This window comes from Oncorhynchus kisutch, linkage group LG22 (assembly GCF_002021735.2).
Source record: "Oncorhynchus kisutch isolate 150728-3 linkage group LG22, Okis_V2, whole genome shotgun sequence".
Classification (NCBI taxonomy): domain Eukaryota; kingdom Metazoa; phylum Chordata; class Actinopteri; order Salmoniformes; family Salmonidae; genus Oncorhynchus; species Oncorhynchus kisutch.
The window spans coordinates 2,028,996-2,101,084 of record NC_034195.2 but is presented as its reverse complement, the minus strand read 5'-3'; the positions used below and the strand labels follow the sequence as shown (position 1 = coordinate 2,101,084).

At 41.1% G+C, this 72,089-nt stretch overlaps 1 protein-coding gene across 2 annotated transcripts; it reads left to right on the top strand.

Moving 5' to 3' along the window:
• Positions 1 to 36,536: 36,536 nt before the first annotated feature.
• On the top strand, positions 36,537 to 45,401 carry LOC109866880 (prosaposin receptor GPR37). Of its 2 annotated transcripts, none has more exons than XM_020455765.2 (2): positions 36,537 to 38,191; positions 42,897 to 45,401. In XM_020455765.2, exons 1-2 carry the CDS (start codon positions 37,142 to 37,144, stop codon positions 43,728 to 43,730), a joined length of 1,884 nt encoding a protein of 627 aa, XP_020311354.2. In that variant the 5' UTR covers positions 36,537 to 37,141; the 3' UTR covers positions 43,731 to 45,401. The 2 variants fall into 2 exon arrangements, with proteins under 2 accessions (XP_020311354.2, XP_031656875.1); XM_031801015.1 differs by having other exon boundaries at positions 36,538 to 36,745; positions 42,897 to 44,088.
• The last annotated feature ends 26,688 nt before the right edge of the window (positions 45,402 to 72,089 follow it).

The following is a 72,089-nucleotide window of genomic DNA, read 5'->3' as shown; positions in this document are numbered from 1 at the left end:
TAAAATGTAAATGTCCAGATGGGAAAGGACAGTGTGGAGTCCAATAGAGATTGTATCATCTGTGGATCTGTTGGGGTGTTGTGTGAATTGGATTGGATCCAGGGTATTTGGAATGAGGGTGTTGATGTGAGCCATGAGCAGTATTTCATGGCTATAGATGTGAGTGGTACGGAGCGACAGCCATTTAGGCGGAATACCTTGGCGTTCTTGGGCACAGGGACTATGGTGGTCTGCTTGAAACATGCAAGTAGGTTAAAAATTTGAGGGAAGACACGTGCCAGCTGGTTAGCGCATGCTCTGAGCACACGTCCTGGTAATCCTGCAGCCCTGCGAATGTTAACCTGTTTAAAACCTCTCTAAGATCCACCACATTTTTTCAATTTTTGCCTATAATGACATACCCAAATCTAACTGCCTGGAGCTCAGGCCCTGAAGCAAGGATATGCATATTCTTGGTACAATTTGAAAGGAAACACTTTGTAGAAATGTGAAAGGAATGTAGGAGAATATAACACAGATCTGGTAAAAGATAATACAAAGAAAGAAACAACCGTTTTTGTATTTTTTTGTTGTAAAATCATCTTTAAAATGCAGGAGGAAGGCCATAATGTATTATTCCAGCCCAGGTGCAATTTAGATTTTGGCCACTAGTTGGCAGCAGTGTATGGGCAAAGTTTTAGACTGATCCAATGAACCATTGCATTTCTGTTCAAGATGTTGTATCAAGACTGCCCACATGTGCCTACTTTGTGTATTAATAACTTTTCATGTTCCAAATTGTGCACTCTCCTCAAACAATAGAATGGTATTATTTCACTGTAATAGCTACCGTAAATTGGACAGTGCAGTTAGATTAACAAGAATTGTAGCTTTCTGCCAATATCAGATATGTCTATGTCCTGGGAAATGTTCTTGTTACTTACAACCTCATGCTAATCACATTAGCCTACATTAGCTTAACCATCCCATGGATGGGACACCAATCATGAAGAAGTTGGTCTTACTCACATCAGCTATGGAAAGCGAGATCACAGTCTTCCGGAACAGCTGGTGCTCTCATGCATGGGTCAGTCTTGTTTGCCTCAAAGTGAGCATAGAAGGCATTTAGCTCTTCTCATAGGCTCACGTCACTTGGCAGCTCGCGTATGGATTTCTCTTTGCAATCCATGATAGTTTGCAAGCACTTTCACATGCGACATTTGTCAGAGCTGGTGTAGTAGGTTTCAAGCTTTGTCTGTTTGATGGTTCATCGGAGGGCATAGCTGGATTTTTTATAAGCATCCGGATTAGTGTCCCGCTCCTTGAAATCGGCAGCTGTAGCCAGTGCAGATGTTGCCTGTGATACATATCTCAACCAGAAGACATGGGAGTACGGTTACTGTGGGGATGACGTCATTGTTGCACTTACTAATGAAGCAGGTGACTGATGTGGTAAACTCCTCAAGCTATTCTATTATAGTAAAATACTTCAATTTTTCACATAAATGTGTATGTTGATCAGAGAGAGAACTTTCTGTCTGCTGATGGTGGGGACCAACTTCCATGTGGTACCACTGTGGCCTTTTGGTTAGCCATACACAATTATTCATGAAGAGAGCGAAATATGAGCGAGTGAAAGAGCACCTGTGCTGTCTGAACACAGGTGCGCTCCCATGAGCATCCTGCTCTTTTCTCTTTTGTTTGGTTCATTTCATGACTGAGTGTGTGCGGGGGGAGGGTGAGTGGGACAGAGGGTTAATGTGACTCTTTGTTTTCTTTGTACCCTTCTATCAGTATAAAGAAAATACATTTTTTACAACAACAAAAAAGGTTACTTGTCACATGAGCGTGGTCTGAAACCACCTTTATTACTATAGAGGCCCTTCTTTAAAAAAAGTGTTGTTTTGTTTCCTCATCTGACTGTAGCTCAGGGAACACCTGCGCTGACTTTGTTCACCGTCCTGAAAAGTATTAACAAATGTTTGCCAAAACCCCAAATGTTGTACTTTAATCGAGGTGCTTAATCTCATTTAGCTTATTCTGCTACTTTTTGACCCTCTCCTTTGAGTCTCCTTACTCTCCACCCACAACTCTGAATCCTGCAGACCGGGTAATGCAATACCCTGCCTTCTTTCAAGCTTGTTTCCTTCTATTATAAAGCATGGATGGGTCTTTTACCCCCAAAGCAATCTTCCCAAATTTGGAGAATATATTACTGAGCAATCCTTGCATCACTCAGAGAATGAGACAATGCAGCAGCATCTCAAACGTCAGTCAGTGGGCTCATGATGTTTGGTCACACAGACCCAGTTGAACATGTCTTTTTTAACGATGACTTTTAAGCGGATAGAATACGTCACCCTAAAGCTTCAACAAATATACATAACGAACCAGGGCTGACACTGTCCAAAAGAGAGCCCCCATCTTTGGCTGAGTATTATTGTTATTTTTACCTTAAAATAACTGGCTTGCCTAGTTAAATAAAGAACAAAGTCTTATTTACAATGACGGCCTAGCCCGGCCAAACCCTAACCCGGACAACGCCGGGCCAATTGTGCGCCGCCCTGTGTCCCAATCACGTCCGGTTGTGATACAGCCTGGAATCAAACCAGGGTCTGTAGTGACGCCTCTAGCACTGAGATGCAGTCATAGACTGCTGCGCCACTCGGGTATGTGTTCTCATTATAAGCACACCTGGCCACTTTGGGAAGAGGATGGCAGATTTAATAACCGTAGCAAGGCAGGAACAGCTTTGGGGTTCGCAGCAGTGCTGGGCTTGGCTGACTTTGAACCAGAGCCATGCAGCATCACCCCCGTTTCTCTACCGTCTCACTGAGGATATCTTGTGTTCCCTCACCAGTCTCAGAACATTAATCATTTACTCTGCAACTCCAACACCTGTTTCAATCTTTGGCATTTAAACACAAACAAAACTCTGGCCAACTCACAGAACTGTTGTGCCTCTCAAATAAATCTACTGCTGGTGTCTTACTAAACATTGCCCCCATTTTTGTGAGAGGTGTTGCTGATCACTTTTCATTTTTAGGAATATTCTGATATTCTGATAATGTTTCTGTGAAAGGTCTTTAATGTGCTGACATATTGGTGTCCTTTCAGGGCTGGCGGTTTTACACCCCTGCTTTAAGACAGTCTTGGTACAGACGGATGTGTTTTTCCTGTCTCTTTGTCACCCACTGTGCCACATAATTGACACCCTGTGCTCAAGTCAGCCCTGACTGTTGGACTCCTTAGAACTGTCATCCCCCTTTGAGTTCTGAGTGATGCACAAGAAACTCGGGTTTTGGGAGATCATCAGGCAAACCTTGCTTACCTCTGTCTGCACATGAAGGAATGTCTTTCGGCTGTAGACGTTGCAGTTGCAGACGATAAATAATGAATTGGACCATTCCCTCTGCTGCTTCCCCATGCCTGCTGGTTTAGCTTTTTTTCTCCTTGTGGAGAATGCAATTCATAGTTTCACACAAATCCATAAATGTTACTGGGAATGCTTGCTTTGTCGCTTTACTAAAAGAACAAGAACAACATATGAAAGATATTTGAGTGACATTTAAACATGACCAGGGTTACTAGATAGGTACAAAATACTAGCCCATGTTGTGGCTGGAAGCTGAACAAAGCCCTTGATCAGCAGTAGTGTTAAACAGTGCCCTACTACTACCCAACTACCATGTACTCATGTGATCTCACAAATGAAGCACGAGAGGTGAGGTGAGGTTTCTGTCATCCTGAAGCTGGTCGTGAAAGTGAAGCTCATCTGTTAAAAAAAAACATTCAGTTTAGCTGATTGGTTTACCCTCGATGAGCTGTCGTTGTTTACATCACAGGAAAGATTAGGTACCATATCGCCCTCTTCTGGCTGGAAGTGTGAAGTTAAGTTGTTGCATCCTGTTACTTGTTATTCAGCAACAGTGAAAATAATTAAATGACCACCATGGAAGCAATGGTCCCTGTCACAGATGTCTGGTGCTGATTTCTGTCTGATAACAATCAGGTGTTACAGAAAGGAAAACATTTGATATCTTATACAATCCTAAAACACTTTGAGTCAGCCCATTCATGTCCAATGTACAGATGTTATTTTGAACCAAAGCATTCGACATAAATCGGTAGATGAGAGAAGTTGGCGTGAGACATGTTATCGAACACATCTTTGACCCCTCTTTATCCTGTTAGCCCGGGACAGAACTTCGGATATACAACCTACATGAAGTTCCTGGGACCAGTCGGTTACCTGGCAACGACTCTGGCCAGTTGGATGGGTGCACCTCATATGGTGGGGGATTGCACCCGCTGCCTGACTACTGCCCAGATATACAGGACCTCAAAAAGTAAGAGGGGGCTGTCTGCCATTTCCACTAGTTACCACAGCCACAAAATCAGCTGAGCTAAGTCGGAAAAAAATTACGGAATCAAAAAATTGCTTTATGGTCGTAATTTAAGGTTAGGCATACGGTTAGCAATATGATTAAGGTTAGGGTTAATGTTAGGGTTAGGTTTAAAATCACATTTTTATAAGATACATTTTGGAAATAGGTTGGATTTATGACTTTGTGGCTGCGGTAACATGAAAAGGACTAAATAATAGGAAACTATCACTTGACATGCCAATCTTTTATTTGATTGCTTTCATTGTTTCAGGATCTTGGAGACAATCTCAGATTTTGACATTATTGTTTTGTCCATATTGGAGGTGTGGAGTCTTGGTAAATATACATTTTTCACTTGTACAATATGAAAAAAAAATGAATCTGTTAATATTGCTTTCAGTCATGAGGGTTTGAGATGTCTTCAGATGTCTTGATACATGCAATTGAGACTTTGTCTCAAGACACTAATGTAAAATAGTGCGATGTCTTGAGACATTTTATTTTGCAATTCATAAAATATTCTTCAGTCAACTGATGTTGGATGCAAGACTCACAGACATTTTGCCAAGGCAGAGATAAATGGCTGACACTGAGACGCTTTGTGGTGTTTTGTGTTTTGGATGTGTAGTGGATGTGTCTGTCCATTCACTAGTGTTTGGAGGCTGTAAATATGTTGCGAGTGAATGAGCATGTGCGGGTAGTAAAGGAGCCCTTTGATGTGATTGTTTGACAATCAGATGAAAAACATCCTGTTTGGTTGAGCCTATGCACCAATAAAAGGTAAAACAAGTCAAATGACAAATCTTTACTACTAGGCCCACAGAAATGTTCAGGTGGCAGGTATCCTAGTGGTTAGAGCTTTGGACTAGTAACTGAAAGGTTGGAAGATCAAATTCCAGAGCTGACAAGGTAAAAATCTGTCATTCTGCCTCTGAACTAGGCAGTTAACCCACTGTTCCTAGGCCATCATTGAATAATTTGTTCTTAACCGACTCGCCTAGTTAAATAAAGGTAAAATAAAAAAAGATCCTATTGAATTAATAGGGATTCTATTGTATATGTAATTCTATGTTTAAGTGTGTGCAAGAAATTAAATCTACTCTGACTTCAAGTCAGTGGTGTAAAGTACTTAAAAAAAACACTAATAAGTACTACTTAAATAGTTTTTTTGTGGTATCTGTACTTTACTTTACATTACTATTGATATTTTTGACTACTTTTACTTTTACTTCACTACATCCCTAAAGAAAATAATGTACTTTTCACTCCATACATTTTCCCTGACACCCAAAAGTACTCGTTACAGTTTGAATGCTTAGCAGGACAGGAAAGCGGTCCAATCCACGTACTTACAGTATCAAGAGAACATCCCTGGTCATCCCTACTACCTCTGATCTGGCGGACACTCTAAACACAAATGCTTAGTTTTAAAATTATTTCTGAGTGTTGGAGTGTGCTTCTGGCTATCCGTAAATACATTTAAAAAACAAGAATATCATGCCGTCTGGTTTGCTTAATATAAGGAATGTGAAACGATTTATTTTTAGTTTCAATACATTAAGGATATTTTGGCAATTACATTTACTTTCGATACTTAAGTATATTTAAACCAAAAACGTTTTGATTTTTAATCAAATTGTATTTTACTGGGTGACTTTCACTTTTACTTGATTCCTTTTCTGTTCAGGTATCTTTACTTGTACTCAAGTATGATAATTGGGAACTTTTTCTACCACTGCTGACAACCATACACAAACACATAAGACACAACATTCACTTGACTGTATTAGCTACATGGCTCCAATTTTTATGTCATGTATTACCCATGTTTCTTTATATACATCCTCGCACATTATTTCTCCACAGAGATTACTTTTTTTTTGTCTCTCTCAATCAATTGGGACCCCCAGGGAGTGCACAATCCTCTAGTCCAGCACTAACATACCTGATTCAAATCATCAACTATTTAGCAAGCCCTTGATTAGTTGAAACATTTAAACGTTTTGTGCTTACTGAATATGAACCTGGCCTTCATAGGCACAGGGTTTCATTTAATGGTATCAGTCAGATGAATCAGCTTCATTAGCAGTGTAGTTAGTAATGAAATGAACGGTTTAAGGGCTTGAGTGGCATTAACACCTGACACCTGGCCTTTGCAGAACATGAGCTACGATAGACTGAGACAAATCTCTCACTGTGACCTCTGTTTATGTTGTTGCTGTTTGTGTTCTGACTGTGCTTTCTCTTCATGTTGATATTCTGGCTTTGCTGTGTTTTCTATTTCATTGCTCTGTTGTGTCGGTCTGTGATTTCTCAAGATGTTAATGTTGTTACGGTTGTAGTAGTATCCTTTTTGATCATGTTGGGACTACCTTCATCTCTCTTTGCTTTTAAATGCAGTGGCTATTATTGCCCTTCTCTCTGCCCCAGCTAGTGAGGTTTTCGTTGTACTGTATCATCTTCTCTCTCACCCTGTCTCACCCATTTGTGGTTATTAGGCTCCTGCCCCTTTCTTGAACCCTCAGTTGTTTTGATGTTGTGTCTCCTCTCCTTTTGCACTCACTCTTAATGCTCCATCTGCTGTGTCTCTTCACTCCACCAATCCTCAGTTTTATGTTATGGCTTTCTCCCTTATTCAGCAGCATCTCGTGTTGTAAAGTTACATGTCTCTCTCTTAAATCATGTGGTTTTAGTGTCATGGCTCTCCTCTCGGCTCTCTTCCCTCACCCAACTCTGGGGGTGCAGCTTCAGCAGTATGGCCTACTGATGAAGCTGGAGCTGCAGGATGGGACCGGCTCACTGGGACCCTTACTCTGGAGAGATGCAGTAAGGGAGAGGAACCTACAGATCTGTGTGGGGCTGTAGGCTATAAGTGTTTTGTCCTCCTGTTGTATCAGCTGAAGACACAGCAGCCAACCACGTATCAGCTGAAGATGCAGCAGCCAACCACGTATCAGCTGAAGATGCAGCAGCCAACCAGAAGGCACAGGAAACCATGGACAGAGTCTGTTCACCAGGGAGTAGCATGGGTAAGGCATTCAATACCCAACCCGCGCAAATGCGAACATGCACGCACAATCACTGTGCAAATGTAGCCGGTCATTACAGCCATATTGTCAAAAGGCAATACAGGCTACAGACAAAAACTGCGTTTTACATCTGCATTTGGAGCTAAAAGTCATTCATGATAGCAGTCAATATTAACTAGGGAAATAGGCCTATCATGTTCAGAGCAAGCAAAATCATACCGCCTACTTGTAGTGGAGGTTGCAGGATCAGAAAGCATGTTTTGTCTGCACACTCCTTCACTTGAGGGCAGCCTGTCTTCAGAGTGCTCTCGTTGCCAGCTGGGTAGCCCTGTGCTTCCTTACAAATATTGTAATAACTCGCCAGAATATATTACATCTTCATCCCATGACATTGAAGGCAGTATAAAGCTTCCTGAAGCATTGAGCATTTCCAGCCAATTGTGTCGAAAATAGGTACGCAAGGCCTTGATCAACAGGCTGTACACTAGTGGCACCGGCTAGTCAAAATAATTAAGAACAACCAAATTTTCTAGAAGACATCGCACACACCGTAGTGCGTGCGCAGGGTTGCCTTTTTGTCTTCTACCGAAACCAATGCCAAACCAATCAGGTGGTTGTTAGACAAAACAAAGCTTCGGACTTCATTGATCACGTTCATTGATCACGTGCATCTGATAAAGTGATACAAGCACACTGCTTCGAAGTAAACTGCTTAGTGATTTCGACACATGCATCGGAGCTCCAGTATCAAATGTAACATCACTAGTTAACACTTTGTTATGATATTTAAATAAAACTGTTATCTGTGTTTTAAAATATTTAATGTGCAAAAATATTGAAAGGACCTTTTTATTTATACTGTACAAACATAAAATTAACAGGAATGGTAACTATACTAATGTTGGAATATGCATATGCATTTAAGGAACTCATAATCTAGTGTAAGCCTTATTAAAGATACACAAGTGTTAGTGCTCTACCTTATCATGTGTTGACAATACAACAGTACAGATTAACTGGAATTACTCTCACACGGGCCCAAAATAACTATCTGAACGCTGCACTAAGCCACACCTCCAGTCTCCTGATCTGACCTGGTGGATTATAGCCCAATAACACAGCATCAACAACCCAACTCAAAGAAATCAACGGGTTGTTTTTCACCCAACATTAGTCAGAACTGAAGCTAAACTGTATTTTATATGGATGATTAATATAGGCCTACTGTGTTTTCGCCAGGCAAAACTGTTCACTAATCTGGATATGCACACTCGCCTTTGTGCGCCAAGTCTGATGACTGGTCATTGGCCAACAATCAAGATGCACAACTTTTTGATTCTGAATCATAGACTAGAATTGTACTATGACTTGTGGGCAGTGGGTTCAGGACAACAATGATAAAACATGTGTATAAAATATATAGAACTTTTGTGAAATTATACTGAATTATACCACCACTGACTGGGCACTTTGGAGACTGGAAGGGCACCCTTATAAAACAAACACACACATTTCACAGGTGATCACATGATCTCGTGGGACCTCATGTGAACTAATGAGAAGTTAACGTTCCAGGGACTTCCTCAATAATGTTTTTAGGAGGTTCTCAGAACGATTTTTGTCTCGTTGAGGTGAAAATACGGAAAATCTACAGCAAGTTACTCGATTTTTACAGCTAAATTAGGGTGTTAATGGTCAGTATGCTGCTGTATGCTGATTACTTGGAACTCAACCTCACTTGTGATTATGAACTGACAACCTCTTGGTTGCTAGTTACCTGAAGTTCCTGCTGAGCTACAAGGTCTATGGACATATTGGAGATTGGCTATATATTTATTGCCAAAAATAAGTAAATATATACAACAACTCAAAGGTATTTATTCTATATAATGAAAGAATGCTACTGTGTTCTGATTTAAATTACTTGTAAAAATCGACTATAATTTTGTACTTTGAACACAATTGTCACAGCCTTAAATTAAACTTGAATTTATAACCTCTTGGTCACTAGCAACCTGAAATAGACTGCTACCGTGCAGCTGCACCACCAGATCTGTGAGCATAAAAGATATATGGCCACACACTAACTGGCAAGAATGTATTTCTGCACTTTTGATCAAATGTAAAACTAGCAGTGCTCAAGGACACTTGATGTAGAGTATACATTTGGGGATTTGAACACTTGGTTGTGGGTGCATTGAGGTTTCTGCAGTGCTAATAGGTTCTGTATTAACACAAAAAAATAAGAGCATGCTTAGGGTACAATGTTTTACCCTGGGGTACAACAATGTCAAAGGTACACTTCACAGGTACACATAAATTCCCATGGTAGAGTTTGGTACCTTGTAGGTATGGGAGATTTTTCTACCCAATATTTTGTTTGAACAGATAGTTCAGTGTTTTCAACAGGTCAATATCGCTCACAGTGGTCAAAAAGCCTAGTTCTTCCTCGTCTTCCACTTCACTGGCACCTGAAATGGGTTCTAAAAGCACATTCATATCAATCTCAGTGTAGTTAATCTGTGTGTAATTTTTATTATTTTTATGATGGGTTTATGGCCAAGGCAATGTGGCTGAAATGCTTATAGCTCCCTGGGAACAAGAAATGACCCATCACTATCTACCCACTGTTTTACATTCCACATGTATCACTAGGGCTCCATCATGTGGTGTATCAGTGAAATGTGTTTGGAATGCAATGGCCATGTGGACCCCTTGTGGGGTGTACAGTGCATTGGGAAAAATATTCAGACTCCTCCCCTTTTCCCACATTGTTGTTATGTTACAGCCTTATTCTAAAATGGTTTAAAGAAAAACATTTATCCTCAAACTACACACAATACCCCATAATGGCAAAGCAAAAACAGGTTTTAAAAAATGTTTGCAAATGTATTTAAGTATTCAGACCCTTTACTCAGTACATTGTTGAAGCACCTTTGCCAGCGATACCAGCCTCGAGTCTTCTTGGGTATGATGCTACAAGCTTGGCACACCTGTATTTGGGGAGATTCTCCCATTCTTCTCTGCAGATCCTCTCAAGCTCTGTCAGGTTGGACGGGGAGCTTCGCTGCACAGATATTTTCAGGTCTCTCCAGAGATGTTTGATCGGGATCAAGTCCGGGCTCTGGCTTGGCCACTCAAGGACATTCAGAGACTTGTCCTGAAGCCACTCCTGAGTTGTCTTAGCTGTGTGCTTAGGATTGTTGTCCTGTTGGAAGGTGAACCTTTGCCCCTGTCTAAGGTCCTGAGCATTCTGGAGCAGGATTTCATCAAGGATCTCTCTGTACTTTGCCCGTTCATCTTTCCCTCAATCCTGACTAGTCTCCCAGTCCCTGCTGCTGAAAAACATCTCCACAGCATGATGCTGCCACCACCATGCTTCACCGTAGGGATGGTGCCAGGTTTCTTCCAGGCGTGAGGCTTGGCATTCAGGCCAAATAATTCAATCTTGGTTTCATCACACCACAGAATCTTGTTTCTCATGGTCTGAGACACCTTTAGGTGCCTTTTCGCAAACTCCAAGAGGGCTGTCATGTGCCTTTTACTGAGGAGTGGCTTCCATCTGGCCACACGACAATAAAGGCCTGATTGGTGGAGTGCTGCAGAGATGGTTGTCCTTCTGGAAAGGTCTCCAATCTCCACAGAGGAACTCTGGAGCTCTGTCAGAGTGACCAAGGCCCTTCTCCATCGATTGCTCAGTTTGGCCAGGTGGACAGCTCTAGGAAGAGTCTTCGCGGTTCTAAACTTCTTCCATTTAAGAATGATGGAGGCCACTGTGTTTTTGGACTTTCAATGCTGCAGCTATTTTTTGGTACCCTTCCCCAGATCTGTGTCTCGACACAATCCTGTCTCTGAGCGCTACAGACAACTTCTTCGACCTCATGGCGTTGTTTCTGCTCTGACATACATTGTCAACTAAGGGACCTTAAATAGACAGGTGTGTGCATTTCCAAATCATGTTCAATCAATTGAATTTACCACAATTGGACTCCAATCAAGTTGTAGAAACATCTCAACGATGATCAATGGAAATAGGATGCACGTTAGCTAAACTACGACTCTCATAGCAAATATAAATAAACTGTTTTTGTTTTGTCATTATGAGGTATTGTGTGTGGATTGATGAGGGATTATGAGGTATTGATGAGGGATTATGAGGTATTGTGTGTGGATTGATGAGGGATTATGAGGTATTGATGAGGGATTATGAGGTATTGTGTGTGGATTGATGAGGGATTATGAGGTATTGATGAGGGATTATGAGGTATTGTGTGTGGATTGATGAGGGATTATGAGGTATTGTGTGTGGATTGATGAGGGATTATGAGGTATTGTGTGTGGATTGATGAGGGATTATGAGGTATTGTGTGTGGATTGATGAGGGATTATGAGGTATTGTGAGTGGATTGATGAGGGATTATGAGGTATTGTGTGTGGATTGATGAGGGATTATGAGGTATTGTGTGTGGATTGATGAGGGATTATGAGGTATTGTGTGTGGATTGATGAGGGATTATGAGGTATTGTGTGTGGATTGATGAGGGATTATGAGGTATTGTGTGTGGATTGATGAGGGATTATGAGGTATTGTGTGTGGATTGATGAGGGATTATGAGGTATTGTGTGTGGATTGATGAGGGATTATGAGGTATTGTGTGTGGATTGATGAGGGATTATGAGGTATTGTGAGTGGATTGATGAGGGATTATGAGGTATTGTGTGTGGATTGATGAGGGATTATGAGGTATTGTGTGTGGATTGATGAGGGATTATGAGGTATTGTGTGTGGATTGATGAGGGATTATGAGGTATTGTGTGTGGATTGATGAGGGATTATGAGGTATTGTGTGTGGATTGATGAGGGATTATGAGGTATTGTGTGTGGATTGATGAGGGATTATGAGGTATTGTGTGTGGATTGATGAGGGATTATGAGGTATTGTGTGTGGATTGATGAGGGATTATGAGGTATTGTGTGTGGATTGATGAGGGATTATGAGGTATTGTGTGTGGATTGATGAGGGATTATGAGGTATTGTGAGTGGATTGATGAGGGATTATGAGGTATTGTGTGTGGATTGATGAGGGATTATGAGGTATTGTGTGTGGATTGATGAGGGATTATGAGGTATTGTGTGTGGATTGATGAGGGATTATGAGGTATTGTGTGTGGATTGATGAGGGATTATGAGGTATTGTGTGTGGATTGATGAGGGATTATGAGGTATTGTGTGTGGATTGATGAGGGATTATGAGGTATTGTGTGTGGATTGATGAGGGATTATGAGGTATTGTGTGTGGATTGATGAGGGATTATGAGGTATTGTGTGTGGATTGATGAGGGATTATGAGGTATTGTGTGTGGATTGATGAGGGATTATGAGGTATTGTGTGTGGATTGATGAGGGATTATGAGGTATTGTGTGTGGATTGATGAGGGATTATGAGGTATTGTGTGTGGATTGATGAGGGATTATGAGGTATTGTGTGTGGATTGATGAGGGATTATGAGGTATTGTGTGTGGATTGATGAGGGATTATGAGGTATTGTGTGTGGATTGATGAGGGATTATGAGGTATTGTGTGTGGATTGATGAGGGATTATGAGGTATTGTGTGTGGATTGATGAGGGATTATGAGGTATTGTGTGTGGATTGATGAGGGATTATGAGGTATTGTGTGTGGATTGATGAGGTGAGGGATTATGAGGTATTGTGTGTGGATTGATGAGGGATTATGAGGTATTGTGTGTGGATTGATGAGGGATTATGAGGTATTGTGTGTGGATTGATGAGGGATTATGAGGTATTGTGTGTGGATTGATGAGGGATTATGAGGTATTGTGTGTGGATTGATGAGGGATTATGAGGTATTGTGTGTGGATTGATGAGGGATTTTGAGGTATTGTGTGTGGATTGATGAGGGATTATGAGGTATTGTGTGTGGATTGATGAGGGATTATGAGGTATTGTGTGTGGATTGATGAGGGATTATGAGGTATTGTGTGTGGATTGATGAGGGATTATGAGGTATTGTGTGTGGATTGATGAGGGATTATGAGGTATTGTGTGTGGATTGATGAGGGATTATGAGGTATTGTGTGTGGATTGATGAGGGATTATGAGGTATTGTGTGTGGATTGATGAGGGATTATGAGGTATTGTGTGTGGATTGATGAGGGATTATGAGGTATTGTGTGTGGATTGATGAGGGATTATGAGGTATTGTGTGTGGATTGATGAGGGATTATGAGGTATTGTGTGTGGATTGATGAGGGATTATGAGGTATTGTGTGTGGATTGATGAGGGATTATGAGGTATTGTGTGTGGATTGATGAGGGATTATGAGGTATTGTGTGTGGATTGATGAGGGATTATGAGGTATTGTGTGTGGATTGATGAGGGATTATGAGGTATTGTGTGTGGATTGATGAGGGATTATGAGGTATTGTGTGTGGATTGATGAGGGATTATGAGGTATTGTGTGTGGATTGATGAGGGATTATGAGGTATTGTGTGTGGATTGATGAGGGATTATGAGGTATTGTGTGTGGATTGATGAGGGATTATGAGGTATTGTGTGTGGATTGATGAGGGATTTTTTTTTAAATTGCTTTTAGGTTGTAACGTAACAAAATGTGGAAAAAGTGATCTGAATACTTTCCGAATGCACTAAGTTTTAGTTATTACTTGATAATGTTTGGTAACAAATTATTTATATGTAGCTTATGAATCTGTAATAAACAGAAAGACATTGGTTGAAACAACCAAGTGCCTAATCACTAAATTCACAATTTTGATTTATGCACTCATGAGTCTTTATCAAGTACGGTATATGGAATCAACAAGGCAGTTACTGCCCACAACAGGTGACAGTGCCTTGCAAAAGTATTCATCCCCCATTTTTCCTATTTTGTTGCATTACAACCTGTAATTTAAATACATTTTTATTTGTATTTCATGTAATGGACATACACAAAATAGTCGAAATTGGTGATGTGAAAGGAAAAAAATTACTTACATTTTTTTATTTTATTAAATTCATTAATTAATGAAAAGTGGTGCATGTGTTTTTATTTAATCTTTATTTAGGTTGAGAACAAGTTCTCATTTACCACTGCGACCTGGCCAAGATAAAGCAAAACAGTGCGACACATACAACACAGAGTTACAAACGTTACAAACGTACAGTCAATAACACATTAGAAAAAAGTCTATATACAGTGTGTGCAAATGTAGTAAGATTAGGGAGGTAACGCAATAAATAGAGAGAGCATACAGGTTGCAGTGGTGGGTAGTATATGGGGCTTTGATGACAAAACAGATGGCAATGTGATAGACTACATCCAATTTGCTGAGGAGAGTGTTGGAGGCTATTTTGTAAATGACATCGCCAAAGTCGAGGATCGGTAGGATAGTCAGTTTTACGAGGGTATGTTTGGCAGCATGAGTGAAGGATGCTTTGTTGCTAAATAGGAAGCTGATTGGAGACTTCATTTTGGATTGGAGATGCTTAATAGTGAGTCTGGAAGGACAGTTTACAGTCTAACCAGACACCGTGCCGCAAAACTGAGTTGAGTTGCTGCTTCCAGGATAGCTGCTTAGAGTAGATAGGGCCTGAAGGCTTGTCAGAAAGAGAGCCCCGCTCCTTCTTACGAAAAGATGCAGGGAGAGTGATCCATCCAGTGGCGATTTTAGCATATAAATCTTGGTGGGGTATACTCAACCAATGTTGTTTTATGCATGCCAGCAAAGCCACTAGACAACACAACACTAATTCATTAATTGCACTTTAACCGTGACAAACGGTACCCACACCCTATGACTGCTTCCAGTGTATTGATGGGGGGGGGCGAGGTTTAGAAAATGTATGTAATCGTGCTTTGTGGCATTCCGCGAACGATCTATGTTATATTGATTGCACAATACATTGTTGTGAGTGTAGATATGGTTGTCCTTGTTCGATAGAGCCATTGGAAGTCGTTCAGCGACGATCGATCGTTTGGGCAAAACTGAAAGAACTGACCAGACGCAATGGCTTCATGTGATTCCTCTCATCAACATGAATTTGATGATGGAGCATCTATTGCAAAGAGGATTCCAAACAAAGAGTTATATTTAGCTAATGTTAGAAGCTCAGCTACAGCTGATGCCAGCACCAAGAGGGCAGATGACAAATACGGTGCCTATCTAAATAAGTTATTTTTCCTGAAAGCCACCTAGCTAACTTCAGTTGATCTACTGAAACACGTATTTTGTAGTGATGGCTAACATACAGCTGTGTTACAGTGGGGGATGTTCTCTGAACTACAGATTGTTACACCAGATAATGTGATTTAACCAAATATTTTTTGGATCCAATACTGGGAGTTACAGGATAGGTAATGTTCGGTGAAACACAGAGAATTTTCAACCAACCTTAGAGATGCCCACTTTCTACTCCATTCAGGGAAACAGGAGTCTCATAAAATGTCAGTGTTCAGTTTGAATTTAGAAAATGCCCCATTATTATTTGCTCCATAAAGTTATCTTTGTTTGCCACCATCGTGTCTATTTCATGTCTTCTCATTCATTGATCGAGACAGGTCTCTGTCATCATGACATACAGCACTTTGGGGTGGACACCCATCTGTCTCGATCAATGAGGGAAGACTTGAATAGACAAGAAAATGTGATTTACCCAAAGATTATCTGGTATAACAATCTGTAGCTACAGTTATCTGCACTTGTGTGTCTCTACACCTGAGACACACTCGGACACACTGAACTACACAATACAATGTTTTTGTATGTTACTTTTATCATATAACATTGTTATTGAATACCCAGTTCTTTTGAGTTAGCATTAAATAGTGTACACTCCCCTGTCTTTTAGAATTTGACAAATAAACAAACATTCATTGGATATCTGAATGTCTAGCATCTATTTGATGCTACAGAGCCCAGTACAGCTTACATAAATATATTATGTGAATCCATAAGAGCAGACACATTTAAAATATTGATAGAAAATATCCATTTTTATTTGATGGTGGTTCTAAATCAGATATCTCTCCAACCCTGTTTCTGGAGAGCTACCATCCTGTAGGTTTTCACTCCTACCTTAATCTAACATAATTAGCTTGTTTATAAACTGAACCATGTCAGTTACAACTTGGGTTGGAGCGAAAAACCTAAAGGAGGGTAGCTCTCCATGAACAGGGTGACACACCTTTTCTACCACAGGAGGTTGGTGGCACCTCATTTGTACTCACTGTATATAGACTTTTTGTTTTCTTTTGTTCAATCTTGTCGAGCTCCATAACCGCAAGGTGTGTACGTTCCCCCCGGGATTGTGTATCCAAAATGCCCCCGCTTTGGGGTATTTTTCAGCAGGGTACTGTGGAATGACTCCAGATAAACTGAGTTTTTCAAAAAGAAAAGGTAAAAAGAGAAGAGGGTTAGACTAAATTGATTACACAGTCTGAAAGATAATCTGTGTTCCTCAGGCTCCCCTAACCACCTATATCTCCATAACAAAATCACAAAACATACAAACACTACCCAATTTATGCTTTTACCATGCTTACTGTAAATGTTGTTGTCTTCGCCGTCAGCTGGTAAAAATGTTGGCCAATTTACCTTCACCTTATGCAAAGCTAGGGGTTGAAAGCGCATGTTGGTGGAATCAGATTATGTATCACCGCCAACAGAATACAGAACAATACACAAAATAACAACCACACTAATTGTATTGATATCTATTAGACTGGCTTGGTAAGCATACCTAACATGGTCATTTCAATATTGTCAGCTTGCCATTCGCTAAATAGCATCACTGAATTGGCAGCAAGATTGCTAGCCAGCTGAGAATGGCTGAGAACCAATTAACCATTAACAATGTATACACACACACACATTCATCATTTCTACCAACACACAAACAGAGAATAAGTTAGCTTTATCAACAATTCTATTTTTGGTGGAGTGGAGTGTTTTCCAGACAAGGCTGGAAAGGATGGCTACCAAATTGAGATGCCAAATAAGAGTAACATTAGCCAGCTTATTTATGTTAGCTAATGTCAGTCAAAGATAGAACAAACATACATGTTTACTCTGCTGAAGGTAGCTACCAGTCTAGCAGTGACGACAACAATGGCATTAGCGAAATCGATTGAGTGTGGACAGTATACCAAAAGATAGCTACAGGATATGATTTAGCTGATGGCTTTAAGAGTTCAAAAAAGGACTGTAACTTTAGCTAGCTAGCTAATTTACCCAGCTGGTCCAACAAGTCCAACTGGTCCAACAAGGCTAGCAAGCTAGCTAAATGACCTCTAATTGAGAATATTCCGTTTAGTTGTGAAAAAACAAATCAATGCTGTCGCATCACTTCTCAGCTTAGAAGTGGATTCCTAATCAATTCAGCCTGAAAATCCCTCTGATAATCTTTGGTCACCGCATCATTCTTGATACCCGCAAGCCACGAGCAGAATCAGGGTTATGTAATGCAATACTCCTCACCTCCGCTTTGTCAATAAAAGAAAAACAATAACAATGGCGGTGGGGTGGACAGATAGAAGGTGCTACATCTCTCACATGCTGTATAAACCCGAAGCCTTAGAATGTGTTCTTGCCACAAAATATGATGATGAGAGGAAGTCCAGTGGCGGGAAGTGGCAGAAGATGGAGCGCGATGAAAGTTGGCCGACATTCTGATAATTTTCTCATCTGTAAAGCATTTAATCTCAATACAGTTTTCTCTTCCCAAAACAACATTTTGTTACGAAGAGGGTGCACTAAGTTTTGTAAACTTGACCATTCCTAAAAGTGTCTAAAAATGGCATTGTTTATAAGGAGGGCGAATTTAGTTATTGTAGAAAGAGAACGTGGTGTGCTCAGCTCAAATGTTTGTAGTAACAAAAAGTATTTGGGTTCTGGATTCGAAAGGAATATACTTGACTAAAAGAAAATCCGTCACTAACTAAAATATTCTTCAAGTTTTAAATAATTTTTTAAGCAAGAGAAGTCAGAACATGTTTTGGTCAAATGCAGTGTGTTCTGACCTCCGCTAAAAGAACTGAACTTAGAGAATAATTCTGTGAGTGCAGGTTTTTCTTTTATTCACAAAATAAGCTATTGCACATCCCAGCATTGGCCACTGATTTGCTGAGTACATGTGGTGGTTGGAGTTGTCAACAAAGCAGCATGACAGAAATATCATGACAAGTTTTCAAACTACCGGTTGGAGTCATTAAAACTATTTTTTCAACCACTCCAAACATTATTTTTTTTAACAAACTATAGTTTTGAAAAGTCGGTTAGGACATCTACTTTGTGCATCACACAAGTAATTCTTCCAACAATTGTTTACAGACAGATTATTAATTCACTGTATCACAATTCCAATGGGTCAGACGTTTACATACATTAAGTTCACTGTGCCTTTAAACAGCTTGGAAAAGTCCAGAAAATTATGCCATTGCTTTTGAAGATTCTGATAGGCTAATTGACATAATTTGAGTCAATTGGAGATGTACCGGGGGATGTATTTCAAGGCCTACCTTCAAACTCAGTGCCTCTTTGCTTGACATCATGGGAAAATCCAAAGAAATCAGCCAAGACCTCAGAAAAAAATCATTTGTAGACCTACACAAGTCTGGTTCTTCCTTGGGAGCAATTTCCAAACACCTGAAGGTACCACGTTCATCTGTACAAACAATAGTACTCAAGTATAAACACCATGATGCAGCCGTCATACCGCTCAAGAAGGAGACGCTTTCTGTCTCCTAGAGATGAATGTACTATGGTGCGAAAAGTGCAAATCAATCCCAGAACAACAGCAAAGGACCTTGTGAAGATCCTGGAAGAAACAGGTACAAAAGTATCTATATCCACAGTAAAACGAGTCCTATATCGATATAACCTGAAAGGCCGCTCAGCAAGGAAGAAGCCACTGCTTCAAAACCTCCATAAAAAAGCCAGACTACGGTTTGCAACTGCACATGGGGACAAAGATCCTGCTTTTTGGAGAAATGTCTTCTGGTCTGATGAAACAAAAATAGAACTGTTTGGCCATAATGACCATCATTATGCTTGGAGGAAAAATGGGGAGGCTTGCAAGCCGAAGAACACATCCCAACCATGAGGCACAGGGTGGCAGCATCATGTTGTGGGGGTGCTTTGCTGCAGGAGGGACTTGTGCACTTCATAAAATAGATGGCATCATGAGGTAGCGAAATTGTGTGGATATATTGAAGCAACATCTCAAGACATCAGTAAGGAAGTTAAAGCTTGGTCGAAAATGGGTCTTCCAAATGGACAATGACCCCAAGCCCTGACCTCAATCCTATAAAAAATGTGTGGGCAGAACTGAAAAAGCATGTGCGATCAAGGAGGCCTACAAACCTGACTCAGTTACACCAGCTCTGTCAGGAGGAATGGGCAAAAATGTACCCAATTTATTGTGGGAAGCTTGTGGAAGGCTACCCGAAACGTTTGACCCAAGTTAAAAAATTTAAGGCAATGCTACCAAATACTATTTTAATGTATGTGAACTTCTGACCCACTGGGAATGTGATGAAAGAAATACAAGCTGAAATAAATCATTCTCTCTACTATTATTCTGACAATTTCACATTCTTAAAATAAAGTGGTTATCCTAACTGACCTAAGACAGGGAATTTTTACTTGGATTAAATGTCGGAATTGTGAAAAACTGAGTTTAAATGCATTTGGCTAAGGTGTATGTAAACTTCCGACTTCAACTGTAGAGCGCTATTTGCATTTGAACAACAGCATTCACTTTTGAATGTCAAAAAAACAAATGACCACTGCTGCATTATACTATTTAAAATGAGTAGCCAGTTCACGAAAGAACGAGTGTACCAGCAGTGTACCGAGAAAGCTAGCTAACGTAATGTGGCAAAGAATGATGCACTAGCCAGTTAATTTTCAGTCTGAAATAACTTCATATTTCTGAGTTGGTCAGATATTAGTTTAGAAAGACGAACTAGCTACCAAGCTACCTGCTTCCTACAGCTAGCTAGCTGCTTATCAAATGTGGATAGCTAGCTGGATAATTTTACAAAACAATAAACCTAACAATTTCTCAATGTTTCTGTAGCTGGCTAAAACATTTGATCATGCTTTGTGATAAACCTATTTTATGCTGTTTTAGTCCACACAACATGTCACCCTGTGACCGACAGTTGAACCTTATAAACATCAGGGAGAAACAATAAAATTGGACAGGCTTTTTGTCCTTCCAGATCCAGGATGAGAAGGTTCTAGATAGTGTATCTCTCCATCCTTCGACTCTTATTGGATGTAGTTGTCCGGTTTATCAGGTCCCAGGCTCCCATGACTGTTATGATTATTTATTTACAAGTTAATTACAATTAGCTTTTTGGTTTAGCAACATCTGTACCTGATGGAGCACATCTAGTCTCACATGCGGAAGTATGCCGTCTGGTGCATGAGACTCATTCGGAGGAGGAGACTAGAGCAGACCCAGACGTTCTGACTGAACGAACGCACATTTGAGCACCCCAGGACGGTCCATTTACTTTGTGTTGTTATAATTTATGCTATGAAATCCTGCGATTTCATTTTGGCAGTTACCCTTCAAAGAACATAGCTGGCAAAACAGTTGAAGCAATATTCACATGACCTATGTGCCCACGGAGGCAGAACTGGCTGTCACTGAGGGGCAGAGTAGTGATTAATTGAACAGCTCGTTATGAACAATGTATTTTTTAAACTGGAAAATGTACTTTTATGAGCATTTAAAACCTAAACCATGAATGATGTAATATATATTTAAACTTTTTTTTGACCAATCACAAGTGGGGCGCCGCTTCTAACGCCTTTAGTAGCAAGCTGGCACACGCACACTTCAGAGTATGCTGCAAATCAGGGGTTGGAACAGAAATAAGTTTTGAATCGTTTCCTTCTGAACAGAACTATTTTTTTTCTGTTCCAACCAGAAAAATAAAGTTCTGCACCATTTTTTATTTATTTAGCTTGACATTAAATTACTTCACTAACCACTGAGCAGCTTGCTATGAGAGTGGGCAAAAGTTATAGTTGTTTACATGCAAGTATAGGTTGTGAGATACAACTGAAATTTTGCAGGTGGGGAGAGCGAGAGAGGGTGGAGGAGGAGGCTTGCTGTGAAGCACTGGGCAACTTCTTGTTATGACATGCATTATCTGAATTAGGTCCACAGAATTATACCTATGGAGGACTAGCTTCTATTGTAACGGTTCTCTTGTGGTGAAGGAGAGGCGGACCAAAATGCGGCGTGATGATGATTCATGTTTGTTTAATGAAGAAAAACTATATGTGAATAAACTAACGAAAACAATAAACGTGACAACTCAAAACAGCCCTATCTGGTGCAAACACAAAGACAGGAACAAGGACAATCACCCACCAAAACCCAACACCAAACAGGCTACCCAAATATGGTTCCCAATCAGAGACAATGACGAACACCTGCCTCTGATTGAGAACCATATCAGGCCAAACATAGAACTAGACAAACTAGACACGTAACATAGAATGCCCACTCAGCTCACACCCTGACCAACCAAAACATAGAAACATACAAAGCAAACTATGGTCAGGGTGTGACATCTATGAAGGAAATGTGAGTGTCTTTGAACTTCAGAGAGTAGGTTAAATGTTTTGAATGCAGAGCGGCACCAGAATTCAAATAAAAGTTAATAAATCCAATGTGAAACGTTACAAGCATGATTCAGAAAATATGGGATGGATTTTTTATTAAAGAACAGCGGATTAACTTTTTCAATTCTAGTTAAGGATACAATAGCAACAAAGATACTATAGTAACTATAGTATCCTTAACTAGCGTTGAAAAAGTTAATCCATTGTTCTTTAATTCTCCCTCATTTCTGAATCACACTTGTAGCATCAGTAGTAGGCTAGTAGACTATGCTTCATAAGGGGAGGGGCTGGTCGCCTAGAGTAGGCCAGAAGGCTAAACTGAAAAATAAAACCTCTATCAAATAAAATGATGGCCGAGCCACAAAAGTACTTAAGGGTAAGGGTGTTTTATTTAATTCTGCCACCAAAAGTAGACATTATGGGACAGCAAAACAGTGCTGCCTCATCAACAGCTCAATCAAAACGCCCCCCCCCCCCCAACCGAAAGTGAGGCTCTTTTTGTATGGGAAGCCCCTCCCATCAGAACATACCAAACTCTTTAATGAATTTGGCAATTACCAACATCAAAGCCATTTTCCACTCAGCTAAACATATCATGAATTATATTCATTGAACCTTTGCAATCGGTTTATCATAATACAATATAACACAATATAACACATTTACAGAATCCCATCACTACTGACATGGTGTCTTCCAATACGCCCATTCACATGAACGCGCCAATCGGTACAGGCACTACAAAGCCTGCCAGATTGTAATTGGTACAGGTACTACAAATCTAAAAAGCCTGCCAGATTGTTGCAGCTCAGGTCCTAATTCCAGCATACACGGAACTACAGAGACAGAGAGAGAGGAATGAAAACAAACAAACAGTGTGCTCATTCATAACATTGATAAGTACAATAAATGTCACTTAAATTAAACATCAAAGCTTGTCTGTTTATTCCTAATACCATACCAAACTGTTGCTGACAGGAGGTAAGAATAACATGTGTAATGTATGAATGAAGATTGCTAAATTAACTTGTGTGTCAATCCACATTGCTAACGTAGCTGAAAACAGGGCAGGGAGGGTGAGATGTGTGTGTGTGTGGGTGGGTGGGTGTGTTCCAAATGCTGCCTGCGGCCAGTGACGGACTTCTCCCTCACATAAAACAATGTTATTTACCGGGTTGTATGCTTTTAAAATAATGGTTATGTTCTGGAACATTATAGATCACTTTCGTTCCTGGTTTTGATTATGTTCTTAATTTTTTAAAATTATTTTCCAGTTTCCTCTTCTGTTCTCTGAGCCGGTTACAACCCCTGATGCAAATACATGCTAAAATGCGCCAATAAGATCTCTCTAACTCGTGCTTGGCTCTGCTCACCTCCTTGCTTGTTGTACCCACTTTGCTCTCCATTGGAAAGTGGAAAGACACCTATGAGATATCTGAGTTACCAATATATTTTGTGTTGCTATTTCCCCGACTGAGGATTCCATCTTTAAAGTAACAGTACTTCTTGAGAAGGATATTTCAGTACTCTTTCCACTCCTGATTTTAATTGCTTTGAATGTTAAATTTATTTACAAATGTTAATAGTATATTTCTGATAAATCGTAACTTTTTTTATATAGATATGTGCCTTTTTGAAACTCAACTTAGTTCCTGAAACTCAACTTAGTTCCTGAAACTCAACTTAGTTCCTGAAACTCAACTTAGTTCCTGAAACTCAGCTTAGTTCCTGAAACTCAGCTTAGTTCCTGAAACTCAGCTTAGTTCCTGAAACTCAGCTTAGTTCCTGAAACTCAGCTTAGTTCCTGAAACTCAACTTAGTTCCTGAAACTCAACTTAGTTCCTGAAACTCAACTTAGTTCCTGAAACTCAACTTAGTTCCTGAAACTCAACTTAGTTCCTGAAACTCAACTTAGTTCCTGAAACTCAACTTAGTTCCTGAAACTCAGCTTAGTTCCTGAAACTCAACTTAGTTCCTGAAACTCAACTTAGTTCCTGAAACTCAACTTAGTTCCTACTATGCATGGAAATTGTGTAATTACGTTTTATCTGAGTACTTTTTTTAATGATCTACTTTTTACTTTTACCCGAGTCGTTAAATACCCCAGTAATTTTACTGCTACATGAGTAAAATGTCATTAAAGTAACAGTACTTCTACTTGAGTAGGATATTTCAGGATTCTTTCCACTATTGGTCATTTCCTGTAATGACATTAATTATTGCCTAAGGGCTTTAACAATGCTTATCCCAAGGCAATTGGTCTAATTTCAATTATCCATGTAACAACTGGTGTGTAGGTGGCAGGGAAGTCAGGCGCAGGAGAATCGAACTTGGTATAAATGGAGTTGTTTAATAAACTTAACAAAAACTCCAAAACAAAAATACAACATAAATAAAAGTGGGTACAAGAACCTGTCGCGCACCGATACATATACACGAACATACAGACAAACAATCTCAGACAAGAACCTGTCGCGCACCGATACATATACACGAACATACAGACAAACAATCTCAGACAAGAACCTGTCGCACACCGATACATATACACGAACATACAAACAAACAATCTCAGACAAGAACCTGTCGCACACCGATACATATACACGAACATACAAACAAACAATCTCAGACAAGAACCTGTCGCACACCGATACATATACACGAACATACAAACAAACAATCTCAGACAAGAACCTGTCGCACACCGATACATATACACGAACATACAAACAAACAATCTCAGACAAGAACCTGTCGCACACCGATACATATACACGAACATACAAACAAACAATCTCAGACAAGAACCTGTCGCACACCGATACATATACACGAACATACAAACAAACAATCTCAGACAAGAACCTGTCGCACACCGATACATATACACGAACATACAAACAAACAATCTCAGACAAGAACCTGTCGCACACCGATACATATACACGAACATACAAACAAACAATCTCAGACAAGAACCTGTCGCACACCGATACATATACACGAACATACAAACAAACAATCTCAGACAAGAACCTGTCGCACACCGATACATATACACGAACATACAAACAAACAATCTCAGACAAGAACCTGTCGCACACCGATACATATACACGAACATACAAACAAACAATCTCAGACAAGAACATGATGGGAAACAGAGGGTTAAATACACAACATGTAATTGATGGGATTGGAACCAGGTGTGAAGGAAGACAAGACAAAAAATGTAAAATGGATCAGTGATGGCTAGAAGATTGGTGACTTTGACTGCTGAACACCACCCGAACAAGGAGAGGGACCGACTTCAGCAGAAGTCGTCACAATCCAGGACTACTCAAATTTAAATTGCAGTCTATTGTTTCTTGCTTTCTGTTGTGTTTTTCCATTTATTTGACATTAAATATGCATATGCTCAAGCCAGTGCAGTTGGTGTTTGGTGACCATGAGTATGGATACTCTTGCAGTTGGTCTTAGCAAGTATTTCTTTATGGGCCACACAGTTGCACCAGGTGATTCCCAGGATGCGCTGCAGGCATCTTATGTGGAATCGCTCAAGCTGCTTGTTGTGGCGACTATAAGTGACCCAGGCTTCACAGCTGTAAAGAAGTGTGGTGATGCAGACGGGCTTGATAGATGGCGACTTTGGTGTGGAGATACCTGTTTTGGAAGACCCTGCCTCTGAGTTTCCCGAAGGCAGCTGATGCTTGCTTGATCCTATTTTGAATTTCGAGGTCGATGCTGCAGACCTCCGAGATAATTATGTGAATTTGTGGTGGGTGGAGGGCTGGATCTCCATTGGCAGACCACCTCTGTCTTGGTGGTGTTGATAGACAGTCCCAGACACTCACAACCGCTACAAGGACAGACTGGCAGACTTCCGGAGTGTGGGCCATAAGAGCACAGTCGTCAACATATTGTAGCTCAAGAACCGGCTCTGTCAAAACCTTGGTGGTTGCTTGGAGCCTCCTGATGTTGAATTGGTTTCCATTCAGCCTGAAGTCCACCGCAACACCGCTGCTGTCCTCAAGCTGGGTGGCACATAGGATGAAGATGTTAAAGAGTACCGGTGCACACCCCTTGCCTCACACCGATGCTTACTTCAAAGGGCATAGACTCTTGCCCTCCTAGCCACCCGAGCCATCATCCCATCATGGAACTGGCAAAGAATGTTGACAAATTTGTCTGGACAGCCACATTTTTATAGAAAGCTCCATAGTAGTTCCCTGTTCAGTGTCGAAGGCCTTGGAGAGGACGACAAAGGCCACAAAAAGGTCCTGATGTTGTTCACGGCCCTTCTCCTGGAGTTGCCGTACCGTGCCGTGAATATCATGTCGACCGTTTTCCTGTTCTTTCTGAAGACGCAATGTGACTCTGTGATGTTTTTGACCAGCCTGTGTAGCATCACATTGGCCAGGACCTTGCCGGCAACAGCCAGAAGGGATATCCTTGGCTGTTGCCGCAGATGGACTTGTCACCCTTATTCTTATAGATGGTGACAATGTTTGCATCCCACCACTGTTGGAGGACGATCTCTCGATCCAAACCTCAGTGATGTACTGGTGGAGTGTTCTGGTGCAGAAGTAACCTCCCTTCTTAAGTAGCTCTGCCGGGAAGCTGTCAGCAGCAGGAGTCTTGTTGTTCTTGATGGAACGAATAGCTGATAACACCTCTTGTAAGGTTGGCGAAAGGTTAGGAATGGGTGGACGGACAGGTAGTTCTGCCAGGATGAAGTAGTCTGTAGGAGAATGCTGATTGAGTAGTGCTTCAAAGTGGTCAGTCCACCTCATCAGGATCTGGTTTTGGTCATTCAAAAGAAGGAGCTTTAGTTGAGAGCTTTAGTTGAGTTGTAGAAACTGTGCATGTCATTTTTGTCGGCATAAATTTGGATATTCGTCCACCATTAGTTTTGCAGAGCACGCAAGGTTGAAAGGTTGAAAAATGAGACTTTCACTTATGCCAACATGTATTTTGTGAGGCTGGGTAGAAGGCTATTCTTAATTGCTAGTCCCACACCATGCTGGAAGGTAACCTTTCAAGGAGAAGGTGTAACCTTCTCCCTTCTCTTTCAGGGAACCTTCATCCAGGAACCTGGTCTCACTCAAGGCAGCTATGTCAATGTTGTAGCACCTTAGTTCTGCAGCAATCAAGCTGTTCTCTGACGGGGTCTATCTCTCTTATCATCTAAAAGAGTTCTGAAGTTCCATGTCGCCAGTTTCAGGGTAATTATTTTCTTTATCATTTTTCAACCGCTGATTGGAACTTCCAAGATGAGAGCAATTTTAGGCCACATTTTCAAGGCCTCTCCCCAGCTGATGTGAGGAGTGTGGCTCCTAAATAGGATTGCTCAGTCACACAGGGGTCTGCCGAGGGCAGCTGCCTCTCAAGTCCAAACTGCCCAAACTGCTCAAGTCCATAATAGCTCTGTGCCGCTGGTGTGCAGGGGTCTGATTAAGGTATCCCGGTGCATTCACTCCTGCCCCCGTTACTAGACACCCCAACACCGCCAGACTTGAGTCCAGTTTCCGGTTGATGGCTTCGCCAAGGTCAGAAGTGGAAACCTGCGCAAAGGAAGCTATTTAAAGTGCTGCTGAAGGTGTGCAATCCCCAAACGCACTACTACACTGTAGGAAGGTGCACACTGCACACTGATTTTCTCTCAGTGTGTGCTCCCCTAGTCTTTGTCATACCAGACTAACCCACTAGGCAGCGGGACAGTGGTTGATGGCTGCCAGGACGTGTCAGAACACAGAGGTGGGCCTGTACAGACGCATCACTGCTGCACCGAGATCCCTTGCCGGTTAGCCTGGAGTTTCAAGACAACCAGTTAACGTGTTTCGGCGGGCAACCGCAGGGTGCATGTGACGTGTCTGGCGCAGTAGTGTATTTATACTATTTTCTACATTGTATTTGAAGAGTGAAGATATCAAAACTAGGAAATAATATGACAGGTTAAAGGAAATATTCATAGCCTGTTATACATTAAAAAGTATTAGTAAGTTCATAGTATGTGAGGATCTTAAAACATCTAAGGTTAAAAATATGCATTCAGTATCAGTTGATAAAGATTGATAACATTCATATAATTGTGTTAAAGTTCAAATCTGTCAAAGGGTACGAATTGTGAGAGTAATGTGTAAATGTTATATTGATTACTTGATTTTGTGGTGCCTAAAAGTGTTAATCTGTGATCTACGAAATGCTCTTAATCTATGAGCCGGAGATCGATTGCTCTGGTCTCCACCCATATTCCTGGGGCAAATCGCGGTCTTTTTCTCATTGAACTAAACGTTAAATTGAGAATACAACACCGTATCACTCTCGTGATTATTTATCCCCTGTTTTCAGGTACTTTATTGATGATAAAAATAGTAATTTAAATGTTATAACTCACTAACATGTCAAGAGTGTTTAAGGTGTGTCTTAGTAACGTCTTGAGGAAGTTAGAGTTAAGTTTGAAGAGAGTAATATTAGCCCTGCTCGGTTGAAGTGAAGAATAGCATCGTACTGAGAGTAGCTGCCATTTTATGTCGATTGTGAATGAACATGTACGTTGTTAATAAGATATTTTGCTGTGTTATTTGTATAATGGTTTTTCTGTTGTTTTGTAATGTGTTACTTTTGTGAAATGTTGGAACTAAACGTTGAATTGAGAATACAACACCGTATCACTGTCGTGATTATTTCTCCCCTGTTTTCAGGGGCGTAACAATAACACATATGGAATTTCCTTGATGACAGCTTTGCACACTCTTCACATTCTCTCAACCAGCTTCATGAGGTAGTCACCTGTAATGCAATTCAATTTACAGGTGTGCCTTGTTAACAGTTCATTTTTGGAATTTATTTCCTTCTTAATGTGTTTGAGCCAATCAGTTGGGTTGTGACAAGGTAGGGGTGGTATACAGAATATAGCCCTATTTGGTAAGATACCAAATCCATATTGTGGCAAGAACGCCTTAAATAAGCAAATAGAAACGACAGTCCATCATTGCTTTAAGACATGAAGGTCAGTCTATACAGAAAATGTCAAGAACTTTGAAAGGTTTTTCAAGTGCAATCGTAAAAACCATCTAGAGCTATTATAAAACTGTCTCTTATGAGGACCGCCACAGGAAAGGATTCCAAGGATTTTGGTTCCAACCGCTGTGTCATTGTGAGACACAGAGAAGGCGACCGGATAATCTCCGCTTGTGTGGTTCTCACCGAGAAGCATGGAGGATAAGGTGTGATGGTGTGTTGGTGATTTGCTGGTGACAATGTCTGTGATTTATTTAGAATTCATTTAGAATCCCACTTAACCAGCATGGCTACCACAGCATTCTACAGCCATCCCATCTGATTTGAGCTTAGTGGGACTATCATTTGTTTTTCAACAGGACAATGACAGTGTCACAAAACTCAGAAATAGCTTTATAAATATTCACTTACCTTTGATGATCTTCATCTGAATGCACTCCCAGGAATCCCAATTCCACAATAAATGTTTGTTTTGTTCGATAAAGTCCATCATTTATGTCCAAATACCTCCTTTTTGTTTGCACGTTTAGTTCACAAATCCAAGCGCAGGCACTTAGTTCAGACGTGAAGTCAAAACAGTTCTATTACAGTTCGTAGAAACATGTCAAATGATGTATATAATCAATCTTTAGGATGTTTTTATCATAAATCTTCAATAATATTCCAACAGGACAATTCCTTTGTCTTTAGAAATGAAAAGGAACGCAGCTCGCTCTCACGGCCACGTGCATGACTTAGCTCATGGTCTTCTGCCAGACCTCTTAGTCAAACAGCTCTTATTCGCTCCCCCTACATAGTATAATCCTGAAACAAGGTTCTACAGACTGTTGACATCTAGTGGAAGCCTTATGAAGTGCAATATGACCCCATAGACACTGTATATTGGATAGGCAATCAATTGAAATACTACAAACCTCAAATTTCCCACTTCCTGGTAGGATTTCTTCTCAGGTTTCTGCCATATGAGTTCTGTTATACTCACAGACATCATTCAAACAGTTTTAGAAACTTCAGTGCTTTCTATCAAAATCTACTAGTTAAATGCATATTCTAGCTTTTGGGCCTCAGTAGCAGGCAGTTTTCTCTGGGCACCTTATTCATCCAAGCTACTCAATACTGCCCCCCAGTCCCAAAGAAGTTAACAGTTTTCCAGAACTTCTTGGGGTTAGACCCACAGAGAGAGAACTGCTCCTTAAAGTAACTAACGTTGGCCTTCCGGAAAGCCTGGGTGCACTTATTTCTCATTTGCCTGAACGAGAGCCAGTCAGCCTGAGTATGCATGTGCCGACCCTTTCCCCAAATGCAATTATTGAGATGGAGTAACTCTGCAAGATCCCGGTTGAACCAGGGGCTGAACCTGTTTTAATTCTCTTTTTTATGGGGGCGTTTGTTAAAACAATACCACTGAAAATATCAAAAAAAGAAGGTTCAAGCGTCTAACAGAGGGGATAAAAATTATTCCATACCTTTTTACAGATGTCAGTTCATAAAGGAAGGCTTGCTCATTAAAGTTTTTTAGCAAGCGTCTACGACAAATCAGGACAGGTAATTTCACTGAGCAGCCATTACAAACACAGGCTGTAAAACAGTGATCACTAAGGTCCTTACAGAAAACACCAGACTGATACCTATCAGGATTATTTGTGAGGATAAAATCAAGATGTTTTCTGGGTGTTTGGAGTCATACCTTGTAGAATTGGTAATATGCTGTGAAACATTTAGGGAGGTAGTTTTATCATGTCCCAGTTTAGGTCACCTAGCAGGACAAATTCAGACTTAGTGTAAGGGGCCAGGAGAGAGCTTAGGGCAGGTAGGGTATAGGCCGCTGCTGATGGAGAACGGTAGCACCCAGCAAAACAAAGAGCTATTTGAAAGTGTAATACTTAAAACCAGCAAATCAAATTGTTTGGGGACAGACTTGGTGGAGACAACCGAGCACTGAAGGTGATCCCTGGTAAAGATTGCCACTCCCCCACCTTTAGAAGATCTGTCTTGCCGAAAAAGGTTGTAACCAGAAAGGTTAACATCAGTATTCAAAACACTCTTCCTTAACCACGTCTCAGTAATGACCAACACATCTGGATTGGAACTGTGAACCCACACTTTCAATTGATCCATTTTAGGTAATAAGCTTCTCGTGTTAAAGTGCAGAAACCCAGGCTTTTACGAGAGCATAAATCAGTGAAGCAGATATCAGAGCACAAGTCAGAATTGGGGCTAGCAACAGTAGTTGGGCCAGGGTGTACATGCACATTTCCAGATATCTTCAACAGTAATACAATCAAGGCACGGCATAGAACAGGGAGAGCTCTTCAGTGCTAAGTTTTGACATCTGAATGTGCATCAGATGGCAACAAGATCATATTGTACAGAAATTTCATCAGGTAACATGAATACAAAGCCGGCGAGAGGTGGTGAGAATGGGTTGGGAGGCCAAAAGACTGTATAACCAATAGAGTCAGAGTCCCGAGTGTGGGAACAAACATAGTCAGTCCCACAGTTGGGTAAGGAAAGTTCATAGTAAACAAAGCATGCAGGAGTGATGAGGAAAATAGCAAAATGCACAAGAAAAAAAAATATATATATAACGACTTGGGGCTAGCCATTGTATGTTCAGAGTCGCCCCAACAATGCCTGTGTGCTGGACGCGAGCGAAAGCTTGGGAGAGAGGAGGGGGGAGAGACAGGGGGAGACAACCAGGACAGATGGTGAAAAGATCGACAGGTGGAATCCAAGCAGCAGTGCAGCAGGCAAATTGAGCACGTCCCACACCCACTTGGAATAAGCTTTTATTTCTGGAGGCAGATTTCATGTAGAAAATGCCAGTCTCTGTACATCAGGAGGGCGCTTCAACGCCTCTGGGTTTCAGTGGGTAGCCTGCCATTTGTCGGGTTCAAAGGCTCCGACTCCTATCATTTCACACGTCAGTGCTAATTTAAGTTGTATCTCTTTGTCCTAGCAAGCTTGGTAGCTTTCAGTCCTTATAAAGTAAAATATGTCATTGTAATATATTTTTCTTGGCTTTTGAAAGTAAAAACTAGCTTCAGACTAAGCATTAATCACTCAGTTCCAGGTTGGATGGTGTTTTCAAGTTTCTGTTTGTTTCCAAGTGCATTTGCTCTATAGTTAGGGAGTAATAATCCTTGGGTGTAGAAAGCATTCCGGGTAATTTGGTCCAAAATCAGGTTGCAGGTTTTGAGTTTTGATTTGGAGTGAAGGTTATGTTGTTTAGGGTAGCATCCTGTGTTTGTCCCTGCCAAAAAATCAAAGTTTGTCAAACTCTAAATGTATCAATTTTTTTAAACATGCTGAAAAATGTGGGAGCTCATCTGCTCAAGATCTCTCTCTCTCTCTCTCTCTCTCTCTCTCTCTCTCTCGTGTTTGGGATAAGTTGTAGAGCAGAGTGGAGGAAAAGCAGCCAACAAGTGCTCAGCATATGTGGGAACTCTTTCAAGACTGTTGGAAAAGCATTCCAGGTGAAGCTGGTTGAGAGAAGGCACAGAGTGTGCAAAGCTGTTATCAAGGCAAAGGGTTGCTACTCTCAAGAATCTAAAGTCTAAAATACTATTTGATTTTTTTTCACTTTTTTGGTTACTACATGATTCCATGTGTTATTTCATAGTTTTGATGTCTTCACTGTTATTCTACAATGTAGAAAATAGTAAAAATAAAGAAAAACCCTTGAATCAGTAGGTGTGTCCAAAATGTTGACTGGTACTGTATGTATATTATATTATACTGAGTGTACAAAATATTGGTAACACCTGCGCTTTCCATGACATAGATTGACCAGGTGAGTCCTGGTGAAAGCTATGAACCCTTATGTATTCCACTTGTTAAATCTACTTCAATCAGTGTAGCTGAAGGGGAGGAGACTGGTTAATGAAGGATTTTTAAGCCTTGAGACAATTGACATGGATTGTGTATTTGTGCGATTCAGAGAATGAATGGACAAGACAAAAGATTTAAACACCGCTTTGTGTCAAGAACTGCAACGCTGCTGGGTTTTTGATGCTCAACAGTTGCCCATGTGTATCAACAATGGTCCACCACCCGAAGGACATCCAGCCAACTTGAAACAACTATGGGAACCATTATGGTCCAGCATCCCTGTGGAACGCTTTCGACACCTTGTAGAGTCCATGCCCCGATGAATGAAGGCTGTTCTGAGGGCTAAAGGGGGTGTAACTCAATATTAGGAAGGTGTTATGAGGGAACATGTTGTCTGAAGAGATAACATTGAATTGTTTCCGGTAAGACCCAAGTGCAGACTGTGTAGAAGTAGCAATGTTTATTGTAACAACAGGGGCAGTCAAACGACAGGTCAAGGCAGGCAGGGGTCGATAATCCAGAGAAGTGGTGCAAAGGTACAGGACGGCAGGCAGGGTCAGGCAGAGGTCGGTAATCCAGAGTAGGGGCAAAGGTACAGGACGGCAGGCAGGGTCAGGGTCATGGTCAGGCAGAGTGGTCAGGCAGGCGGGCTCGGAGTCAGGATTGGCAGGGGTCAAAACCAGGAAGGTGAGAAAAGAGAGACTGGAAAAAGCAGGAGCTGAGACACAAAACGCTGGTAGACTTGGAACAAACAAGACAAATTGGCACAGGCAGACAGAAAACACAGGTATAAATACCCAGGGGATAAGTGGGGAAGATGGGCGACACCTGGAGGGGAGTGGAGACAAGCACAAGGACAGGTGAAACAGATCCGTGCGTGACATATTCAGTGTTGTACAGTGTCCTTAATGTTTTTTTTTATACTCAATGTACGTATGTACAGTATATATATGGCTGTGATAGGAGACAACTGAGGATGGATCAACACATTGTAGTTACTCCACAATACTAACCTAATTGACTGTTAAAAGAAGGAAGTCTGTACAGAATAACAAATATTCCAAAACATGCATCCAGTTTTCAAAATATAATATTGCAAAGCAATGAACTTTTTGTCCTGAATACAAAGTGTTATGTTCGGGGCAAATCCATTACAACACATTACTGAGTACCACTCTCCATATTTTCAAGCATAGTGGTGGCTGCATCATGTTATTGGTATGGTTGGAATCCTTAAAGGACTGGGGAGTTTTTCTGGATAAAAAATAATCAGAATTTAGCTAAGCACAGACAAAATCCTAGAGGAAAACCTGGTTCAGTCTGCTCTCCACCAGACATTGGGAGATTAATTTACTTTTCAGCAGGACAATAACCTTAAAACACAAGGACACATTTACACTGGAGTTGCTTACCAAGAAGTCAGTTAATGTTCCTGAGTTGCTGAGTTACAGTTTTGACTTAAATCTACTTGAAAATCTATAGCAAAACCTGAAAATGTGTGTCTGTCAATGATCAACAACCAATTTGACCATTTTTTATAGAATAATGGGCAAATGTTGCACAATCCAGGTGTGGAAAGCTCTTACCTAGATTTATTCACAGCTGTATTCACTGCCAAAGGTGCTTCTACAAAGTATTGACTGAGGGGTGTGAATACTTATGTAAATGAGATATTTCTGTAATTAATTATCAATAAATGTGTTAAAATTTCCAAAAAAGACTCTGTCATTATGGCATATTTTGTGTAGATCGGTGCGGACAAAATTACAATCAATTAATCAATTTTGAATTCAGGCCGTATAACAACACAATGTGAAATAAGTCAAGGGGTGTGAATACTTTCTGAAAGAACTGAACAACTGAACAAAAATCCCAGAAATGTTCCATATGCAGAAAAAGCTTATTTCTCTCAAATGTTGTGCACACATCTGTTTACATCTCTGTTAGTGAGCATTTGTCATTTGCCAAGATGATCCATCCATCCATCCACCTGACAGGTGTGGCATATCAAGAAGCTGATTAAACAGCATGATCATTACACAGGTGCACCTTGTGCTGGGGACAATAAAGGGCTAAAATGTGCAGTTTTAACACACAACACAATTACACAGATATCTGAAGTTTTGAGGGAGCCAGCAATTGGCATGCTGACTGCAAGAATGTCCACCACCAAAGCTGTTGCCAGATATTTTAATGTTAATTTCTCTACCATAAGCTGCCTCCAACATTGTTTTAGACAATTTGGCAGGACGTCAAACCGGCCTCACACCGCAGACCACGTGTATAGAGTCGTGTGGGGTTAGTATAGGCAGGCAGAAGCTACAGACAACGAACACAATTGCATTTTATCGATGGGAATTTGAATGCAGAGAGATACCGTGAAGAGATCCTGAGGTCCATTGTTGTGACATTTATCCACTGCTATCACCACATGCTTCAGCAAAATAATGCACGACCCAATGTCGCAAGGATCTGTACACAATTCCTGAAAGCTGAAATTGTCCCTGTTTTTCCATGGCCTGCCTAATTACCAGACATGTCATCCATGTTTGGATAGATGCCAAAATAAAGGTAACACCAACATAAACTGTGTAAATAGGGCTTCGGACCACCACGAGTCAGAACAGGTTCAATGCACAATGGCATGCATTCTACAATTGTCTGGTACTCTATTGGAGGGATGTGACACCATTCTTCCATGAGAAATTTCATAATTTGGTGTTTTATTGATAGTGGTGGAAAACAGTCATCAAACCATTCAGTGACCACTCGTGCCCTGTGGATGAGGGCATTGTCATCCCATGGGGGCATAGCCAAAATAATGGCCTTCCCATCATTTTCATACATGGCCTTATAAATGACGGGATGGTAATTGTTTAATTATATGCAGTCCAAAAGTATTTGGACAGTGACGCATTTTTTGTTGCTTTTAATATTGTCATCCATGTCAGTGAACCGTTTAGAAATTACAGCACTTTAGGTACATAGTTCCCCCATTTTAGGGTACCAAAGGTATTTGTATTAAAATAGTCGAAGGTTTAGTATTTGGTCCCACATCAAGCTTGTGACTCGACAAACTTGTTGGATGCATTTGCAGTTTGTTTTGGTTGTGTGTCAGATTATTTTGTGCACAATAGAAATCAATGGTAAATCATGTATTGTGTCATTTTGGAGTCACTTTTATTGTAAATAAAAACAGAATATGTTTCTGAACAAATCTAGATTAATGTGGATGCTTCCATGATTACGAATAATCCTAAATTACTTGTAAATAATGATGAGAGAGAAGTTACAGAGCCAAAACATGCTTACCTTACATCTCACCATTACCAATAGGAGGGGGGGCTAGCATTTTCGGGGGTATGATATTTATGCCTCTGTAACTTTCTCATTCATCATTATTTATGATTAATTCAGAATTATCCACAATCATGGTATCATCCACATGAATATAGAAGTATCGAATAGTACGCTGGTATTTTTTACATCGCTGATACCAGGGGCACCTGTTTAGTAAAAAAAAAAAAAAAAAGACAATGAGTGCATTCATTAACCGAGCGACCCAATACGCGCTACCGTGAAATGCCTTTTAAATTCAAGGATTCTGAAGCCTGTCAGGCCTCCAGGGGAGCCCTTCTCTTCTCTGTTCTCTCAGCGATGTTCATATCACAAGCGGTGTGCAGCTCCAGACTGAGCTTGGCACGTCCCCGACAATAACGCACTCCATCTCGGATTCGTCGCCCCGGACCTGAGGGTACCAGTAACTACCCAGGGTGCTATTCGGACATGCTACCTCACCAGGAAACTGCAGACTTTAGACGGGTATGATTTGGATTTGGAAATGCGATATTGTTGCCACTTAAATCTTTTACAATCTATACAATCTTCACAGAGGCAGTGCCGAGATTCAAGGACACTTCCTACCCAGGGTTAGGAAAGAAACGTTGCTGAACTTCCCTTTGGCGCAATTCTGCGATAATACGAAATGCTCTGAGACCACGTTGAATTCTGAGAAGCACCTGACAATTGCATAGTGCACGTTATCTAATTGGACGAGGGTTTGACAACTATTGAATGACGCTGTCAAAGAACAATGTTTCAAACTTGTAAATTGAGGTTTGGCGTTGGTTCTGTCGTCTCCGATTTGGTAGCCTAAACATAAATGGATACATCACTTTGGAATACAAGCCCCTATTGTCGCGTGTTTTAGGATACACAATGCTAGTACTACTATTGAGATTACTGTGCTTTTCACTTTGTAGAGAGGTTGTTTTCACTCACATACACCGGGAGAAGACAAAGACAAATGTTACTCCTAGACATGAGTATGCCGTCACTAACGGGAACGTAAACAAAACCAATAGTAGGCAGAGTTGGCACTCTGTGTATGGCAGAGTTGTCAACGAAATGGACAGTAAAAGGGTGCATACCTCAAGTGCATCGTCTTGGGATGTGGTTAGGACATGGGTGGAGAACATGAATGGGACTGTTAATATGAAAAGAGTTATGAATGAAAGAGCAATAGTGCGCAAAGGCCATTCTTCAAATGAAACCGATTATGTTACGTTACTCGAGGATGGAAAGTCAGAGAGCCTCGAGGTGGAAAAGTTGGACACCGAGCAGCATGCAACCATGGAAACGCGGGATTTTGTATATGGTCATTTAAACCCCTCCATGAGACGCACGCGAGGAGGACACCACCGTAACGAGCACAAACGGATCTGCAGACACAAAAGAGGGACTGTAAGCCGTCGGAGAAGAAATGTGAAGGATGGCAGTAAGAAAGATAACAAAATAAGTGAGCCAACCATGCTGTCAGATGCGTCTTTGGATGCACTGTTGGCCATGTGGAAACCGCTGCCTAAACCTATGGCCCAGAACCAGTCAACAGACTTGCCATTTGACGCCAGTGATTATGAACAGTTCACTTTACCAGACCTCCAGGACTATACCACACTGATTCCTCTCAATCCTCAAACAAAGAGAAAATATGTAAAAACTAACTTTTACCCCATAACAGCAGAATCATATGCCATCATGATCATTTCAGTCATCATTTTTACTGTTGGAATAATTGGGAATATGGCAATCATGTGCATTGTGTGCCACAACTACTACATGAGAAGTATTTCAAATTCTCTTCTTGCCAATCTCGCCCTTTGGGATTTTGTTGTCATCTTTTTCTGCCTGCCGCTGGTGATATTCCATGAACTAACCAAGAACTGGTTGTTGGGGGAGTTCTCCTGTAAAATCATCCCCTATATTGAGGTAATTCCCACTAGCTATTGTGTTACTCGAGTGAGTGTTATGATTGGGTGTTGAAGTGGGGTCCCTGTTCAAAGTCTGCTGTCAATAACTCTCTTTCTTGTCACTTGTCATATCTACATTCCATTCTGCATGGTAGGTACTTTATATGACATGCAATGATCTGTGCTCAATTATGTGCACAGTCTGGTCTCATAAACAAGACATAGCATAGTAAATCTGGGCCACTGAATTTAGTATGATATGTTATGTTTGGTATGGTTACATGAAACTGAAGGTTACTTAAGGCAAAAAATAAAGGAGGGTGGTAGATCAGGCATATATATATATATCTTTTACCTTTATTTAACTAGGCAAGTCAGTTATGAACAAATTCTTATTTTCAATGATAGCCTAGGAGCAGTGGGTTAACTGCCTGTTCACGGGCAGAAAGACAGATTTGTACCTTGTCAGCTCGGGGATTTGAACTTGCAACTTTCCGGTTTCTAGTCCAACACTCTAACCACTAGGCTACCCTGCCACCCCTTGTAATGTAAATCTCTAGCAACCCAAAGGTTGCGTGTTTGAATCTTACCATGGCCAACTTTAGCATTTTAGCTAATAAGACACTTTTAACCACTTACAAATGTTTAGCTACTTTGCAACTAGAATGTAAGCTAACCCTTCCCCTAACCTTAACACTTAACACTTAACACAGGTAGCCTAGCGGTTAAGAGCTTTGGGGCAGTAACCGAAAGGATGCTGGTTTGAATCCCTGAGACGACTAGGTGAATCACCTGCCAGAGTGCCCTTGAGCAAGGCACCCTAATTGCTCATGTAAGTCGCTCTGCATTAGAGCGTCTGCTAAATGACAAAAAATGTTTTTCGCTAAACCTAACTCTTAACCCTTACCCCTAGCCTAGCTAACGTTAGCCAGCTTGCTAACATTAGCCACAACAAATTAGAATTCTTAGCATACCATATGTTTTGTAAATTCTTAACATAGTGTACATTTTGCAAATTCGTAACATATCATATCAGTTGTAATTCGTAACATATCATGAAAATGGATGATGGACATCCACAAATTAATACATACCATACCAAACGTAATATATCATACCAAATGAAGTGTCACAAATTTACGTACAGAACAATACAAAATGCTCTGAGACCAGGTTGGTGTGAAGTGTATCAGGTTTAGATGACTTGTTCTGCAATGTCACCTCAACCTGTTGTTTCAAACTCTTAGGTGACATGTCACTGGCTAGATACAGAAGTAAATGCCCCTAGGCAATCTATAGTCAGCGATAGGGTTACAGTCCTAGTTTCTCTCTAGTCTAAACAATGAGACAGTGGGCGTCAGTAATTACTGCACAGACCCACACCTCATATTGCATCAGTTTACCATGTCTATTTCAACAGTAAGGCAGCTCTTTTGTCAGCCATCTATTGTAAAATATACAATGGTCAAATTAGGTGTTGAGGGATCACATAGACATTGTGCATAGCCTCTAAAATAACATGTTTTACAGATATCATACACCTTATACAGTTTGCAAAATAAACTGTGATTCAGGTCATACCGTTAAAACGATGCACCTCAACAGCTATGCACTTTCTTGGTGAAAGTAGCTTTGGTTGGAATAAACACAGATCTGAAGAGATTGACTGAGTATAATCAACACATTGACGGACCCACATTGTCCTTGATAGGCTAGGTGCAATTTTCCCTACTGTTTACACCTATCCAATCCTTTCAGATCTCCACAAGTGCAAAACCCTAGGACTTGGTGTACCTGTCTCTGTTTTATACAGTCCAATCCTCTCCTCTTCCACAGACCTCTTTGACTTAATCTCCTGCCTTTTACCAGTCTGTCTGTTCTCACAGTCACAGAAATGTACTTCATGTAAGATGGATGAATCTTGCAGGGGTTCACTGTCATAATGCGGGTCCTGAGTGCCTTTCATGGGAAATGTGTTCATTATTTACCCGGAGAAGGAAGCACACTCCTTTTAGAAGAAGAAATCATCTAGATTTAAAAGATTCTACGGGTGGCTAAATACATCTGCCCGGGCGTACATATTGTACATGATGACAACAAGACAGATAAACCACAACACAAAGACCCAAACAATCCAAATATGTCTGTAAGCTGCTTAGTGACAGATTTTGTAAGTCCAACATTTATATTTGACATACACTCTAATGCAGAGCAATTGAGAGCCTTACCAAAGGGCACATTGACAGATTTTTCACCTAGTCGGCTCGGGGATTCAAACCAGCAACCTTTTGGTTACTGGCCCAATGGTCTTAAACACTAGGCTACCTGCCGCCCTGTTGGCCATTTTAAAACCACAGTCCCAGACCTAGCACTTTAAGTCCCTTTGATTCGCCTACCTCCATGGTAAGAACATTAAATGCATAGCGGCAGCGGCATCCTCATTATGTTAAGTGACTCGGTAATCAAGCATTTAATGGAGCATAATTACAGAAACAGTGGGGACATTAATTCTAATGGTTCCTGTGGCAACTGAAGTACTCTCAGTCACCTGAAAATGTGTCATTATGGACACAAAGGTGACAGAGGTTAGTTACACAAGGCCTGCCCGGCATTAACAGCTGGTGCGCGATGTCTAATATTAAAGAAGTCTCGAGGTATTGCTCGCCTGAGGTAGAGTACCTTATGATAAACTGTAGACCGCATTATCTACCAAGAGTTCTCATCTATATTATTTGTAACCGTCTATTTACCACCACAGAGCGATGCTGGCATGAAGACCGCACTCAACCGACTCCATAAGGTCAAAAGCAAATAAGAAAATGCTCACCCAGAAGCGGCGCTCCTAGTGGCCGGGGACTTTAATGCGGGCAAACTTAAATCAATTTCCAAATTTTTACCAACATGTCACATGTGCAAACAGAGAAAAAAAAAACTCCCGACCACCTTTACTCAACAGACAGAGATGCATTCAAAGCTCTCCCCTGCCATCCATTTGGCACATCTTACCATAATCTCTATTCTCCTGATAACAAACAAAGGCTAATTTTGTTCAGGACAATCCAGGGTATGACGCCATGTCATCTTGTAACTGTACATTTAACATAGTGATCATAACCAGTCACATGACATGATATGACATGAGTTTTATTACATGGAAATATGAAGTGCACATTTGAATTCAGAGTGTCTGGCTTGCTTGTATGACATCAAAGTGGTGTTTATTATAATCCTCAACGTCTCAGATTTCAAAATACATAGATTCCTCTTCATTTAAAGCATTCCCTCACCCAGACAATTAGAGGGAGGGATGGGGTCAACTTCTTGTCACGTATGGGTGCTCAAGTTAAGAACAGCTGTCAGTCAAAACCCATACAGCGCTGTGAATTGCAGAGCCTGAGCCCTGACATCATTTAGAGCATGTTGCTGTACAGCCGCTGCGTTCCAATTTAAACGCTTATCAATGCCCAAATCTTCCATTTTCAACCCGTATACGGGTAGGAGTGTAAAGGGCTCCATACAAATGGTGCTGTTTGTGAAGTGCAACAGATCTCTCACTCACTCTCACTCTCTCTGAGGCCATAAGGAGCAGACAGATCAAAGCCTGCCCCTGTACGTCTGACAGTACTCATGGCTTCTCTGGCTCAGGCACTGGCTCCTATGTTTACACCTTCCTCTGCCAAGGCCCATAAGGAGGCAGTCACAATGATCAAGCCTAGCAACAAAAGAACATATCACACCTACACAGTCTAGAAGACACTCAATGTAAACTGCACATCTGCTGTCTCTGAGTTCTATATGTATTCGCGTGTAAGATTTGGGTGAAAAAGCAACCACATTTGCAACACCTTTGTGGCTGTATTGTGATAGCAAAAAAATGGAGCATAGTGAAGATCTGGGTGTAGGGATAAAGATATTGCATTGAGATATTAATCTCCATGCCTCATGGTCTGCAGTTTGTGTTCATGTTATTTAATCATGAATATGAGCTGGCTCTCTTGCCAAGTCCATAACTCGATTAGGCTATGAAATGAGAACTACATACTGTAACCATTGAGGACTGCAACTGGTCTCCCTCGCACACAGCACGATACACTGTGTTCCTTCTTTATCACGGTACAAAGTCACCGATATTATAAGCTGTTGCTCTAAAAATAAATGTAAGTCTAAAGTTCACCCTTTGGCATACAAATGGAGTCTCCCGACTCGTTAAAACAGTATCACTCATAACACATTACTCATGGCTACTTTCAAACATCTCAGTATGGGAAATGAGGATCTAGTCTGCGATGAAGGACGGAAAAAATCTGTTTGTCATTTATTAAAACAAGTGTGGACATTCGAGTTCTCCAGTAAGAGAGCTGTCAAAACAGAACCTCTTTATGGAAGATGTCTCTCCCTCTCTCTAAACCTGTTGACGTCTATTATTCTGTGCTGTACCATTGTCATTTGAAAATTGTTCCAAGCGGTCTTTAAAACATGGATGGTTTACAGTGGACACATTCTTTTGGTCTTTTCAGAGAGCAACATGGCTCTTGGGCCTTGGTATATTATCCAGATTCCCAAGGTGCTATACAATAAGGAGAAGTATCTGGACACTGGATACATTTTCTATACTTGTTTCTCATTCAAAAACAAAATAACTCTCACTGTATTGTTAATGTGCAGTAATAACACATTAACTGGATAGTATCTTACCTTCTCCTCCCTTCTCTTTGTCCTTCCAGGTCGCCTCCCTAGGGGTTACCACCTTTACCCTGTGCGCTTTGTGCATTGACCGCTTCCGCGCTGCCAACAACGTCCAGATGTACTATGAGATGATTGAGAACTGTGCCTCCACGGCTGCCAAGCTGGCCGTTATCTGGATCGGGGCTCTCCTATTGGCCCTGCCAGAGCTCCTGATCCGCCAGCTGGTCACTGAAGATGGCGAGCCTCCGGATGTGACGCCCTGCCAGCGCTGCGTGGTTCGTATCTCCACCGAGCTCCCTGACACGCTCTACATGCTGGGCCTGACCTATGATGGTGCTCGCCTCTGGTGGTACTTTGGCTGCTACTTCTGCCTACCCACGCTGTTCACCATTGGCAGCTCCCTGGTGACCGCCTGTAAGATCCGGCAGGCCGAGCGGGCCTGTGTGCGAGGCAACAAGAAACAGATCCATCAGGAGAGCCAGATGAACTGCACAGTTGTGGCTTTGGCCATCCTCTATGGCTTCTGCATCATCCCAGAGAACATCTGCAACATCGTCACTGTCTACATGGCGGCGGGTATTCCCAGACGGACCCTGGACATTCTCCATCTGGTCAGCCAGCTGCTGTTGTTCTGTAAATCGGCAGTGACACCTGTCCTGCTGTTCTGCCTGTGCCAGCCCTTCAGCCGGGCCTTCCTGGACTGCTGCTGCTGCTGCTGTGATGAGTGTGGCCCGCCCAGATCTTCCACCTCCGCCACTACCAGTGAGGAGAACGAGCACGAGTGCACCACCACCGACCTAGAGCTGTCGCCCTTCAGCACCGTCCACAGGGAGGCATCCTCCTCCTACACCACTGCGGCGACCCACTGCTAAGAAGGGTCAAAAGGTCATGACCTCCATCAGATGTTACAACTGCCCTGGGAAGAGGTCAAGAGATCGGACTGTAAAACTATTGGGCTGGTTTCCCGGCACCCGGATTAAATTTACTCCATGATGCTAGCTAGTCTGGGGATATGCTTAATCTGAGACTGGGAGACCCTTAAAGTTAGGATTAGTAAATGTTTTAATCCCAACAATTTAGGAGTTGAGGGCACAACATATGTCTCGGTTTACTCAAGTTGTGTACAGTTGAAAGTCGGAAGTTTACATACACTGAAGTTGGCGTCATTAAATCTTGTTTTTCAACCACTCCACAAATTTCTTGTTAACAAACTATAGTATTGGCAAGTCGGTGAGGACATCTACTTTGTACATCACACAAGTACATTTTCCAACAATTGTTTACATGGAAATGATTTCACTTATTCACTGTATCACAATTCCAGTGGGTTAGAAGTTTGCATACACTAAGTTGACTGTGCCTTTTTTAACAGCTTGGAATATTCCAGAAAATGATGTCGAGGCATGCATGCCGAAGGACACCATCCCAACCGTGAGGCACAGGGGTGGCAGCATCATGCTCTGGGGATGCTTTGCTGCAGGAGGGACTGGTGCACTTCACAAAATAGATGGCATCATGAGGTAGGAAAATTATGTGGATATATTGAAGCAACATCTCAAGATATCAGTCAGGAAGTTAAAGCTTGGTCGCAAATGGGTCTTCGAAATGGGCAATGACCCCAAGTATACTTCCAAAGTTGTGGCAAAATGGCTTAAGGACAACAAAGTCAAGGTATTGGAGTGGCCATCACAAAGCCTTGAAAATGTGTGGGTAGAACTGAAAAAGCGTGTGCGAGCAAGGAGGCCTACAAACCTGACTCAGTTACACCAGCTCTGTCAGGAGGAATGGGACAAAATTCACCCAACTTGTTGTGGGAAGCTTGTTGAAGGCTACCCAAAATGTTTGACCCAAGTAAAAAATGTAAAGGCAATGATACCAAATACTTATTGAGTGTATGTAACCTTCTGACCCACTGGGAATGTGATGAAAGAAAATAAAGCTGAAATAAATCATTCTCTCTACTATTACTCTGACATTTCACATTCCTAAAATAAAGTGGTGATCCTAACTGACCTAAAACAGGGAATTTTTACTTGGATTAAATGTCAGGAATTGTGAAAAACTGAGTTTAAATGTACTTGGCTAAGGTGTATGTAAACTTCCGACCTCAACTGTATGATAAATTGTTCATTTGTTTACAGAAACCATACAGAAAGTAATGTGAATAGTTCAATTCAACATTTTGAAATTATTAACTCACCTGTATATTCTCTTTTTGAATTTGCACTGAAATTTACCTTTTACTTTAATTTGTTTTGTTGTTTTTTTGTCATGTTTTAATTGTATTTTGTTGTCTCTTCCTGCTTCCAGAGTGTCTCAAATGGAAAGCAATATATTGAAATGGCTGGTCGTAGTGTATTATGTTTTGCCGATAATGGTGATTCTTGTGAATCAGTTCAGTTATTCCTAGCTCCCTTGCTATGTAAGTATATTATTCCGTCTGTATTTGATAGCAGAAAACTGTGCGATACACTTCAGTCAGCCAGTAAACTTACTGGAGTGGTGTTTTTTTTAACTCACTTTAATAAATAAATATAAAAAGAGTTTGACTGAATGTTTCTTTGACAAAATGTAAATTATTCGATATCTTCATATAAGGAATAAATAACCCATTTACTATTTAGGGATTAATATACCCTATCAAAACTGCTAACCATTACTTTATCGTTTTGTCTTGGGAACTAAACATTTGTGATAATATTCTCCAGAGGAGAGTGGTTTCCTGTTAATGGCCAGTTAGCTTTCATAGAGGGGGAGCTGCTCATCTGGCCACCGTGTCATCATCATTATCCACTCCCCAGAGTAAACACAGCAGGCCTTGTTCCCTACCCGTCACCAAGGCAACCTCAGGAATCTGCTTCTCAGATGTCTCTGTGACTTCATGGTCGGCCGAGTGGCAGGGAGTCAGGTCAGATGGTAGGATGGATGGAGAGAAGGGTTCACGGGATTGGACTTAACTAGGGTATGGTGCGTCTCATGCATTAACATGAAGATGGTCTGTTATGGTCGGTTGTTGGCTCCCTTGAGCTTATTTCAGACGTATGCCTCGCTAACTGCTAACCAGAATGTTTCTGTCTAGTTCACTTCAGCCTTCCTTGTATATTTATCCAGTTTCTGAGGCAGTGGCAAAAATGTTTCCTTCGAAAACAGTGTCCTAGGATCATGTGAAGAATGAACATTTCTGGATCATGCTCGACTTGAATGTCAAGCTTTAAAAAAAACGATGGTCAAGAAACATATGCACTGATAGGAATGGCATAGATGGACAAAATAATATTTTAGTCTAAACTGAATAGTCTCTGTTTAACAGGTTTATACATGTTTTACATGTTTTACTTCCTGGTCCTGATTTGTAATACATTAGCAAGATATTGCCTGCTTGCAATACTACAGTAGCAAAACAGCCTCCAATAAGGTAGCCATCACTTCCATGTACAGCCCAACAAAATGGTGGATGAGTTTTTACACTCAGTATACAAAACATTAAGAACACCTGGGGGTGCAACTCAATATTAGGAAGGTGTTCCTAATATTTGGTATACTCAGTGTATATAATTCATCCACCTTGTGTAGAGTCATGATGGCCCCAAAACATTTGGCTGTCAGATCTGATCTTGTTATGTAACATAACATAAAACCTTATTCTCCTCACAAAATTGTCATTCCACAGTGCATCTGAGACGGTCTTTAATGTTCAATCACTCCCTCTGTTCTTGATGGTAATATGCATAGTAACTTTTTTTCTCTTCACATGAAGTAAAAGGCTGCACATAGTTCACGGTAGCTGAGGTGGCATTGAACAACAACTCATTTTACAGGTTAAGACAACCCTGAAGAAGGCACTGCATGCTGAAACATTGTTTAGGTTTTCCCGTTAAATTGTTGGGAGTATATGGAGAGTGTGTAACTTGCTTTCTTTGTTTTTGTACAGGGCAACACATTGCCAGAAATTAGCCATCATTGCTCAACATTTAGCTTTTTGATGGTATTTTTCATCTTGTACAGGGCAACACATTGCCAGAAATTAGCCATCATTGCTCAATATTTAGCTTTTTGGTGGTATTTTTCATCTTGTACAGGGCAACACATTGCCAGAAATTAGCCATCATTGCTCAACATTTAGCTTTTTGGTGGTATTTTTCATCTTGTACAGGGCAACACATTGCCAGAAATTAGCCATCATTGCTCAACATTTAGCTTTTTGGTGGTATTTTTCATCTTGTACAGGGCAACACATTGCCAGAAATTAGCCATCATTGCTCAACATTTAGCTTTTTGGTGGTATTTTTCATCTTGTACAGGGCAAAACATTGCCAGAAATTAGCCATCATTGCTCAACATTCAGCTTTTTGGTGGTATTTTTCATCTTGTACAGGGCAACACATTGCCAGAAATTAGCCATCATTGCTCAACATTTAGCTTTTTGGTGGTATTTTTCATCTTGTACAGGGCAACACATTGCCAGAAATTAGCCATCATTGCTCAACATTTAGCTTTTTGGTGGTATTTTTCATCTTGTACAGGGCAACACATTGCCAGAAATTAGCCATCATTGCTCAACATTTAGCTTTTTGGTGGTATTTTTCATCTTGTACAGGGCAACACATTGCCAGAAATTAGCCATCATTGCTCAACATTTAGCTTTTTGGTGGTATTTTTCATCTTGTACAGGGCAACACATTGCCAGAAATTAGCCATCATTGCTCAACATGTAGCTTTTTGGTGGTATTTTTCATCTTGTACAGGGCAACACATTGCCAGAAATTAGCCATCATTGCTCAACATGTAGCTTTTTGGTGGTATTTTTCATCTTGTACAGGGCAACACATTGCCAGAAATTAGCCATCATTGCTCAACATTTAGCTTTTTGGTGGTATTTTTCATCTTGTACAGGGCAACACATTGCCAGAAATTAGCCATCATTGCTCAACATGTAGCTTTTTGGTGGTATTTTTCATCTTGTACAGGGCAACACATTGCCAGAAATTAGCCATCATTGCTCAACATGTAGCTTTTTGGTGGTATTTTTCATCTTGTACAGGGCAACACATTGCCAGAAATTAGCCATCATTGCTCAACATTTAGCTTTTTGGTGGTATTTTTCATCTTGTACAGGGCAACACATTGCCAGAAATTAGCCATCATTGCTCAACATGTAGCTTTTTGGTGGTATTTTTCATCTTGTACAGGGCAACACATTGCCAGAAATTAGCCATCATTGCTCAACATTTAGCTTTTTGGTGGTATTTTTCATCTTGTACAGGGCAACACATTGCCAGAAATTAGCCATCATTGCTCAACATGTAGCTTTTTGGTGGTATTTTTCATCTTGTACAGGGCAACACATTGCCAGAAATTAGCCATCATTGCTCAACATGTAGCTTTTTGGTGGTATTTTTCATCTTGTACAGGGCAACACATTGCCAGAAATTAGCCATCATTGCTCAACATGTAGCTTTTTGGTGGTATTTTTCATCTTGTACAGGGCAACACATTGCCAGAAATTAGCCATCATTGCTCAACATTTAGCTTTTTGGTGGTATTTTTCATCTTGTACAGGGCAACACATTGCCAGAAATTAGCCATCATTGCTCAACATGTAGCTTTTTGGTGGTATTTTTCATCTTGGCTAAAGGTGAGCTGCAGATAGAACTGGTGTTTTCAATAGAACGACATGACTCCTGAGTCCAGCTGTCAGAGAAGCAAAATCTGATCAAAAGCTGAAAAGAAAATGCTCCCTAGAGCTTTCACCCTCCCATATTCAGTCTTAGAGTGGGGTTATTTTTTGTCTGTGCAGTGTATTGATGTTGATGTTGGATGTTATGTTATGTGCCCATGTAATGGGATGATTTATTTAAATCCACAGGCAAAACAAATTTGTTTGGTTCTGCATTTTCCCTGAGGCATTTATTATAACTGAACATGGCAGCTGAATGTGGTTTTGATGCTAAATTGATGGGCATTTGTCGGTCGGCCTTTGGATCCATAGAGTTACCATAGTGTGTGTATATTTTCAACTGAGCGTACCTAAAAAATCCTGACACACTTTTCATCAAAAACAAGAAGGATTTACAATTTGCCAATTGGCCAGTATAATCGCAGTAATTCTTCTCTGTGAAAACATGTGAGAGGCAGGGTTGGACATTCCTGCTCCCTAGTTGCAATTAGAGGTTCCTCTATTCATTTGGAAACAATAGCTAGATGGTACATTGATGCATTACCGCTAAACAAGTTGCTCAGTGACCTTAGCCTAACTCCTTTCAGGGTTACATGGGATGCGCAGGACATTCTGTAAAAGCCCAAAGAGAGATGTGATCAGTATCCCTCATGGTTGGCAACGAGCCAGGGTGCAATGGCAACCAAAACCTCATTTGTGATAGTATACTGCCACATGCAAACTACAGTGTGAAATTAGAAAACAGTAACTGTGGATGTAGACAGCAGAGTCTAAAGCAAGTATCTAGTCTTACAGCTGGATTCACCAGGGTACTTACTATACCTTATTTAAAAATATATCTAGTCTTACAGCTGGATTCACCAGGGTACTTACTATACCTTATTTAAAAATGTATCTAATCTTACAGCTGGATTCACCAGGGTACTTACTATACCTTATTTAAAAATTTATCTAGTCTTACAGCTGGATTCACCAGGGTACTTACTATACCTTATTTAAAAATGTATCTAGTCTTACAGCTGGATTCACCAGGGTACTTACTATACCTTATTTAAAAATGCATCTAGTCTTACAGCTGGATTACCAGGGTACTTACTATACCTTATTTAAAAATGCAGAAATACAGCTTCCACTTTTTTTTTGTATATATTTTTTTATGGTCTTGACTTGTCTGCCATTGGTCTAAAACACATTCTCACATAACATTATGTTTATATGTACTTCTCATTCTGTGGTATGTCATTGATGAAATGTGCATTTGGCATTGTTCGTTGGCATTGACTCTCATATGCATTTTCATTAAGTCTTCCCAGTCAGAAGATTGTCAATTGTGTCCAAACCCACACATTTTAGGATGTGTAATTCAACTGTACAAGTGAACAGACATTCTGTTGTAAGGGTTATGAATATCTAATACTTGTAAACTCTCATTGTTTCTGAGATGACCTGACACTTCAGGGCAACATGGATGGTCCACATGGATATAGTGTGTGTTTTTATATGTGATGTGTACTTTGAATTCACCTGTATATGGATCATGGTGCTCTCCCATATACATAAACAGTTCTTCATCTGGATTATGGCTGCTATGTCAACATGCTCATCCACCAATGTTACAACGTGTTCATGATCAGCAGGGCTGTCCCCCGAGCTCTGTCAAATCCCCCTATATACGTGCACACAGACATCTACTATGAGCTCTAACACTAGCACTCTGTCCGCATGACCAGTTGGATGTTCCTCAAGAGTCTACTCTAATGCGTGTTTGCATGCACATCCCAAAGGCCCTTGGAGGAATACACAGCATAGTACAGTATGGCTGACATGTCATGTCACACCATCCTGTGGGCAGTGCCCTGTGAGTGCGGGCACAGACGGGGCTGTCGGCTTGGCTCAGCCCTGTTGTTGTATAATCGGATCCATCTGATGGAGCGGATGGCCCTCCTGGGAGGATGAGGGCTTTATTGTCTCGCCTCAGCTCTTTGTTGGATTCTTCATTTCTAGGTCACCGCCTGTTATTGAACACTTGAATGCATAAATTATTATTTTGTGCGCTGAGAATCCCCACCCCCCTCCTTCCCTCCTTTAGGGTACAATGAGTTGTCCCCCCTTCACCTCCTCTACTGGAATGAGAATCTACAATGGCATAGCTATAAGAGCTGCCAAATGATAGTTTTATTTTCTCTTCACGAAAAATCTTTGTTGATGTTTGCTTGAATTTTCATCAAAGGCTTAATTATGGTGATAATTGGTGTTCTGTAGGACCTCCAGATCTCTTCAACTCTCTCACCCTGCCTTCTCCACCATTGATTAACCCCCCCTCTCTGAGGCTCTCGTTTTGTCCCATTCACTCTCCTCAATATCATTATTACTGACCTCTGACCCTGATTTGTAGTCATAGCAGGGTTAAGCACATATCAGTGCTCACACCTGGCATTGACAGTTTGGTAATGATGCTAGACATCCATTAAAGCATTAAGGGTCTTCTTCGTCCTTTGTGATATACACTCCGATAGCACTGCTGTAAATGTACAACAAATATTATGATTATAGTAGTGCAAGATGTATGATTGGAATCAACAACAAAGAATGTTGGCTTGTATCTTGAATTCAGCAAAAACAAAATCCATGAACAGGAGGGTTTTTGCACTCAGACCATAAATCCTGACAAGACTGGTTTGAACCTTTAAAGGAGCTTTGCAAAGAGATTTAGAGCCCCCTATTAAGAGATGAAGGGAATAGTTGTGAATTCGGCCAGTGTTGGCCAACGGTTGTCCTCTGTTAGCCTTCTTGGTGTGCCCAAACACAGAGGAAGTGAATCTAACCATGAAGTCCCATAAAGTCTTCTGCATAGCACACTGTGCCTTGAATCAATCAGTCACAGCAATTACACACCATTTACAGTAGCAATTTAACTGCTGTGACTGTGGCTATCAAGCAGAACATTCAAATGAACCTTGCCCTTTTTTTTCAACCCCCCCCCCCCCCCCCCCTGGTGAAATGCAAAGACAAATCTAAGACAATCCAACTTAATTGATCAGATCCACTCCACTGTTATTGTTTTTGTTAGCGCATTCTGCCGGGTGTAGATTTACGACCAGGCATATGCCAAACTGGCCCCAGGTGTGAGGCCTAGCACAAAACTGCTTTAGTGAAACAACATTTCCTTTTAAGTAAAGCAACGTACTTGTCCATTTAATGTTGGAATCACAAAGAGTGAGTGCACTTGGAGAGGAACTCTGGTGACCTGAGACACAATTTAACTCGACACGATTCGGGCACTGACGCACACCAGACAGCACAGCATTAGCACAAAGTGCGAATCCTTGAGAATGCTTCTCTAGGCTTAGCTGACTGTGGTACAGAAGAGTCAGAAGAGGATGTCAGTAACCTTACCAACACCATCCCATATCATATTAGTCTGTGGTTCGGTTAGCTGTTTGCAGAGGACAATCCAAAGTGAAGGCTCTATTAAAGGCTTTGTCCCCATGGATCCAAGGGGCCACAGCACACAGCAATGTGAAGAAGGCCCTACAGAGGGTGGTGCAGACGGGCCCAGCACATCACTGGGGGTGAGCTCCCAGCCATCCAGGCAATACATGCCGAAAAATTGCCAAAGACTCCAGACACCCGAGACATGGATTATTCTCCATGCTCCTGTCCGGCAGGCAGTACAGGTGTATCAAGGCTCATACCAGCAGACTCCTAAACAGCTTCTATCCCCTGGCCATAAGACTGTTAAATGGCTAACAACTACTGCTCCCCCTCACACCTACACTGCCGCTAAAATGATTATTGATTAGATTTATTATCATTAATTGTTGATTTCCATTACCATTAGTGTCTATCTATTTACTGGTCACTATTACTGCTGTTTACATGTATATATTACCGTTAGTATATTACCAAGTATTTCCTATATATTCCTGCTACCAGTCACTTTTCAAAGCTGTTTACATGACACTCCTGCAGACACACTCACAAACACCCACACCCATACATACACACCCTCCACCATGCACACCCACCCACCCACCCAGCCAAGCCATACTGTTTATTATTATTATTTATCTACCAGTCACTTTCTCCTAATCCCTCCTTACGTGTACATATCTACCTCAAATGCTCCCGTATCTCTGCACATTGTACCTTTACCCTGTATATAGATTCCGCTCTTATTTCGTGTGTTTTTTATTTTATTTTTATTTTCTTATTAGTTATACTTTTTTATATTGAATACTGCGCTGTTCGTTAAGGCTTGAAAGTTAAGCATTTCACTGTACTTGTGCATTTGACGAATACAATACAATAGGTGAAAACAACTACTGCCACAGGTCAATATGAGAAAAACATCATACAGACATCATACAGAACTTATTTGGCCTCTTCAGCCTTTGGTCTTGTTACCATGACGATAAGTTACAACATAATGAAATCATACTTCAGATTATATCACATTTTTCAGACAATGTCACTCCTTGTGTATGATATCTAGATTTACTCTGATGGGGAACTATCATCAATCAGTCACTGTCTACTTTAAGTTGTTTCAGATTCTGTCCCTCCTTCCATAAGCTAAAGAATGGAGGTACAGAATGCAGCCCTCCCTTCTTCTCCCTCTCTGGCCTGTAACCAAATGGCTGATGAAGGCTAACCCAGCACTTACCAGGAATAGAAAACGGCTTTTGAGAGGCAGACATTGCTTATGTTCCTGTGCTTGGCCTACGATTATTAATGAAGTGATCATGCAAGGCCCCTCCCCTCCTCCTTGCTAACGAGCTAGCATTTCCAAAGCCCCAAGCCAAGACTGTCTCATGCATGACAGCTCCTAATTATTCTGTTGTTTAGCAATAATGCTTAGTGTCAGGTCAGAGAGAAGATGTATTTCTGACCTATTTTTAGCATTTAATCATGGTGCAGCATAGCAGTCATGTTATTAATTCAGTCATACCTTCAGATAGGTAGATAGCATTACGTTACAGAGACACACACACAAACACACACACACACACACACACACACACACACACACACACACACACACACACACACACACACACACACACACACACACACACACACACACACACACACACACACACACACACACACACACACACACACACACATACACACACTACCCTGCCTGGAGTCTCCTCCTGTCTTTTCCCAGGGGAAGTCCACAATGGCAGCAGTTGTCCTGTACCTTTCATCTTTGTTAATTAGAAGGTATGCAGCTTGTAGCACAGTAACAGTTGGCTTCCAGCCACATTGGTTTAGCAGCTTCTACCATGTGATGCAACCCCAGGGATCCATGGGGCGTCTGTTGTTCTTGTCTGTGTGTTTAACCAACTTTAGCTGTACACCTGGCTCCAGTGCCAGCTGCTAATTTAGACCATCTCTCAATGAGTGAATGGAGGATCTTGAGGTTAATGTGTGCTGGTGTGTGTGTGATGCTTCAGCTATAAAGCATATCCGCTCTTGCAGACCTATGCACTTGATTTCAGAAGGCCCTGTTAAAGTAATGTTACCAAAAGTATGCATGCAATTGTGTCATCTTCATGGGGGATTTCAAGAGGGCTTTATTCAAGAGTAATTTTGTGAAAATATACATGTAATGAATAGTTCCAAACCAATGTATCCTATGTATCTGTCACGGATCCCTCTGGAACTTTCATCACACACACCTGTCCCCTATTCCCACTGATTGGTACTTGTAATGAATAGTTCCAAACCAATGTATCCTATGTATCTGTCACGGATCCCTCTGGAACTTTCATCACACACACCTGTCCCCTATTCCCACTGATTGGTACTTGTAATGAATAGTTCCAAACCAATGTATCCTATGTATCTGTCACGGATCCCTCTGGAACTTTCATCACACACACCTGTCCCCTATTCCCACTGATTGGTACTTGTAATGAATAGTTCCAAACCAATGTATCCTATGTATCTGTCACGGATCCCTCTGGAACTTTCATCACACACACCTGTCCCCTATTCCCACTGATTGGTACTTGTAATGAATAGTTCCAAACCAATGTATCCTATGTATCTGTCACGGATCCCTCTGGAACTTTCATCACACACACCTGTCCCCTATTCCCACTGATTGGTACTTGTATACGTGTGCCCTTTGGTTTCCGTTGTCTGTTGATTATTTTTACAATGTCCGTTGGTGCGCGTGAGTACCTGCGCTGTGTGTTTTGGGCTTTCGTGCCCTTGTGGATTGCGCAGATGATTTACGGGTCTCGTCCCGTGTGTTAATCATCATGCGCGTGTGTTATTTATTAAAGGTACTCCTCGCACTTTTGTTTGGGTTTTAACCCTGTGTTTTTGTTACGTGTTTGTTTGGTCTTTGTCCCCGTGCCCTTACACGGCACGCCGTAATTTGGGGTATAAAAAATAAAAAAACGCATTCCTGCGCCTGTCTCCCGAATCATTGTTACCAACGTGACGGTATCTTGAGGCACATCAAAGCACTGACATAAAACTTGACTTATTCAGTGTTTCCAAACACAAATGTCTAAAACAGATTTTCTGAGAACTAAAACCCACAATCTTTCCATTACCATAGTAGCATCACATTATTTCTCTAAGGATCGATTCAGATCTCACTAGTTCTGATGATGGCAGTAGCCTTAAAGGAAAACTCCACCCTATCTTTTGGTATTTGTTTCATTCCCAAAATGTTTTGTTTGTCATCAATCAAGTTTCCAAGATTTGTAACTTTCAAAATACAGAAATACTCCCGTACATTATGTATCATATGATGCAAAGTGACATATCTTGAAAACTTGAATAAAAGGGGACAAACAGCAATGCCCATTGAGGAAAGAAGCAACTTCACACGTGTGAGAATTTCCCAGTGCTTATGGAAACGTTCTTGGTCTATCAATTCTCCACAATTCCATACCACAGGTGCAATGCACACAATCTACCAGTCAATCACCAATCAACTTAGTTAATTCAGGAATTAATAGCTTTAATTTAAAGCAATATGACATCATTGTACAGTATGAAATATCAAGTTATAACTGCTATACCCTACCTACTTGCACTATGTGCACTGAGATCTCTGAACGTGAGGCTTTTATCTCAGCCATTCTGGACAGCATCATGTTTTTCTAAAGTCTAGTATAATCATCCTCATATGGCCCCTTTATTATATTAGCAGGCTACTGTGTCATAGAGGCCTCTGGTAACCTGCAGTGACCTTGTGAAATTACTCATCTCCACTTGCAGCTGTGATTAATGGAAATCACCATGGCACCCAGCGCACTGCCTGTATCCAAACACTTATAGCAATAGTCACGTGTGTAGCTACAGGATATTTGAGAAAACTGTGGGCTTGACTTGAAAACTGTGTGGTGATTTAATTTACCACACAGTTTATAATTTTGAGTCTTCCTCATGTACAAGGCAATGAACAGGTTGTATGATTTCAGTTTTACTGTTCCCAGGGCAGATTTGCTCTAGGGGCAGAAACATTTTCATTGTCTTTATGAAAGGTTGGGCCTTGAAAAACTATAACCACTGAAACGTTAAGATAAATAGCTAGCTACACTAATGTTGATGCTCAGAGATGGGCCGTATATCTTTGTTCAGGGACACATTATTAATTCAAATTAAATACTATAAAAATCAAACCTTCATTAAATCACACATGTAAGATACCAAATTAAAGCTACACTCATCCAGCCAACATGTCAGACTTCAAAAATACTTTTTGGTGAAAGCACAAGATGCTATTATCTGATGATAGCATAACAGTAAACAATGAGAGAGTAGCATATTTCAACCTTGCAGTCTCGACACAAAACACAGAAATAAAATATAAATCATGCCTTACCTTTGACGAGCTTCTTTTGTTGGTACTCCAATATGTCCCATAAACATCACAAATGGTCCTTTTGTTCGATTAATTCCGTCTATATATATCCAAAATGTCAATTTATTTGGCGCGTTTGATCCAAAAAAACACTGGTTCCAACTCTCAAAAGTTACCTGTAAACTTTGCCAAAACATTTCAAAATACTTTTGTAATACAACTTTAGGTATTTTGAAATGTAAATAATCGATAAAATTGAAGACGGGATGATCTTCAATACAGGAAGACAACAAACTCAAGCATGCTTTCTGGTCTTGCGCCTCTATCAAACAGTACACATGACGCGACACTTGTTCACGATGGCCGTACTTCTTCATTACACAAAGGAATAACCTCAACCAATTTCTAAAGACTGGTGACATCCACTGGTTTCCAAATGAAAATCCATTGAATAGACAGTGACCTCAAAAAAAATTGGGGTAAAAAAAATCTGAATGGCTTGTCCTCTGGGTTTTCCCAGCTACATAAGTTCTGTTATACTCACAGACATGATTCAAACAGTTTTAGAAACTTCAGAGTGGTTTCCATCCAAATATACTAATAATATGGATATCTTATATTCTGGGGAAGAGTAGCAGGCAGTTGAATTTGGGCAAGCTATTTATCCAAATGTGAAAATGCTGCCCCCTATCCCGAAATATTTTAAAAGCTGAAATTATTGTTAATTTAAGTGCATTGTCCGATTTACAATAGGCTTTCCAGCAAAAGCATGCCATGCGATTGTTTGAGGACGGCGCCCCACATCAAGATATTTTTCAACCAGCACAGGCTTCGTAAAATCACAAATAGAAATTAAATATTCACTTACTTTTTGAAAATCCTCCTCTGATTTGCAATCCCAAGGGTCCCAGCTACAACATGCATTGTAAATAAAAAGGTAATTAAACTATAATATTTCATACAGAAAGAAGTATGTTCAATAGAAACACTAAATTTGCAAGTGCACGTCCTGTTCGTCGCGCACGCACAGACTGATTTCCAACTCTGACTCCCTGTACCAAAACTTCTTCCTTGTTTGGGAAGAAACAACCCTGTAACCTTGAACAAAGACGGTCTAGTTTCTAAAATGATCAACCGTAGCAAACCCTATTACCAGTCTGTTCAACCTCTCTTTCGTATCGTTCAAGATCCCTAAAGATTGGAAAGCTGCCGCGGTCATCCCCCTCTTCAAAGGGGGTGACACACTAGACTGAAACTGTTATAGACCTACTGTATATCCATCCTGCCCTGCCTTTCTAAAGTCTTCGAAAGCCAAGTTAATTAACAGATCACTGACTATTTTGAATCCCACCGTACCTTCTTAGCTGTGCAATCCGGTTTCCGAGCTGGTCACGGGTGTACCTCGGCAACGGTCAAGGTACTAAACGATATCATAACCGCCATCGATAAAAGACAGTACTGTGCAGCCACCGTCATCGACATGGCCAAGGCTTTCGACTATGTCAATCACAATATTCTTATCGGCAGACTCAACAGCCTTGGCTTCTCAATTGACTGCCTCGCCTAGTTCACCAACTACTTCGCAGACAGAGTTCAGTGTGTCAAATCGGCGGGCCTGTTGTCCGGACCTCTGGCAGTCTCTATGGGGGTACCACAGGGTTAAATTCTCGGGCCGACTCTTTTCTCTGTATATATCAACGATGTCGCTCTTGCTGCAGGTGATTCCCTGATCCACCTCTACGCAGACGACACCATTCTGTATACATCTGGCCCTTCTTTGGACACTGTGTTAACTAACCTCCAAACGAGCTTCAATGCCATACAACACTCCTTCCATGGCCTCCAACTGCTCTTAAACGCTAGTAAAACCAAATGCATGCTTTTCAACCGTTCGCTGCCCGCACCCGCCCGCCCGACTAGCATCACTACTCTGAACGGTTCTGACCTAGAATATGTGGACAACTACAAATACCTAGGTGTCTGGCTAGACTGTAAACTCTCCTTCCAGACTCATATTAAACATTTCCAATCCATAATTAAATCTTGAATCGGCTTCCTATTTCGCAACAAAGCCTCCTTCACTCACGCCGCCAAACATACCCTCGTAAAACTGACTATCCTACCGATCCTCGACTTCGGCGATGTCATTTACAAAATAGCTTCCATACTCTACTCAGCAAACTGGATGCAGTTTATCACAGTGCCATCCGCTTTGTCACCAAAGCCCTTATACCACCCACCACTGCTACCTGTATGCTCTAGTCGGCTGGCCCTCACTACATATTTGTCGCCAGGGCCACTGGCTCCAGGTCATCTGTAAGTCTTTGCTAGGTAAAGCTCTGCCTTATCTCAGCTCACTGGTCACCATAACAACACCCACCCGTAGCACGCGCTCCAGCAGGTATATCTCACTGGTCATCCCCAAAGCCACCCTTCCTTCCAGTTCTCTGCTGCCAATGACTGGAACAAATTGCAAAAATCGCTGAAGCTGAAGACATACAGTATATTTCCCTCACTACCTTTAAGCATCAGCTGTCAGATCAGTTAACCGATCGCTGCAGCTGTACATAGCCCATCTGTAAATAGTCCACCCAATCTACCTACCTCATCCCCATATTGTTTTAATTTACTTTTCTGTTCTTTTGCACACCAGTATTTCTACTTGCACATCATCATCTGCTCATCTATCACTCCAGTGTTAATTTGCTAAACTGTAATTACTTCACTACTATGGCCTATTTATTGCCTTACCTAACAGTGTATACAAAGGATATGATAAATCTAAATATGATTCTTAATCGGGTCATAAAAAAATCCTCATATTAGGATTTATAACGACACGATTAAGGATCAGATTCAGCTATAACTTACTATTGTTATCACTTTGTCATTAAACACACATTACACAATTAGCCTTGTGTAAAAAGGAATTCTGGCATGTGAGCTTTCACTGATCAGGTGGAGATCTATCAATATCCACTTGTGGTTGTGTTTGTTGAAGACACTTTCCAGCTGTGAATTCATTTCCTTTTGTACGTGTGTGTGTGTATGTGTGTATGCTTGCGTAAGTGAGTGCGAGAGCTTTAGAACCACAGAGGCTCCCCAGCAGATGGACAGAGCAGTCAAGTGGGGGGGTTAAGGATGTATGTCACTGGGTCCCTTGATCCCCTTCTGCTATAATACCTAGATCCAGAGGATGATAGAAAAAAGTCCCTCCAACTTCCCCCTCCCCTCACCCAACACTCCCTGATAGACACACACACATAGACACACATTTCTCTTTATTGGGACCTATACAGATGTATTTTATGGATGCCTTAGTATGTGAACCCTCTGGAGGGATGTGGCCATACATTCAGCTGAAGCCTATTGCTGGGAAGGGGCCTATGCTTGCTTTGCTTCTCTTACATTACATTCAGGAAGTAGTGAGATGTGAGCAACTTCAATCCCATCCTTGACCTTTTTGAAGTAAAACATGGCAAAACTGGCTTGTGTAAAACTACTTCATTTGTGGTTCCCAGATAAAAAGCTTTCTAGAGGGAAACAATGAGGATTATAGTTGCCAGGATTAACATGATGATGCTCCAATATGTCCATAAGAAGTTTTGTTTTTGAAGGAGATTAGATGAGAATTTATTTACCTTAATTTCAACAGGGAAGTCATATGAATGAGATTAGATTTTTAAGCACAATGTTATCAATGCTCTGTCTCTCAGTAGATGGCTAGCTTTAGGAGAGAGAGGTTTACTGCAGTGGATTAAAGACATTTTATGGTTCTTTCTTGTTTCTCTGTGTGTCCCACCCTGGGTTGGAACTTCATGGCCCCAGCTCTCTGTTTTTGAAGCAGTCTTCTCTTGGATCTGACAGTCATAGAGAAATCAAAGATAAGTTTAATGCAATAAGGGAAATGCAGCAGGCGTGTGTGCTACTTTACATGTTGCTACAGAGAACCCCCCCACACACAAACATACAGAAATTGACAAAATGACAAGTATGCATAAATATGCAACCCCAAGCCCCACCCCCCAACACACACGTGCTTAAATAGGCAAATAGACAAAGACCTCAATCAGCCTGACTAACCGGTGTCTGTAGGTAGCCTCTCTACTGTCTTTCACTGTCTTTTTACTGTTGTTTTTATTTCTTTACTTACCTATTGTTCACCTAATACCTTTTTTGCACTATTGGTTAGAGCCTGTAAGTAAGCACTTCACTGTTGTATTTGGCGCAAGTGACAAATGAGCATTGTTTTGATTTGATTTGAAATCACACACACGCAGACGGACACACACCAGGGACACCTTACATATTCGCTGTCTTATCATTTCCACCATAATCATATGCAAAACATTCATTCAAAGGGATTCCAAAGGGATTCAATCGCCCCAAATCAGCATGCCTAAATCCTATCGAGCACCTTCTCTAACTCTCAGATACAAAATACATAAATCAGTAGAATTATTTAGCATTCTCACACTCATGAAAAACACCCTGCGTGCGCCATGGCTATTTCTATGGGCACATGCACTGGTCATGACACAAACTGTTCACAACACTCTTGTTGGAGAGACAATTTTGCAGGTTTAAAGCGTATTTCCTTCAATTCTGCACATTTTGCCATGGGGTGCAGAGAACATTTTGGCATTTTAAAGCAAATGTTCTTGCAATTCTATACATTTTGCCATGTCTAATGTGTATGAATGTGATATTTGAGAGACTCAAACATGATATATAGGCTAAAATAACCTAGCATAGCACCCCGTATTATCGGCATATTCAACAGCGTTTATGTCACGCCCTGACCTTAGAGATCCTTTATTCTCTATTTTTTGGTTAGGTCGGGGTGTGATTAGGGTGGGCATTCTAGTTTCTTTAATTCTAGGTTGGCTTGGTATGGTTCCCAATCAGAGGCAGCTGTCTATCGTTGTCTCTGATTGGGGATCATATTTAGGCAGCCTTTTCCCACCTGTTTGTTGGGGGTTCTTGTTTTTGTGTAGTGCCTGTGAGCACTGCATTGACGGCACATTTTGGTTGTTCTGTATTGTTTTGGTGAGTTTCATTTATTAAACATGTGGAACTCTACGCACGCTGCGCCTTGGTCCATTTATTCCAACGACAGTTTAAGAAATATATGACATTCAACAGAGCCATCTTGTGTTCTAGCCATCAATGTTTTGTGATTATTGGTGTCGTAAAAAAGGTCAGCACATTTGACATTTCAAAAAGAATACGTCCCATATTATCGGCATACGGGCAGCAGGTAGCCTGGCAGTTAGAGTATCGTAGTTCTGCCCCTGAACAAGGCAGTTAACAGAGGTTAACCCACTGTTCCTAGGCCGTCATTGTAAATACGGTCCCCAGCCACCTTACTATTTTGTTCAATTACAAGATCTATCCGTTTCATTTTGTTCATACAAATGGACACCAAACGTGTATCCGAAGTGTTTACTAGGTAGTTGACTAGTTAGCTAGCCTTCCAATAAAAAATAAAAATGACTTGCCTGTCAACTTTTCATTGCATAGCCTGGTGCGCCCTCCTGTAGACTCTTAAAAATGATTCTTCACCAACATCTTCTTCATTTTTCTAAATAAAAAGCCTGAAACGATGTCTAGTGACTGTAGACACATTAGGGAAGCCATAGAAAAAGGAATCTAGTTGATATCCCTTTCAATGGTCAATAGGGATGCATAGGAATGCAGAGGTTTCAAAATAAGAGTCACTTCCTGATTGGATTTTTCTCAAGCTTTCGCCTGCAATATCAGTTATGTTATACTCACAGACAATATTTTTACAGTTTTGGAAACTTTAGAGTGTTTTCTATCCTAAGCTGTCAAGTATATGCATATTCTAGCATCTGGTCCTGAGAAATAGCCCGTTTACTTTGGGAACGTTATTTTTCCAAAAATGAAAATAGTGCCCCCTAGCCTTAAGAGGTTCTACCCATCGTGTCGATTTCAAAAATGCTTTATAGCTAAAGCACAACATATGATTATGTCAGATCACCGCCAAGTCGAAAAAACACACAGCCATTTTTCCAGACAAAGAGTGGAGTCAGAAAAAGCAGAAATATAGATAAAATTAATCACTAACCTTTGATGATCTTCATCAGTTGACCCTCATAGGACATCATGTTACACAATACATGTATGTTTTGTTCGATAATGTGCATATTTATATTCAAAAATCTCAGTTTACATTGGCGCCTTACATGCAGTAATGTTTTAATTCCAAAACATCCGGCGATTTTGCAGAAATACTAATAATAAACATTGATAAAAGATACTAGTGTTATTCACAGAATTAAAGATAGACTTCTCCTTAATGCAACCGCTGTGTCAGATTTAAAAAAAACTGTACCGAAAAAGCATAATCTGAGAACGGTGCTCAGAACCCAAAACAGCCAGAGCCATTTTGAAATAATTTTGGAATCTGATGATCTTCATCAGAAGGCACTCCCAGGAATCCCAGTTCGACAATAAATTACTGATTTGTTCCATAAAGTTCCATCATTTATGTCCAAATAGCCACTTGTTAGCGTGTTCAGCCCAGTAATCCATCTTCATGAGGCGCAAGCATTTCATCCAGACAAAAACTCAAAGTTCCGTTACAGTACTTTAGAAACTGTCATGGGGGATGGAATCGATAGAACCCGATCTGGACGTCCGCGGGTGGCCAGCAGGTTATCCAGCCGAATGGACAGGTCGACCAGCTGGTCGAAAGTGAGGGTGGTGTCCCTGCAGGCCAACTCCCAATGGAAGTCTTCGCTCAAACAGCAGCGATAGTGGTCGATCAGGACCCTATCATTCCATCCCGCGCTGGCGGCCAGGGTCCGAAAACCCATGGCGAACTCCTGGGCGCTCCTCGTCCCCTGCCTCAGATGAAAGAGACGTTCAACGCTTCCGGGCAGTCTTCGACCATCCACCCGAGGGTAGAGCGGTGGGTGAAATCCTCAAAATGGTCCAGCGCCGCATCTCCTTTTCCTCACACGGCGTTGGCCCACTCCAAGGCTATCAAGAGAGGCACGAGACGAGGGTGGACACCTTCTCGTGACCTGAAGGAGCCGGGTGGACGGTTTCCAGGTAGAGGTCGAGCTGTAACAGGAAACGCTGGCAGCGTGCAGCCATCCCATCATCCCACTGGGACCAGGTGAAGGGGGGGGGCAAGTAGTGGAGACCCTGGTTGTGCTGGTGGAGGCGCTGGAGAAACTCCCTGTCTCTCCCAGCGGTCCATAGTTTGGACAACACGGTCCATGGCGGCGCCGAGATGGTGGAACATCGCCGTATGCTCCCAGACGCGCTCCTCCACCCCTATTCCAGGGGCACCTGCTCCTGCTGACTCCATATAGTTGGTGTGGAATTCTGTAAGGGGTGCGTAATCGGTGGCAGGGAAGTCAGACACAGGAGAGCAGAACTTGGTAATAGCCGGAGCAGTTTAATAGCAAAACCCACGGCATAAAAATAACAAGACATTTGGGTACAAAAACCCGTCGCACACCAATCAACACGTGCACGTGCACAAGCACTTACAATAAACAATCCCACACAAAGACATGGGAGGAACAGAGGGTTAAATACACAACAAGTGATTGAGGGAATTGAAGCCAGGTGTGAGGAAAAACAAGACAAAACACATGGAAAATGAAAAGTGGATCGATGGTAACGCCGAGCGCCACACGAACAAGGAGAGGACCGTGACAATAACGCAGCCACCACTATCTTTGAAAATATGGAGAGTGGTACTCTGTAATGTGTTCTTTTGGATTTGCCCCAAACATAACACTTTGTATTCAGGACCACAAATAAATTGCTTTGCCACATTTTTTGCAGTATTACTTTAGTGCCATGTTGCAAACAGGATGCATGTTTTGGAATATTTTTATTCTGTACAGGCTTCCATCTTTTTACTCTGTCAATTAGGTTAGTATTGTGAAGTAACTACTAGTTTTCTCTTATCACAGCCAATAAATTCTGTAACTGAATTTATTTAGGCTTGCCATAACAAAGGGGTTGAATAGTTATTGACTCAAGACATTTCAGCTCTTCATTCATTAGTAAAAAACGTAATTTCACAATTTAAAATATAAATTCAGGCTGTAACACAACAAAATGTGGAAAAAGTCAAGGGGTGTGAATACTTTCTGAAGGCACTGTATATCCTTAGGTTAACTTACAAGAGAAAGCATGAACAAAAAGATGCCTACTAGGCCAGAAGGCTTGAAGTCTAGGCAATTAGAACATATAATGCAACCGTTCTCCAATGGACAGGATACAGGATAAGAGACAGAACAAATTTCATTCCATTTATAACATCTAAAGGTCTAAATCTTCCAAACCAAAACCATCCACTTTTGACCAATCAAACGATACCAAGTTTACAGCAACCTGATCACCCAGGCCCAATCTCCACAGCATGTCACAGCATCTAAAGGCTTGTGTGGGGGATGAGACCAATGTAAATACTATAAGACAGAATTCCTGAGAGGACAATAAATTACATTTGCATAGTCATTTAGAGTTCACCCTGGACAAATACAAGTTACCACAGAGTCATATATCCATAAACTGTAGATAGCTTCAGAGTTCTCTTCAGAGGACACATTTTAGATAGATACCAAACATGGCTGCTGCAGAATTAGTCTATAACACATTCCAGTAATCAGTCCTCTGTATACTGTAGAGAGAGATACATTTTCGGCCCTTAGAGGGTGGAAGGCTGTACTAACCCGTAGGCATTGTCTTTTGTTTAGCCATTTCCGCCGGAAATGACAAAGAGCACATACATTAAGGGCTGAGCCTGCAAATCCCCCCTGGACAGAAGCTGTTCATATCAGTACACAAACAGCCTGAGTCCAATGCAGGAAGAAACGTCCAGCACCACATGATAGTTCGTTCTTGAGTCTCCAATCCAGTTTATTGAACCCAACCTCTAGTGACCAATGGCCAATGGCCAATGGACCAATGGCATCAGGAGTGTCTTCCAGAGAAGCGTTGACAATGTGATTTAGACATGCAAATGTCCCTAGGTACACGTTCCTTCAAACAAGATCAATCAAATTCAATGTTTTGTTAAGGGCAGAATGATTACATCAGTTCAATCAGTTCTCAACATTTGACGAAAATGTGCCTGTCACTGCTTGACTTTGTATGTTGGTCAGATGAGTTGGTCTGGTCAATGGCAACCTCACAGTTTATCAAGTAAGAATCAGATGGATATAAAAATGTAATGAAAGGCCATTAAATGCATTAGTAAAGTTACACTATCATAAGTGTAACCAAGAGAGAGAAAGTTCAAATTGAAATCGCCACCCACCTCTGGGAGGAGGTTGGCCTCTGGGAGGAGGTTGGCCTCTGGGAGGAGGTTGGCCTTGAAAATATGGAAAGCATTACAAATCATCTCAAGAACAATTCTTGAGTTTAGATTAATAGAAACAGGACATAATAATAACAACACATCATATTCAAGGCACAAAGCAACACAATTTAAAAGAAAACTGTTCGATAACAACGTTCAAAGGTAGTGACACGTCTATTAATTCAAAAGCTAATTTGACCCTATGCACTAAGAAGGCTTTTCAGCATAAGCAGCTTGACTACTACTAGAGTACTGTATCTTTATTAATCTACTGTACTTCAACAACAGATGGACTCACATTGGATGGATTGATTAGGATTCAAACCTTATCTCAAACAGCCTACCACATACTCTTAGAGTAGATTTAACCTATTCATGTACTTGGTAGAGACACAGATTGATCTTGCTTTTTAGTCCAGGACTAGGCTCAATCTCTAGCCAAAATTCTTCTTAGTCCTCTTAGATGTAAAGTCCCTTGTTTAGGGGACCTGCGTGGTACTGGTACTGGTTCCAACTGACATTGGTGGGCACCGTAGATGTTTAAAAAATGGCATGTTTTTAGCCTGTGTGAGGTCGGATGTGAAATCTGAAACCCCTTGAAGCTTGGATGTCACTCCTACCATTTCATTCGCACTTCTGACTCTCCATCAGCTCCTGGCTGAACCCTACATCACAGCCACTGACAAAGCACATGCCTGCAATACTTACGTTACAGCGCAGCAGGAGTGAGTGGTTTCATCACTGTTGCACAGTCAGAGATCGATTCATTACCATTCTTCTAAAATAATTCATACATTTTAAACAGAAAATACTTAGTTTGTCTTAGACGGACAACATTAATATGAGATGAAAGGCGAGTTCCTAACGAGTTCAGTGATGGGGGCAGACATTTTTGATCAAGAGAGCCCTTTAGAAAATATGCACATTTTCAAAAAATGTTCACTAAATTACCAAAATATATTTTTTACAATTATAAGGAACGTGAAATCTTATACTACATGTAGAAAGCATATAAGTCATTTCAAGCCTTAATCATACGGTTTTGTTGAATAGGAAATACATAATATAAAATATTTCATATTTACATCATATTTGTGCTGTGCACTTGAGCTTGTGTCCTCAAAACTGCACCTCATCAATGTATAATCATTTTTACCAGAAAGCTATGGCCCTCTCATGATAAATAATTACTTTTTAGGACTACTTAGACTATATTTTCGTTTAAATTTAGCTACATTTAACTGGTTGTAACCTTACATTTGACCTAGCCTAATAAATAAGCCTCAGACGGGAAATGGAGAAGGTAGTTGACATCTTTTCAGCATGTTTTTAATTGATTTGATTTATTATTATTGATTTTTTTTCACCTTTATTTGACCAGTTGAGAACAAGTTCTCATTTACCACGGCGACCTGGCCAAGATAAAGCAAAGCAGTGCAACAAAAAACAACAACGCAGAGTTACGTGTGGGATAAACCAACGTACAATCAATAACACAATATTGAAAATCTGTATACAGTGTGTGCAAATGGCGTAAAGAGGTAAGGCAATAAATAGGCCATAGTAGCGAAGTAATTACAATTTAGAAAATTAACAGTGGAGTGATAGATGTGCAGATGATGATGTGCAAGTAGAAATACTGGTGTGCAAAAGAGAAAAAAAAGTAAACAAAAACAATATGGGGATGAGGTAGGTAGATTGGATGGGTTATTTACAGATGCAGCGATCGATAAGCTGCTGAGATAGCTGATGCTTAAAGTTAGTGAGTGAGATATAAGTCTCCAACTTCAGCAATTTTATTGTTATTGGCAGCAGAGAACTGGAAGGAAAGGCGGCCAAATGAGATGTTGGCTTTGGGGATGACCAGTGAGATGTACCTGCTGGAGTGAGTGCTACGGGTGGGTGTTGTTATGGTGACCAGTGAGCTGAGATAAGGCGAAGCTTTAGCTAGCAAAGACTTATAGATGACCTGGAGCCAGTGGGTCTGGCGACGAATATGTAGCTAGGGCCAGCCGACTAGAGCATACAGGTAGCAGTGGTGGGTGGCATAAGGGGCTTTGGTGACAAAACGGCACTGTGATAAGACTGCATCCAGTTTGCTGAGTAGAGTGTTGGAGGCTATTTTGTAAATTACATTGCCGAAGTCGAGAATCGGTAGGTTAGTCTTTTTTACGAGGGTATGTTCGGCAGCGTGAGTGAAGGAGGCTTTGTTTCGAAATAGGAAGCCAATTCAGGATTTCAATTTGGATTGGAGATGCTTAATATGAGTCTGGAAGGATACACCTAGGTATATGTAGTTGTCCACATATTCTAAGTCAAAACTGTCCAGAGTGGTGATGCTAATCGGGCGGGTGGGTGCGGGCAGCGATCGGGTGACATTTTTTGTCTTACTAGTATGTTCCTGTTATAAACAATGGAGTAATGCAACCTTATATTTTGGGTTATGTTAGGGTAAGAGAGTTGCTCAATGATCTTGAGACATTTATAAATTATAGTATTTAAAAGGTCATTCTGTGATTGCTCACATTTGGACTTTTTAATTGACACACCCATTGATTCTTGAATAAAATAACTTCCATAGTAAATGCCTCATGAGTTTAGTCCAAATGTCATACCCCATCAGAAATATATGCTTGTTCTACTTGATTGTTTATAAACAATGTATACTATAAAGTATTGGTCCCATGTTTCATGAGCTGAAATAAAAGATCCCATCAATGTTCGATACACACAAAAAACGCATTTATCTCCAATTTTGTGCACAAATTTGTTTACTTCCCTTTTAGTGACCATTTCTCATTTGCCAAGATAATCCATCCACCTGACAGGTGTGGCATATCAAGAAGCTGATTAAAGAGTATGATCATTACGCTGGTGCACCTTGGGCTGGGGACAATAAATGGGCACTATAAAATTTGCAGTTTTGTCACACAACACAATGCCACAGATGTTCACTGTGTAGCTGTTGCTAGAGAATTTAATGTTAATTTCTCTACCATAAGCCGCCTCCAACATTGTTTTAGAGAATTTGGCAGTATGTTCAACTAGCCTCACAACCACAGACCACGTGTATTGTGTCGTGTGGGCGAGTGGTTTTCTGATGTCAACGTTGGGAACAGAGTGCACTATGGGGGTGGTGGGATTATGGTATGGGCAGGCATAAGCAACGGAGAACACAACTGCATGCATCGATGGCAATTTGTTTTGTGTGACAAAACCGCAAATTGCCATCGATTGCCATCGATTAGCCTCTGAATATGGTTACAACTGTCATTTTGAGAGTGGTTACATTCCTCCACCCTCCCATTCTTCAGCCTTTTACCAAAACAGTGGCAGGGTGAGGCTTTGTTGTTATTTGAACTGCAGATTGCCCCTGTAAGAACCACTGGGTATATACAGTACAGTATATCAAGATTAGGAACATTGAATATATTCCCAGATGGCCAATTGTGGCATGTGTGTTTTTCCTGAAAAAACACATGTACATTACCAAGCACATTATTGGGTTAAACCTACTCTAAGAGTATATACAGTATTAAGCTGTTTGAAAGGTTTTAATCCTAACCAATCCATCCAATGTGAGTACATCTGTTGTTGAAGAACAGTAGATCAATAAAGATACAGTACTCTAGTAGTAGTCAAGCTGCTTATGCTGAAAAGCCTTCTTAGTGCATAGGGTCAAATTAGCTTTTGAATTTCCTGTCTTTTTCTAAGCTAATATTTCACTGAAAACGTAGTTTTCTGAATTAATAGCACAAGTCCTGCCTCCAAACATTATTACTGTGCATTATAAATATTTCAAATCTTATAAAACAACATTGACTGTCAATGGCATCCTAAAGTGGTTGGTTTTCAAAATGGTAGAGCTCTTTAACCGTTTAAGATACAGACACTAGACCATCTGCTCTACATGTACCTAACTTCCCCCATGATGGATTTTCTGAATACATAACTGCCTCGCGTGCTTTTGCTTTTGTAAAACGGTTACCAACATATTAAAACAATAAATGACATATTTTAGTTATTTTGGTCATGTTGCTACATACGCACACCAGTCTGTAAGAGGTGCGTGACTGGCTGCAGGGAAGTCAGGAGCAGGAGAGCAGAACTGGGTCATAACCGGAGCAGTTTAATAAGAAAAAACCAACGGCACCCAGAACAACACACCAGTCTGTAAGAGGTGCGTGACTGGCTGCAGGGAAGTCAGGAGCAGGAGAGCAGAACTGGGTCATAACCGGAGCAGTTTAATAAGAAAAAACCAACGGCACCCAGAACAACACACCAGTCTGTAAGAGGTGCGTGACTGGCTGCAGGGAAGTCAGGAGCAGGAGAGCAGAACTGGGTCATAACCGGAGCAGTTTAATAAGAAAAAAACAACGGCACCCAGAACAACACACCAGTCTGTAAGAGGTGCGTGACTGGCTGCAGGGAAGTCAGGAGCAGGAGAGCAGAACTGGGTCATAACCGGAGCAGTTTAATAAGAAAAAACCAACGGCACCCAGAACAACACACCAGTCTGTAAGAGGTGCGTGACTGGCTGCAGGGAAGTCAGGAGCAGGAGAGCAGAACTGGGTCATAACCGGAGCAGTTTAATAAGAAAAAACCAACGGCACCCAGAACAACACACCAGTCTGTAAGAGGTGCGTGACTGGCTGCAGGGAAGTCAGGAGCAGGAGAGCAGAACTGGGTCATAACCGGAGCAGTTTAATAAGAAAAAACCAACGGCACCCAGAACAACACACCAGTCTGTAAGAGGTGCGTGACTGGCTGCAGGGAAGTCAGGAGCAGGAGAGCAGAACTGGGTCATAACCGGAGCAGTTTAATAAGAAAAAACCAACGGCACCCAGAACAACACACCAGTCTGTAAGAGGTGCGTGACTGGCTGCAGGGAAGTCAGGAGCAGGAGAGCAGAACTGGGTCATAACCGGAGCAGTTTAATAAGAAAAAAACAACGGCACAACACAATAACCCGTCGCGAACCAGTCAAGTGCACAAACACTATACAACAAACAATTTCACATACAGACATGGGGGGAACAGAGGGTTATATACACGTCAAGTAATGAGGGAATGTAAACCAGGTGTGTGGGAAAACAAGACAAAACAAATGGAAAATGAATGGTGGATCGGCTATGGCTAGAAGACCTGTGACGGCCGAACGCCGCCCGAACAAGGAGAGGAACCGACTTTGGCGGAAGTCGCGACATAGTCATTTGCTAAAGATGGGTTGGTTGTTTAGCCGTTGTGTGTGCAATTAGGGGGTAAAACAGACAGGGTTGGCTTACACTGTTGACAAAATGTAAACTATATTAAGTGTCTAAATGTTTATTGAAAACATAAACACATTTGCAATTCTTACAGTTGTTGCTTAGCTAGTTAGCAATTGTTTTTGCCATATTAGCATAGACATGACATCAGTAAAAACACCTCAAAACAAGACATAGTATTAATAACAAGATACAATGAGCTGAGACAAGACACCTACAAATCCCCACAAGGCGGTCATTGTTGCTCGCTATCTGACCATTCAGAATCATAAGATTGCACACCTTCCAGCCACATTTTCATGACCTTGTCAGCCAACCCTTCTATATAAAATGATAGCTATGCAGGCTGGATAACACCATTGTCACTTGCTAGCTAACCAGCAATTTAACTAAGTCACGTCAAACATTGCACCTGGAATGACAGTACACTATAACGTTTTTTCTACTTGTTGGATATATCCATGATAATGACATTGACTATTGATTTTGCTTGGCTCAAAAAAAGGTGTCTCATCTCGTCTGGGCACCGTTCACTCTCTATGTATGGTACAGAGATCGATATTCTAAAGTGAAACATTTTCAGAGGTCGGACAGGCGTATATTAACCGAAGCTGTACCAGACCAAATGCTAGGCTAGAAGCAAGGGGAAATAATGTGTGAGATGAGATAAATACAGGAGATGATTTGGACAGCAACATGAATATGATAATATTCTTATGAAGGCTCACTGACAATTCAGATGGAACTGTTGGTAGGCATAGTGTGCCTGTGACAGCCAATTCAAACCCTGCTTGGCCAATCAGCATCCAGGATCCAAACAACCCGGTTTATAATTATAAATAATGTATACATTGCAGATTGACCGCAAGGAGACCAAACAAACAGTATTTCACAAAAGCATAATTTGGAACCTTGATTATATTGGGAAACGATCACATATGCCTTATGTGTATTTTATGTCTTTGCTCAGAAAACTTGGTGGACAAATAAAACCACCCACGGGTCAACACTAGTTGGGGAACCCTGTAAACAGTCAAGTTAGGTGAGGCCAAATGTAAGATTAGCGCCATTATGATAGATGTGTGGCAAAAGAGGTGGGAC

Excerpts from the sequence above, each read along its gene's own strand:
- LOC109866880 (XM_020455765.2), top strand. The coding sequence starts at position 37,142 with ATGCTAGTACTACTATTGAGATTACTGTGCTTTTCACTTTGTAGAGAG. Across the intron at positions 38,192-42,896 it reads AAATCATCCCCTATATTGAG|GTCGCCTCCCTAGGGGTTAC; the intron begins GTAATTCCCACT and ends TTGTCCTTCCAG.